Source organism: Aquarana catesbeiana, linkage group LG01 (genome assembly GCF_042186555.1).
Source record: "Aquarana catesbeiana isolate 2022-GZ linkage group LG01, ASM4218655v1, whole genome shotgun sequence".
Lineage (NCBI taxonomy): Eukaryota > Metazoa > Chordata > Amphibia > Anura > Ranidae > Aquarana > Aquarana catesbeiana.
In genome coordinates this window covers 5,753,408-5,825,496 of record NC_133324.1, presented here as the reverse complement: position 1 = coordinate 5,825,496, position 72,089 = coordinate 5,753,408, and the positions used below count along the sequence as shown (strand labels likewise).

At 48.4% G+C, this 72,089-nt stretch overlaps 1 protein-coding gene across 2 annotated transcripts; it reads right to left on the bottom strand.

The window, feature by feature from the left end:
• Positions 1–25,962: 25,962 nt before the first annotated feature.
• On the bottom strand, positions 25,963–57,389 carry LOC141129808 (NACHT, LRR and PYD domains-containing protein 3-like). Of its 2 annotated transcripts, none has more exons than XM_073617884.1 (9): positions 57,267–57,389; positions 50,397–50,451; positions 50,039–50,308; positions 46,942–46,977; positions 43,286–44,990; positions 38,335–38,505; positions 34,434–34,631; positions 28,516–28,599; positions 25,963–26,449 (listed from the first exon to the last, which is right to left on the bottom strand). In XM_073617884.1, the coding sequence occupies exons 2-8, from the start codon at positions 50,416–50,418 to the stop codon at positions 28,557–28,559; spliced, it is 2,445 nt and encodes an 814-aa protein (XP_073473985.1). In that variant the 5' UTR covers positions 50,419–50,451; positions 57,267–57,389; the 3' UTR covers positions 25,963–26,449; positions 28,516–28,556. The 2 variants fall into 2 exon arrangements, with proteins under 2 accessions (XP_073473985.1, XP_073473978.1); XM_073617877.1 differs by lacking the exon at positions 25,963–26,449 and adding an exon at positions 27,761–28,392.
• Between the last annotated feature and the right edge of the window lie 14,700 nt (positions 57,390–72,089).

Sequence of the window (72,089 nt, the reverse complement as noted above, 5' to 3'; positions counted from 1 at the left end):
TCATATCTCAGAGTCACCTAGTCTGGGTAAACGATTTAGTAAACTAGCTCATGTTAATTAGGTTTCTGGTTACAGTTGTATTGTTAGAGTAATATGAGCAGGAGGGGGGAACCTCCTCTTCTACTGTATATAAGACTTGTATTCTGGTTCTAATAAAGAGTCCATGTTCAGCAACTAAACAAGTATCGTCTTGTTTTGTGCTTGTGAGCGGTTGGAATATCTGATATCTATATTCAGACTGGGAGGGAGTGGTATATGGCGAAAGCACTTAAGTGGAGTGTGGGACGTTTCGTTACAGTATTTGTGCTAATTAACTCAGCTATTGTCTACTAGCACACTACCCTTGTGGGCTGTGTTTATACTTGTAATAATGTGTCCTTTGTATTCACTGTTGTAGGGCCGAATAGTCTAGGCACCTAGGCTGGTTTAATTGACTAGTTAATTTTGTTTCTGGTTACAGTTGTATTGTTAGGGTAATAGGATCTAGAGGGGGGGTGTCCTCCTGGTGTATACATTTTGTGTGAGATTTCAAATAAAGCAGTTCTTATTCTGGTTTACTCCAAAACTGGTGTCACCTAGTTCTTGGGTAACTATAGCCAGATTCACTGATCTCATGTCCCAGAGCTTGGGAAGCAACGTCTTGGTTGGAGATACCCAGTCCGGGTGTCCGGATTCCGTCACAATGACATTTTGGGAATGGAAATGTGAATGTAATAGGTGTCTTTGGGGTAACAAAGACAGTTCATATTGTGTGATTTGAGAACAAAATAAAATATTTCTGCTGAGAAAAAAGTGATGCAGGCTCTGATGATTAAATGATTACACCATCTTTGTGTAGATAAACATAGAACACACCCTTTGTTCTCTATTTTTACACAAAGGGCAGTAAACCCATCAACCAATCACACTGCAGTAGGTTTGAGATTTAATTGCGTGACTTTTATGGGTTATTGAACTTTGTACATTGCTTTCTATCTAATAAATAGGCCAGAAAGAGTTGAATCTCCTCACTTTACTCTTCTGCTGTCAGCGATGGCATCTTCTCATCTGAAGGAGGATCTGGAATGTCCCGTCTGTTGGGACATTTATAGGGACCCTGTAACCCTGAAATGTGGACACAGCTTCTGCCGGGTCTGTATTGATGGTGTGCTGGATACACAGGAGGCGTCTGGAGATTATTCCTGTCCTGAATGTAGAGAAAAGTTCAAGAAGCGTCCTGTCCTTCAGAAGAACATTACTCTGTGTAAGATTTTGGTGACACTCCAGACAACACAGGGTGATCAGGACAAAACCGGGGTCTTCTGTACTTACTGTATTCACACTCCCGTACCTGCTGTAAAATCCTGTCTGATGTGTGAAGCTTCTCTGTGTGACAATCACCTGAAACTCCACAGCAAGTCACCAGAACACGTCTTATGTGACCCCACCACTTCCCTGGAGAACAGGAAATGCCCCGTCCATAAGGATCTACTGAAGTATCTGGACTGTATCTCTGTGTCCCACAGTTTGATTGAAGGACAGCAGGGACACCAGGTGGAGACTCTGAATGAGGCCTCTGAGAAGAAAAAGAAACTTAGAATTGTTCTAAAGAAACTAATGAAAAAGAAAGAGAAGATTGAGGAAAGAGTCCAGAGTCTCCAGGAACGCAGGAGGAAAGTACAAGTGAATGCAGACGGTGAAACGGAGGGAGTGACTGCCGTGTGCAGATTCTTCAGGAGATGGATGGAAGACATGGAGAAGCTATTCCTGAGTGAGATCTCCAGAGAGGCAGAGCGGGTCTCACAATCACTGTCTGATGTAATTCAACAACTGGCAATAAAGAAGAGCGAGTTGTCCAGGAAGATGCGTCACATCGAGAAGCTGTGTAACATGATGGATCCACTGACTGTCCAACAGAAATTAGACACAAGCGACTTGAGTGATACTGAGGCTGGAGATGATGAGGAATCAGACACAGGTGCCTTGCGTGATGCTGAGGATGGAGATGACGAGGATTCAAACACAGATGACTTGCGTGATACCGAGGAGGAAGATCATGAGGAATCAGACTCATGGGAAACTGAAGATGAAGATGATGATGATGATGGCATAGAGGGACATGATGAACTCCTCCATGATGGAGGGGATCTGGATGTGGCGGGGATCTTAAGCACATTACACGCAAGTTTATCTGGTATCATGTCTGGGGTACATGTACAACCCACCCCCACCGTACAACGCTCACCCCACCAGGCTGAAGGACCATTTAGAGGAACTATACAGCAAACATCGGGGGTGTCGGGGGTTACAAACATATTACTGGATGTGAGTACAGCTTGTAATGATCTTCATATATCAGATGACAGGAAAACTGTATCCTGGTCATTATATCAGAATCGCCCCGAAATACCAGAGAGATTTCAGTGTACACCTCAGGTGATGAGCAGTCAGAGTTTCTCCTCAGGGAGACATTACTGGGAAGTGGATATTGAGGGCTCAGGGTACTGGAGCATTGGGATGTGTTACCCCAGTATAGACAGAAGTGGAGAGCCATCGTGGATTGGGGAAAATAAGAAGTCCTGGTGTTTGGAGAGGAGGTGTGGGTGGTGGCAAAATCAGTACTCGGTGATACATGACAGCAATCAGATCCTATTACCTTTCCATGTCTGCAGTAACAGATTTAAGATTGAACTGGATTATGAGGCGGGCGGATCTCCTTTTATGATCTGTGTGACCCGATCCGACATCTCCACACCTTCACCACCACCTTCACTGAGCCCCTCCATGCTCTGTTATGGGTAGGGGGAGGACATATAAAGATATCAGGGGGGAATCAGATGTAAGAAATCTGCCCAAAGAGTGGTGACATCACAGGGCAGGAGAATCTGATTGGTGTAATCAGGGATCAGGGGTGTCTTTAATATTGATTGGACACTGGGCAAACATTTTCTTGGGCCCCCAAGTGGCAGTGGTGAGGCGGTGGGATCAATGACAGTGCTGGTGGGGAGATGGGATCAGTGGCAGTGCTCGGAGGGATAGGATCAGTGACAGTACTGGTGGGGAGATCGGATCAGTGGCAGTGCTGGGAGGGATCGGATCAGTGGCAATGCTGGAGAGAGATATGATGAGTAGCAGTGCTGGTGGGGGGATGTGATCAGTGTTAGTGCTTGGGGGGGGCATGGAATCAGTGGCAGTGCTTGGGGTTAGGGATGGGATCAGTGGCAGTGCCTGGGGAGATGGGATCAGTGGCAGTGGCTGGGGGAAATGGGATCAGTGGCAGTGCTTGGGGTGGGGGATGGGATCAGTGGCAGTGGCTGGGGAGATGGGATCAGTGGCAGTGCTTGGGGTTGGGGATGGGGTCAGTGGCAGTGCTTGGGGTTGGGGATGGGATCAGTGGCAGTGGCTGGGGGAGATGGGATCAGTGGCAGTGCTTGTAGTTGGGGATGTGATCAGTGGCAGTGCTTGGGGTTGGGGATGGGATCAGTGGCAGTGCTTGGGGTTGGGGATGGGATCAGTGTCAGTGCCGGGGGAGATGGGATCAGCGGCAGTGCTTGGGGTGGATGGGATCAGTGGCAGTGCTTGTAGTTGGGGATGTGATCAGCGGCAGTGCTGGGTAGGGATGGGATCAGTGGCAGTGCTTGTAGTTGGGGATGTGATCAGTGGCAGTGCTGGGTAGGGATGGGATCAGTGGCACTCACTTGCTGTCACCTGTCAGTCAGTGTCCACTCAGTTCCCCTGCCTGCATGCAGGGAGGAGAGGGAAGAGAGAGAGAGAGAGAGGAGGGGTGGGTGAAAGAGAGAGGGAGGATGAGAGAGAAAAGGGTGAGAGAGAAAGGGGGGTAAGAGAGAGAGGGGGGGCATGGGTGAGAGACAGAGGAAGTGGGTGAAAGAGAGAGAGAGGGGATGGGAGAGAGAGAGGGGGGGCATGGGAGAGAGAGGGGATGGGAGAGAGAGAAAGTGGGTGAAAGAGAGAGAGTGGGGATGGGAGGGAGAGAGGGGATGAGAGAGAGAGGGGTGAGAAAGAGGAGATCGAAAGAGAGGAAGGGTGAGAGATGGGGGAGTGAGGGGGTGAGAGAGAGGGAAGCATGAGAGAGAGGGGGTGGGAGCGATGATGAGAGAGAGGGGTTTAAGAGAGAGAGAAGGGTAAGAGAGAGGGGTTGAGAGAGAGAGGGTGTGGGTGAAAGAGAGCGAGGGGGTGAGAAAGAGAGGGAAGATGGGGAGTGAGAGAGAGAGGGGGTGAGAGGGAGGAGGGAGAGGGAGGTGAGAGTGAGAGAGAGAGTAGGGTGAGGGGTCAGAGAGAGAGAAAAAGAGAGGGTGTGGGTGAAAGAGGAAGGGATGAGAGAGGGGGTAAGAGAGAGGGGGGGTTAAAGAGAGAGAGAGAGGGGTACGAGAGAGAGAGAGGAGTGAAGTGGGATAAGAGAGAGAGGGGGGAGTGGGGGGGTGAGAGAGGGGAGTGAGGGGGGGTGAGGGTCTGAGAGAGAGGGAGGAATGAGAGGGGGGGGTGAGAGAAAGAGGGGGAATAAGAGGGGATGAGAGTGAGAGGGGGTGGGAGGGGGGGTAAGAGAGAGAGAGGTGGGGGGGTGAGAGGATAGGATGATGGAGAGGGAGGTGAGAGGAGAGGATGAGGGAGAGGAGAGGATGATGGAGAGGGGGGTGAGAGGAGAGGATGAGGGAGAGGGGAGATGAGAGGAGAGGATGAGGGAGAGGGAGATGAGGGAGAGGGGAGATGAGAGGAGAGGATGAGGGAGAGGGGGGTGAGAGGAGAGGATGAGGGAGAGGGGAGATGAGAGGAGAGGATGAGGGAGAGGGGAGATGAGAGGAGAGGATGAGGGAGAGGGGAGATGAGAGGAGAGGATGAGGGAGAGGGGAGATGAGAGGAGAGGATGAGGAGAGGGGAGATGAGAGGAGAGGATGAGGGAGAGGGGAGATGAGAGGAGAGGATGAGGGAGAGGGGAGATGAGAGGAGAGGATGAGGGAGAGGGGAGATGAGAGGAGAGGATGAGGGAGAGGGGAGATGAGAGGAGAGGATGAGGGAGAGGGGAGATGAGAGAGAGGGGGTGAGAGGAGAGGATGAGGGAGAGGGGAGATGAGAGGAGAGGATGAGGGAGAGGGGAGATGAGAGGAGAGGATGAGGGAGAGGGGAGATGAGAGGAGAGGATGAGGGAGAGGGGAGATGAGAGGAGAGGATGAGGGAGAGGGGAGATGAGGGAGAGGGGAGATGAGGGAGAGGGGAGATGAGAGGAGAGGATGAGGGAGAGGGGAGATGAGGGAGAGGGAGATGAGAGGAGAGGATGAGGGAGAGGGGAGATGAGAGGAGAGGATGAGGGAGAGGGGAGATGAGAGGAGAGGATGAGGGAGAGGGGAGATGAGAGGAGAGGATGAGGGAGAGGGGAGATGAGAGGAGAGGATGAGGGAGAGGGAGATGAGAGGAGAGGAGAGATGAGAGGAGAGGATGAGGGAGAGGGGAGATGAGGGAGAGGGGAGATGAGGGAGAGGGGAGATGAGAGGAGAGGATGAGGGAGAGGGGAGATGAGAGGAGAGGATGAGGGAGAGGGGAGATGAGAGGAGAGGATGAGGAGAGGGGAGATGAGAGGAGAGGATGAGGGAGAGGGGAGATGAGAGAGGGGGGTGAGAGGAGAGGATGAGGGAGAGGGAGATGAGAGGAGAGGATGAGGAGAGGGGAGATGAGAGGAGAGGATGAGGGAGAGGGGAGATGAGAGGAGAGGATGAGGGAGAGGGAGATGAGAGGAGAGGATGAGGGAGGGGGGTGAGAGGAGAGGATGAGGGAGAGGGGAGATGAGAGGAGAGGATGAGGGAGAGGGGAGATGAGAGGAGAGGATGAGGGAGAGGGGAGATGAGGGAGAGGGGAGATGAGGGAGAGGGGAGATGAGAGGAGAGGATGAGGGAGAGGGGAGATGAGGGAGAGGGGAGATGAGAGGAGAGGATGAGGGAGAGGGGAGATGAGAGGAGAGGATGAGGGAGAGGGGAGATGAGGGAGAGGGGAGATGAGGAGAGGGGAGATGAGAGGAGAGGATGAGGGGAGGGGAGATGAGAGGAGGGATGAGGGAGAGGGGAGATGAGGAGAGGGGAGATGAGAGGAGAGGATGAGGGAGAGGGGAGATGAGAGGAGAGGATGAGGGAGAGGGGAGTTGAGAGGAGAGGATGAGGGAGAGGGGAGATGAGAGGAGAGGATGAGGGAGAGGGGAGATGAGAGGAGAGGATGAGGGAGGGGGGAGATGAGAGGAGAGGAGAGATGAGAGGAGAGGATGAGGGAGAGGGGAGATGAGGGAGAGGGGAGATGAGGAGAGGGGAGATGAGAGGAGAGGATGAGGGAGAGGGAGATGAGGTGTTGTGCTCCTTCCAGCAGATCCATGTTGATGTGATAGACGGACTGTTCCGGGTAGCAGTCCCCGGCTGCCTCCTCCTCCCACCCATCAGCCTGTTCTCCGGGACGCCGTCGCTGTTAATGTCGGAGCTGGCAGCAGAGAGGAGGTTGCAGAAGTCCAGGTTCTGGGAGTCACCTCAGGGGGTCAGGGAGGTCTTCTCCCTCCCAGGCTCTCAGTCCTATCCACCCTGCTCGTCTTCTCCCTGCTCCCGCCACCACTGGTTTAGGACTCTCCATGCCAAGGGGCTCAAGGGGCAGCTGCTTTGGGCCCTACAACCAATGACTGGGCCCTGGGCAGCTGCCCCTTTTGCCCTTTGTTAAAGACGGCCCTGGGTGTAATATTCAGCCAATAGGAGGAAGCAGGGGACCTAATGTGTCACTGACCAGGAACAAGCATGCAGGAGGGCAGAGTGTTTAGGCTTCACTGGCTGCATGCTTGTTCTGTGATAGTGTAGCCAGAATTAGGATGATAGCTTTGAAGCCTGCGAAGTAAAGGTGTATCTATAGCCAGTTTTGGATGGAGCTAAAGGAATTTTTACTGCTATTGGGGGCTCCATTAGGAAGATTTCCCCTCACTTCCTTCCCTGGTGACAACATATAACCAAACAGGAAATGAGGGGAACTCTCCAAGAGCAATAAGAATAGTAATACAAATGCTTTTCTTTAGTAGAGTAGGGGACGGCTAGAACCCCTGTCAGTTTTTTTTGGACAGAATGGGAAGTGAGGGGAGATCTCTCTAATGGCGCTCCGGATAGCAGTAAAAAAAACCTGAGGTTCTAACCCTCCCCCACTCCATCCAGAACTAGAACAATAGGATTTGTCTAGACACACACTTTAATATCCACAATGAGAATTCCTACATTTTCTCCTTTACATGACAAATCTGTGGATATGTGATTGCTCCTCCCCCTCCCTGTGATTGGCTGGGATGATTGTCACTATGAATACAGCCAGTGCTAGCCTTGTTCTTATTGGTTATGATGTAGAGGGGGCGGGGATTGTGGACAGGTGTTGGGGGGAGGGGATACAGTCTCAGGAAGTGGAAATCCTCAGCTCTGTATATGGGAATATTGATCAATGATTGGATATAGATAGAATGATGGGAGGGATTAGACGATGAGTACAATCACCATTAAACCCTTCAGTCCCGGCACCTCTATGATCCTTATGGAGCCGATCAATTGTTCCATTTCCTCTATGGCCCTATTCATCTGATAAAGAGAAATAATTCTCCTATGATTTACTAATGATGAAATGACATGATTAAGTGCTTATATGCTAATGTGAGGTTCTTTATATAATAACAGGTTCTCTGTCTAGAATGACTTTACAGAAAGATGTTATTAGAACAAAATTGTTGTTCTCGGGATCCTTGGAAGGTCTTTTTGGGGAACATAGAGACAGTTGGTCTCCTTCTTCTACAATGAGGGATTTGGGAGTCTGGAGGTGGGACAAGCTGATAAGGTGTTCAGAGATAACAGAAATGAATGTCTCTTGTAATGAATGATGTGCTGCTTGTACAAATTCTTCAGTGAATGATTCCATCTGTAAAATGATGATGTTTGGGACGGTCCTCCATGACAACTGTCCAGGATTGGAGGGTAAAAGCCTCCCGTATGATGAAGAGGTCAGATCCTTGGTCCTCCTACCATGTCTAAGGATCTCCGCACACCTTCATCTCTCTACGTTCTAACATTTGACTTTTACTTTGTAACTCTTCTCTTCTAAATAAACTTCCAGAACCTTCCCCGGGATCAGAGGTCGTTATTTCTTCATCACATTCCACAAGAACTTTGTAATCCCGATGGAACACATCCATCATTTTATTGGGAGAAACAAGGCTTTCAATGGCTACAAAAATAAGACAAAAAACACATCACAAAATAGAAAATACATGTAGTGTGACCCGTGTTCATTCCTAAACACTGTATATAAAAGAGTCACACTTTATTCCATGATCTGTGTGTAGTTCTACCCCCCCCCCCCACCCCACCCCCGTAAGGACCGCTGAGCAATGCTTGTCCTCTGGAACTGCCCTGACCTTCTGAACACCTCATCCCTTCTGACACTCCAGGTTCAGAGATCCTGTACCCAACACAAAATAAGGCATGGATTCCAATAAACACTGTTGTATTGAGCACTTCAAAGTAATTTAGGTCAATTAACACCTTCCCGCCTGGCTTATAGCGGATTGACGGCCGGGCAGTAGCTTTACCGTTCTGACTGGACGTCATATGAAATCCTTCAGAACGGGCCGCTCGTGGGGGTGCACAGTGCAGCAATCCTGTGGTGCAGTTTGTCCCTGGGACGCAGCGCACCACTGAATACGGTAAGGAGCCTATGAGGCAGGCTCTATACCATGTGATCAGCGGTGTCCAATCACAGCTAATCACAGTGTAAATAGGAAATGTCGGTTATCGGCAATCCTCTCCTCACCCTGACAACCCAATAAGCGGCTGTCTTCAGTGGGGACATCTACATCGATATTCAGTGCACCGATTATCAGTGCAGCCCCATCAGTGATGCCAATCAGTGCCCATTAGTGATGCCTGTCAGTGCCCATCAGTGCCCTCTATCAGTGCCTATCAGTGCACATTAGTTCCATCTATCAGTCCACATCAGTGCTGCCTATCAGTGCCCATTAGTGCTGCAGGTTAGTGCCTTCTCGTTAGTGCCACCTATCAGTACCCATCAGTGCTGCATATCAGTGCCACCTATCAGTGCTGCATGTTAGTGCCTCAATATCAGTGCCACCTCATCAATGCCCATCAGTGCAGCCTCATCAATGACCATCAGTACAGCCACATCAATGCCCATCAGTGCCACCTCATCAAAGCCCTTCAGCATCGCCTCATCAATTCCCATCAGTGCCACCTCATCAATGCCCATCAGTGCAGCCTCATCAATACCCATCAGTGCCGCCTCCCCAATGCCCATCAGTGCCACCTCATCAGTGCCCATCAGTGTAGCCTCATCAATGCCCATCAGTGCCACCTCATCAATGCTCATCAGCACAGCCTCATCAGTGCCCATCAGTGCCACCTCATCAATGCCACCTCATCAATGCCCATCAGTGCTGCCTCATCGATGCCCATCAGTGCAGCCTACACAATGCCCATCAGTGCCACCTCATTAATGCCCATCAGTGCAGCCTCATCAATACCCATCAGTGCCGCCTCCCCAATGCCCATCAGTGCCACCTCATCAGTGCCCATCAGTGTAGCCTCATCAATGCCCATCAGTGCTGCCTCATTGATGCCCATCAGTGCAGCCTAAACAATGCCCATCAGTGCCACCTCATCAATGCCCATCAGTGCCGTCTCCAATGCCCATCAGTGCCACCTCATCAATGACCATCAGGGCAGCCTTATCAATGCCCATCAGTGCCCCCTCATCAATGCCCATCAGTGCCACCTCATCAATGACCATCAGTGCAGCCTCATCAATGCCCATCAGTGCCACCTCATCAATGCTCATCAGTGCCACCTCATCAATGCTCATCAGTGCTGCCTCATCAATGCCCATCAGTGCTGCCTCATCAGTGCCCATCAGTGCAGCAATATCAATGCCCATCAGTGCAGCCTCATCAATGCCCATCAGTGCAGCCTCATCAATGCCCATCAATGCCCATCTGTGCAGCATTATTAATGCCCATCAGTGCCGCCTCATCAATGCCCATCAGTACAGCCTCATCAATGCCCATCAGTGCAGCCTCATCAATGCCCATCAGTGCAGCCTCATCAGCGCACACCAGCGCAGCTTCATCAATGCCCATCAGTGCCTCCTCATCAATGCCAATCAGTGCCGCCTCATCAGTGCAGGAGAAAAATTACTTATTTACAAAATTTTATAACAGAAACCAAGGAAAATGTTTTTTTCCCAAATGTTCAGTCTTTAATCGTTTTAGCAAACAATAAAAAAAACACCAAAAAAAAAGAGGTGATTAAAAACCACCAAAAGAAAGTTCTGTCTCAAAAAAAAGATAAAAATGTTGTTTGGGTATACTTGAGCACAGAGCTTGGAACAAGGTCTGCAATCACGGGATTGGACACGCCTGTGTCAGTATGTGATTTTACGTATATATATTGGTGTGTGGTGACTGCATTCCATGTGGTTTTGATAAAGCGCGTTCATCGAGTGAAACGCGTAAACCCATTTGTCCCCCTTCCCCCGGCCTGTCAGTAATGTTGCTTTTATGGAACATGTGAGATATGAATAAAGCCGGTATTGTGATAGTGCTGCCATCCCATTTTCTTTGTACATGGCCCTCCGGGCTCCTCCCCCACCTGGGACATGTCAGGACGAGGAGAAGCCGGGGAGGAAGGACATCCCACAACCTTCTACAGCCACGTCTGAGGTCTGTGTGTTGGACTGAGGGGAGAACCGCACTGGGGACACAATGGGGAAAAAGGGGGGGGGATAAATAGTGCTGAGGATGAGAGGATTTGTGCAAGGAGGGGGAGGGAGGAGGGGATTAGTGCTAGGAGGGGGATTGGGGGGGATTTTTGCTGGAGGGGAAAGGGGGGTTTGTGCAGTGAGGGAGGATTTGGGAGGTGATGAGGTAAGATTTGTTCTAGGAGAGGAAATTTATGGGGGAAGCTGGTTTGGGGGGATTAGTGGTTAAAGAGGGGAAGGGGGGAAATTTCTGCTGGGGGGGATTGGGGGGGAGGAGATTTGTGCTGGGAGGGGAAATTTGGGGGGCGGTGGGGGTCTAGAAGGGGACATTTGGGGGGAGAGGTGTGCTAGGAGGGGTGCTTTGAAGGGATTTGTGCTGGAGGGGGCTAAGGGGGGAGGATTTATATTTGAAGAGCGGATCTGGAGGGTTGTGCTAGATGGGGTGATTGGGGGGGGGGATTTGTGTGAGGAAGGGGGATTCCGGAGGGAGGATGTGTGCTAGTGGGGATGATTGGGGGAGGGACATTTGTGTAAGGAGGGGTGATTTTGGGTGTGGGGATTTGTGCTGGGAGGGAGCTAAAAATTGTGATAGCGCTGCTGCAATCTGACAAATACATAAATCCAATAATATGCAATAAAACCAATGTGCTGAATAAAAGTACAGTACAATAGTAAATATATAAAAAAAAGTTGATTGAAACAAAAAATCTTCTTATATAGAATGTTTTTTAAATTACACTGTGAGAAAAAAAAGTGCTTCTCAAGTAAAAAAATTAAACAAATCTAATAATAATGTGTAATAAACGCACGTGCTGAAAAAATGAAAGTCTAATATTAAATACCGTATTTATCAGTGTATAACACGCACCTTAATTTTAAGAGGGAAGTTTCAGGAAAAAAAATATATATTTTTTTTTAATAAAGAACTTTGAAGCAAAATAATGCCGCGTACACACGGTCGGACTTTCCGGCATACTTGGTCCGGCGGACCAGAGTGTGCCGGACAATCCGCCCGTGTGTGGGCGGCGGCGGACTTTTCCGGCGGACTTCTTCCCAAAAGCCCGCCGGACCTAGATTTCAAACATGTTTGAAATCTTTCCGTCGGACTCAGTTTCGGGCGGAAAGTCCGCTCGTGTGTGTGCTGGTCCGACGGAAAGCCCGCTCGTGTGTAGGCTGGTCCGACAGACCAAATACGACACGAGGGGATGGTATTGCATCTCGCGCTCGCTGCAATAGGAAAAACAAATCTTCCTATTGCGGCGAGCGCGGGGCATACCAGGCCCTTAGGTCTGGTATGGATTATAAAGGGGAACCCCGCTACGCCGAAAAAACGGCGTGGGGTCCCCCTAAAATCCATACCAGACCCCGATCCGAGCACGCAGCCTGGCCGGTCAGGAAAGGGGGTGGGGACGAGCGAGCGCCCCCCCTCCTGAACCGTACCAGGCCGCATGCCCTCAACATGGGGGGTGGGTGCTTTGGGGGAGGGGGGCGCCCTGCGCCCCCCCCCCAAAGCACCTTGTCCCCATGTTGATGAGGACAAGGGCCTCTTCCCGACAACCCTGGCCGTTGGTTGTCGGGGTCTGCGGGCGGGGGCTTATCGGAATCTGGGAGCCCCCTTTAATAAGGGGGCCCCCAGATCCCGGCCCCCCACCCTATGTAAATGAGTATGGGGTACATGGTACCCCTACCCATTTACCTAGGAAAAAAGTGTAAGTAATAAAACACACTACACAGGTTTTTAAAATATTTTATTAAACAGCTCCGGGGGGGGATCTTCCTCCGGCTTCGGGGGTCTTCTTCCGGCTTCGGGGGTCCCTCCGCTTCATCTTCTCCCGGCGTCCGGTTGGTTCTTCTCCGCTCTCCGGCCTCTTCTCCCGGTGTCGCAGGTCTTCGGCCGGCCCCTCCGCTCTCTTCATGTAGCTCTATTGCGAGCGGAGGTCCGGACTTCTGGGCTTCTTGGCTTCTTGGCTTCTTGGCTTGGCTTGGCTTCTCTTCTCTTCCCCCAGATGTTGACACGACGCTCTCTCCGGCTGGACTGGTTTCTGAGGGCTGCGTTGTGACTTATATAGGCGGAGACCCCGCCCCCATATGATGTCACAGTCCCTGGGCATGCTGGGACTGTGACGTTTTAGGGGGCGTGGTCGACCACGCCCCCCGACCACGCCCCCTAAAACGTCACAGTCCCAGCATGCCCAGGGACTGTGACATCATATGGGGGCGGGGTCTCCGCCTATATAAGTCACAACGCAGCCCTCAGAAACCAGTCCAGCCGGAGAGAGCGTCGTGTCAACATCTGGGGGAAGAGAAGAGAAGAGAAGAGAAGCCAAGAAGCCAAGAAGCCAAGAAGCCCAGAAGTCCGGACCTCCGCTCGCAATAGAGCTACATGAAGAGAGCGGAGGGGCCGGCCGAAGACCTGCGACACCGGGAGAAGAGGCCGGAGAGCGGAGAAGAACCAACCGGACGCCGGGAGAAGATGAAGCGGAGGGACCCCCGAAGCCGGAGGAAGATCCCCCCCCCCGGAGCTGTTTAATAAAATATTTTAAAAACCTGTGTAGTGTGTTTTATTACTTACACTTTTTTCCTAGGTAAATGGGTAGGGGTACCATGTACCCCATACTCATTTACATAGGGTGGGGGGCCGGGATCTGGGGGCCCCCTTATTAAAGGGGGCTCCCAGATTCCGATAAGCCCCCGCCCGCAGACCCCGACAACCAACGGCCAGGGTTGTCGGGAAGAGGCCCTTGTCCTCATCAACATGGGGACAAGGTGCTTTGGGGGGGGGGCGCAGGGCGCCCCCCTCCCCCAAAGCACCCACCCCCCATGTTGAGGGCATGCGGCCTGGTACGGTTCAGGAGGGGGGGGGGGCGCTCGCTCGTCCCCACCCCCTTTCCTGACCGGCCAGGCTGCGTGCTCGGATCGGGGTCTGGTATGGATTTTAGGGGGACCCCACGCCGTTTTTTTCGGCGTAGCGGGGTTCCCCTTTATAATCCATACCAGACCTAAGGGCCTGGTATGCCCCGCGACGGGGCTCGCAAGGTGTCAATCTCGCCGATAAAAGCGGCAAGATTGACATCCTTTTCTAGTCCCGTCGCACCTGAGTCACGTTCAAAATGAACGGACTTGTCCGTGTGTGGGCAAGTCCGTTCATTCTGAAAGTCCGCCGGAACTCCGGCGAAAGTCCATCGGAAAGACGGGCGGACTTAGCCCGCCGGAAAATCCCGGCGTGTGTGGGCAAGTCCGTTCGTTTTAAAGTCCGGCGCACCTGGCGGACAAAGTCCGTCGGAAAGTGTGCCGGACCAAGTAGGATAGAAAGTCCGCTCGTGTGTACGCGGCATAAGGGTCAGTGCCCATCTGCAGCTTCACCATTGTCCATCATTGCAGCCTCACCAGTGCCCATCAATGCAGCCTCAACAGTGCCCATCAATGTAGCTTCACCATTGTCCATCAATGCAGCCTCACCAGTGCCCATCAATGCAGCCTCAACAGTGCCCATCAATGTAGCTTCACCATTGTCCATCAATGCAGACTCACCAGTGCCCATCAGTGCAGCCTCACCAGTGCCCATCAATGCAGCCTCACCAGTGCCCATCAATGCAGCCTCAACAGTGCCCATCAATGTAGCTTCACCATTGTCCATCATTGCAGCCTCACCAGTGCCCATCAGTGCAGCCTCACCAGTGCCCATCAATGCAGCCTCACCAGTGCCCATCAATGCAGCCTCAACAGTGCCCATCAATGTAGCTTCACCATTGTCCATCATTGCAGCCTCACCAGTGTCCATCATTGCAGCCTCACCAGTGCCCATCAGTGCAGCCTCACCAGTGCCCATCAGTGCAGCCTCACCAGTGCCCATCAATGTAGCTTCACCAGTGTCCATCATTGCAGACTCACCAGTGCCCATCAGTGCAGCCTCACCAGTGCCCATCAATGCAGCCTCACCAGTGCCCACCAATGTAGCTTCACCAGTGTCCATCATTGCAGACTCACCAGTGCCCATCAGTGCAGCCTCACCAGTGCCCATAATTGCAGCCTCACCAGTGCCCACCAATGTAGCTTCACCAGTGTCCATCATTGCAGACTCACCAGTGCCCACCAATGTAGCTTCACCAGTGCCCATCAGTGCAGCCTCACCAGTGCCCATAATTGCAGCCTCACCAGTGCCCATCAATGTAGCTTCACCATTGCCAATAATTACAGCCTCACCAGTGCCCATCAGTGAAGAAAGATTACTTATTTGTAAAATTTTATAACAGAAACCAAGAAAAACAATTTTCTTTTTCAAAGTTTTGTCTTTTTTGTTTATTTATCAAAAAAACCCCAGCAGTGATTAAATCCCACCAAAAGAAAGCTCCATTTGTATGAAAATAAAATGATAAAAATGTCATCTGTGTACAGTGTTACATGACCGTGTAATTGTCATACAAAGTGTGACGGCGCTAAAAGCTGAAACTTGATGTGGGCAGGAAGGAGGTAAAAGTGCCCGGTATTGAAGGGGTTAATCACAAACTAAAATTAAAGACAAAAACCCCAACGAATAGGAAAAAAAAGGAAAAAAAAAAAAAACAGGGTGATTATGCCGATAAATATAGAATTAAAAGCTCTTAAGTCCAATTCACAAATAAACCTGAGATGTGATAATTACCCCCCCCCCCAGGGTTCAGCTGGCGGTATCACATGTGGTATTTGTCAAACAGCCTGGGGGTCAGGGGACTCATCCCCACAACCCTGGCCGGTGGTTGTGGGGGTCTGTGGACAGGGGGGCTAATTGGAATCTGGAAGCCTCCTTTAAGAAGGGGGCCCCCAGATCCCAACCCCCCCCCCTCCCATGCGAATAAGTAAAACACACAGACCGTTTTTGACAATTCTTTTATTAAAAAAAAATGAAAAGATAGTGTCCCCCGATGTAAATCCATCGTCAATCACGCCGCCCACTGCACCCGAAAAAGAAAAAAATAACAAAAGACGCTCCCGCCGTCGGTGAAGGCTGGCTGCCTACGCCATCTGACATCACCTGGTGGCCACCGCCCCTTGTGACGTCACCGACCCTGCATGCACCGGTCCGTGACATCACAAGGGGGCAGGGCCACAAGGCGACGTAGCCAGATGGCCCCGCCCCTTACCTATATAAGAGATGTCAGACGGCAGAGCCTGTAGTAGGCAGCGAGCCTTCCCCGATGGCGGGAGCTTCTTTGTTATTTTTTCTTTTTCGGGCGACGTGACTGACGGTGGATTTACATCGGGGGGGGACACTATTTTGTGATTTTTTAATAAAAAAGAATTGTCAAAAATTGTCTGTCTGTTTTTATTCCCTTGTGACACTTTTTTGGCGAATGGGTAGGGGTATGATACCCCATACTTAGTCACATTGGGGGGGGAGGCTGGGATCTGGGGGCCCCCTTTGTTAAAGGGGGCTTACAGATTCTGATTAGCCCCCCCGCCCGCAGACCCCCACAACTACCGGCCATGGTTGTGGGGATGAGGCCCTTTGTCCCCATCAACATGAGGATAAGGTGCTTTGGGCACTTCCCCCCCCCCCCCAAAAGCACCCACCCCCTATGTTGAGGGCATGTGGCTTGGTATAGTTTCAGGGGGGTGCTCCCTCATTCCCCCCCCCCTTCTTGACCTGCTGGGCTGCATGCATATACCAGGAACTGTTATAGATGGGGGGGGGGCCCAAAATCCATACCAGACCCAATGGGTTTTTTCCATACTTTAATTGTGTCTGCTTTTCTTTTACAATCAGCTGTCAGCGGGGGAAGCCCGCTGACAGCTGATGAGTCCTTGGTTGTTAAGGACACGGCGGACGGCTTTTCCGGCCTGCTCCTTAGCAACCAGCTCAATGCGGTAAATTACTGTTAAATCGAGCAAATGCTGCATTCGGTATTTAACTACAAATTCTTAGTGAATTGAAAACTTGCACAACTGTTTGTATTTTACTGCATAAGATTAGCCGGTATTTAATCGACCGCTAAGTGTCCTTATTGAATCTCATGCAGTTCGTCACCAGGCCCTACAGCAGCTTCCAATTCACTGACACTATGGGCGCTCTGTGACCCCCTTTTTATAGTGTGGGGGGCCGGCTTAAACAAAAATCCCCCTTATTTGATGTAGGGGGGGGGGGTTGGGAACCCTGATTTAAGGGGGAATGCTGGGAACGTCGTTGATGGAATTGGGAGTTTTGGTGAGCGGAAACCCCATTTCATCAGAGTTCCCCTTTATACCCAATTCACAGCGCTCCCCCCCTAAAATTAAAAAAAAAAAAAAAAAATTGCCGCAAGGCACTAAAGTGTCCGGGTTTGGCTTGAGGAAAAGGTGGAAACCCTAATTGTGAACCCCAGGAATCTCTGTGAACCCCTAGAATCTATATAAACCCCAGAAATCTATATAAACCCCAGAAATCTATATGAACCCCAGAAATCTATATAAACCCCAGAAATCTATATGAACCCCAGAAATCTATATAAACCCCAGAAATCTATATGAACCCCAGAAATCTATATAAACCCCAGAAATCTATATGAACCCCAGAAATATGTGAACCCCGGGAATCTATATGAACCCCAGGAAACTATGAACATCTGGGAATCTCTGTGAACCCCAGGAATCTTGGTGAACTATGGGAATATTTGTGAACCCCATGAATCTGTGAACCCTAGAAAACTCTATGAGCCCCAGGAATCTCTGTGAACTCCAGAAATCTATATAAACCCCAGGAAACTAGGTGAACATCCAAGAATCTCTATGAACCCCAGGAATATCTGTGAACATCCAGGAATCTCTATGAACCCCAGGAATATCTGTGAACATCCAGGAACCTCTATGAACCCCAGGAAACTCAGTGAACATCCAGGAATCTCTATGAACCCCAGGAAACTCAGTGAACATCCAGGAATCTCTATGAACTCCAGGAATCTCTATGAACCCCAGGAATCTCGGTGAATATCCAGGAATCTCTATGAACCCCAGAAATCTCTATGAACCCCAGGAATCTCGGTGAACATCCAGGAATCTCTATGAACCCCAGGAAACTCTGTGAACATCTAGGAATCTCTATGAACCCCAGGAATCTCTATGAACCCCAGGAATCTCTATGAACCCCAGGAATATCTGTGAACATCCAGGAATCTCTATGAACCCCAGGAAACTCAGTGAACAGCGAGGAATCTCTATGAACCCCAGGAAACTCGGTGAACATCCAGGAATCTCTATGAACCCCAGGAATCTCTATGAACCCCAGGAATCTCTATGAACCCCAGGAAACTCAGTGAACATCCAGGAATATCTATGAACCCCAGGAAACTCTGTGAACATCCAGGAATCTCTATGAACCCCAGGAATCTCTATGAACCCCAGGAATCTCTGTGAATATCCAGGAATCTCTATGAACCCCAGGAATCTCTATGAACCCCAGGAATCTCGGTGAACATCCAGGAATCTCTATGAACCCCAGGAAACTCTGTGAACATCTAGGAATCTCTATGAACCCCAGGAATCTCTATGAACCCCAGGAATCTCGGTGAACATCCAGGAATCTCTATGAACCCCAGGAAACTAGGTGAACATCTAGGAATCTCTATGAACCCCAGGAAACTCGAACATCCAGGAATCTCTATGAACCCCAGGAAACTCGAACATCCAGGAATCTATATAAACCCCAGGAATCTCTGTGAACCCCAGAAATCTATATAAACCCCAGAAATATGTGAACCCCGGGAATCTATATGAACCCCAGGAAACTAGGTGAACATCCAAGAATCTCTATGAACCCCAGGAATCTCTATGAACCCCAGGAATCTCTATGAACCCCAGGAAACTCAGTGAACATCCAGGAATCTCTATGAACCCCAGGAAACTCTGTGAACATCCAGGAATCTCTATGAACCCCAGGAATCTCTATGAACCCCAGGAATCTCGGTGAATATCCAGGAATCTCTATGAACCCCAGAAATCTCTATGAACCCCAGGAATCTCGGTGAACATCCAGGAATCTCTATGAACCCCAGGAAACTCTGTGAACATCTAGGAATCTCTATGAACCCCAGGAATCTCTATGAACCCCAGGAATCTCTATGAACCCCAGGAAACTCTGTGAACATCTAGGAATCTCTATGAACCCCAGAAATCTCTATGAACCCCAGGAATATCTGTGAACATCCAGGAATCTCTATGAACCCCAGGAAACTCAGTGAACAGCGAGGAATCTCTATGAACCCCAGGAAACTCGGTGAACATCCAGAAATCCCTATTAACCCCAGGAAACTCGGTGAACATCCAGGAATCTCTATGAACCCCAGGAAACTCGGTGAACATCCAGGAATCTCTATGAACCCCAGGAAACTCGGTGAACACCCAGGAATCTCTATGAACCCCAGGAAACTCTGTGAACATCCAGGAATCTCTATGAACCCCAGGAATCTCTATGAACCCCAGGAATCTCGGTGAATATCCAGGAATCTCTATGAACCCCAGAAATCTCTATGAACCCCAGGAATCTCGGTGAACATCCAGGAATCTCTATGAACCCCAGGAAACTCTGTGAACATCTAGGAATCTCTATGAACCCCAGGAATCTCTATGAACCCCAGGAATCTCTATGAACCCCAGGAAACTCTGTGAACATCTAGGAATCTCTATGAACCCCAGAAATCTCTATGAACCCCAGGAATATCTGTGAACATCCAGGAATCTCTATGAACCCCAGGAAACTCAGTGAACAGCGAGGAATCTCTATGAACCCCAGGAAACTCGGTGAACATCCAGAAATCCCTATTAACCCCAGGAAACTCGGTGAACATCCAGGAATCTCTATGAACCCCAGGAAACTCGGTGAACATCCAGGAATCTCTATGAACCCCAGGAAACTCGGTGAACACCCAGGAATCTCTATGAACCCCAGGAAACTCAGTGAACATCCAGGAATCTCTATGAACCCCAGGAAACTCGGTGAACACCCAGGAATCTCTATGAACCCCAGGAAACTCTGTGAACATCCAGGAATCTCTATGAACCCCAGGAAACTCGGTGAACATCCAGGAATCTCTATGAACCCCAGGAAACTCGGTGAACACCCAGGAATCTCTATGAACCCCAGGAAACTCAGTGAACAGCGAGGAATCTCTATGAACCCCAGGAAACTCGGTGAACATCCAGAAATCTCTATGAACCCCAGGAAACTCGGTGAACATCCAGGAATCTCTATGAACCCCAGGAAACTCGGTGAACACCCAGGAATCTCTATGAACCCCAGGAAACTCAGTGAACATCCAGGAATATCTATGAACCCCAGGAAACTCTGTGAACATCCAGGAATCTCTATGAACCCCAGGAATCTCTGTGAATATCCAGGAATCTCTATGAACCCCAGGAATCTCTATGAACCCCAGGAATCTCGGTGAACATCCAGGAATCTCTATGAACCCCAGGAATCTCTATGAACCCCAGGAAACTCTGTGAACATCTAGGAATCTCTATGAACCCCAGGAATCTCTATGAACCCCAGGAATCTCGGTGAACATCCAGGAATCTCTATGAACCCCAGGAATCTCGGTGAACATCCAGGAATTTCTATGAACCCCAGGAATCTCGGTGAACATCCAGGAATCTCTATGAACCCCAGGAAACTAGGTGAATATCTAGGAATCTCTATGAACCCCAGGAAACTCGAACATCCAGGAATCTCTATGAACCCCAGGAAACTCGGTGAACAACCAGGAATCTCTATGAACCCCAGGAAACTCGGTGAACAACCAGGAATCTCTATGAATCCCAGGAAACTTGGTGAACATCCAGGAATCTCTATGAACCCCAGGAAACTCGGTGAACATCCAGGAATCTCTATGAACCCCAGTAAACTCGGTGAACATCCAGGAATCTCTATGAACCCCAGGAAACTCTGTGAACATCTAGGAATCTCTATGAACCCCAGGAATCTCTATGAACCCCAGGAATCTCTATGAACCCCAGGAATATCTGTGAACATCCAGGAATCTCTATGAACCCCAGGAAACTCTGTGAACATCCAGGAATCTCTATGAACCCCAGGAATCTCGGTGAACATCCAGGAATCTCTATGAACCCCAGGAATCTCTATGAACCCCAGGAATCTCGGTGAACATCCAGGAATCTCTATGAACCCCAGGAAACTCGGTGAACATCCAGGAATCTCCTTGAACCCCAGGAAACTCTGTGAACATCCAGGAATCTCTATGAACCCCAGGAATCTCTATGAACCCCAGGAATCTCGGTGAACATCCAGGAATCTCTATGAACCCCAGGAATCTCGGTGAACATCCAGGAATCTCTATGAACCCCAGGAAACTAGGTGAACATCTAGGAATCTCTATGAACCCCAGGAAACTCGAACATCCAGGAATCTCTATGAACCCCAGGAATCTCTATGAACCCCAGGAATCTTGGTGAACATCCAGGAATCTCTATGAACCCTAGGAATCTCTATGAACCCCAGGAATCTCGGTGAACATCCAGGAATCTCTATGAACCCCAGGAAACTCGGTGAACACCCAGGAATCTCTATGAACCCCAGGAAACTTGGTGAACACCCAGGAATCTCTATGAACCCCAGGAAACTCGAACATCCAGGAATCTCTATGAACCTCAGGAAACTCTGTGAACATCCAGGAATCTCTATGAACCCCAGGAATCTCTATGAACCCCAGGAATCTCGGTGAACATCCAGGAATCTCTATGAACCCCAGGAATCGCTAAGAACCCCAGGAAACTAGGTGAACATCTAGGAATCTCTATGAACCCCAGGAAACTCGGTGATCACCCAGGAATCTCTATGAACCCCAGGAAACTTGGTGAACACCCAGGAATCTCTATGAACCCCAGGAAACTCGAACATCCAGGAATCTCTATGAACCCCAGGAAACTCGGTGAACATCCAGGATTCCCTATGAACCCCAGGAAACTTGGTGAACACCCAGGAATCTCTATGAACCCCAGGAAACTCGAACATCCAGGAATCTCTATGAACCCCAGGAAACTCGGTGAACACCCAGGAATCTCTATGAACCCCAGGAAACTCGGTGAACATCCAGGAATCTCTATGAACCCCAGGAAACTCGGTGAACATCCAGGAATCTCTATGAACCCCAGGAATCTCTATGAACCCCAGGAATCTCGGTGAACATCCAGGAATCTCTATGAACCCCAGGAATCTCTAAGAACCCCAGGAAACTAGGTGAACATCTAGGAATCTCTATGAACCCCAGGAAACTCGGTGAACATCCAGGATTCCCTATGAACCCCAGGAAACTTGGTGAACACCCAGGAATCTCTATGAACCCCAGGAAACTCGAACATCCAGGAATCTCTATGAACCTCAGGAAACTCGGTGAACATCCAGGAATCTCTATGAACCCCAGGAATCTCTATGAACCCCAGGAATCTCGGTGAACATCCAGGAATCTCTATGAACCCCAGGAATCGCTAAGAACCCCAGGAAACTAGGTGAACATCTAGGAATCTCTATGAACCCCAGGAAACTCGGTGATCACCCAGGAATCTCTATGAACCCCAGAAAACTTGGTGAACACCCAGGAATCTCTATGAACCCCAGGAAACTCGAACATCCAGGAATCTCTATGAACCCCAGGAAACTCGGTGAACATCCAGGATTCCCTATGAACCCCAGGAAACTTGGTGAACACCCAGGAATCTCTATGAACCCCAGGAAACTCGAACATCCAGGAATCTCTATGAACCCCAGGAAACTTGGTGAACAACCAGGAATCTCTATGAACCCTAGGAAACTCGAACATCCAGGAATCTCTATGAACCCCAGGAAACTCGGTGAACATCCAGGAATCTCTATGAACCCCAGGAATCTCTATGAACCCCAGGAATCTTGGTGAACATCCAGGAATCTCTATGAACCCCAGGAATCTCTATGAACCCCAGGAATCTCGGTGAACATCCAGGAATCTCTATGAACCCCAGGAAACTCGGTGAACATCCAGGATTCCCTATAAACCCCAGGAAACTCGGTGAACACCCAGGAATCTCTATGAACCCCAGGAAACTTGGTGAACACCCAGGAATCTCTATGAACCCCAGGAAACTCGAACATCCAGGAATCTCTATGAACCTCAGGAAACTCGGTGAACATCCAGGAATCTCTATGAACCCCAGGAATCTCTATGAACCCCAGGAATCTCGGTGAACATCCAGGAATCTCTATGAACCCCAGGAATCGCTAAGAACCCCAGGAAACTAGGTGAACATCTAGGAATCTCTATGAACCCCAGGAATCGCTAAGAACCCCAGGAAACTAGGTGAACATCTAGGAATCGCTAAGAACCCCAGGAAACTCGGTGAACATCCAGGATTCCCTATGAACCCCAGGAAACTCGGTGATCACCCAGGAATCTCTATGAACCCCAGGAAACTTGGTGAACACCCAGGAATCTCTATGAACCCCAGGAAACTCGAACATCCAGGAATCTCTATGAACCCCAGGAAACTCGGTGAACACCCAGGAATCTCTATGAACCCCAGGAAACTCGGTGAACATCCAGGAATCTCTATGAACCCCAGGAAACTCGGTGAACATCCAGGAATCTCTATGAACCCCAGGAATCTCTATGAACCCCAGGAATCTCGGTGAACATCCAGTAATCTCTATGAACCCCAGGAATCTCTAAGAACCCCAGGAAACTAGGTGAACATCTAGGAATCTCTATGAACCCCAGGAAACTCGGTGAACACCCAGGAATCTCTATGAACCCCAGGAAATTCGAACATCCAGGAATCTCTATGAACCCCAGGAAACTCGATGAACATCCAGGATTCCCTATGAACCCCAGGAAACTTGGTGAACACCCAGGAATCTCTATGAACCCCAGGAAACTCGAACATCCAGGAATCTCTATGAACCCCAGGAAACTCGGTGAACACCCAGGAATCTCTATGAACCCCAGGAATCTCTATGAACCCCAGGAAACTCGAACATCCAGGAATCTCTATGAACCCCAGGAAACTCGGTGAACATCCAGGAATCTCTATGAACCCCAGGAATCTCTATGAACCCCAGGAATCTCGGTGAACATCCAGGAATCTCTAAGAACCCCAGGAAACTAGATGAACATCTAGGAATCTCTATGAACCCCAGGAAACTAAAACATCCAGGATTCTCTAAGAACCCCAGGAAACTCTATGAACCCCAGGAAACTCGAACATCCAGGAATCTCTATGAACCCCAGGAAACTTGGTGAACACCCAGGAATCTCTATGAACCCTAGGAAACTCGAACATCCAGGAATCTCTATGAACCCCAGGAAACTCGGTGAACATCCAGGAATCTCTATGAACCCCAGGAATCTCTATGAACCCCAGGAATCTTGGTGAACATCCAGGAATCTCTATGAACCCCAGGAATCTCTATGAACCCCAGGAATCTCGGTGAACATCCAGGAATCTCTATGAACCCCATGAAACTCGGTGAACATCCAGGATTCCCTATAAACCCCAGGAAACTCGGTGAACACCCAGGAATCTCTATGAACCCCAGGAAACTTGGTGAACACCCAGGAATCTCTATGAACCCCAGGAAACTCGAACATCCAGGAATCTCTATGAACCTCAGGAAACTCGGTGAACATCCAGGAATCTCTATGAACCCCAGGAATCTCTATGAACCCCAGGAATCTCGGTGAACATCCAGGAATCTCTATGAACCCCAGGAATCGCTAAGAACCCCAGGAAACTAGGTGAACATCTAGGAATCTCTATGAACCCCAGGAAACTCGGTGAACATCCAGGATTCCCTATGAACCCCAGGAAACTCGGTGATCACCCAGGAATCTCTATGAACCCCAGGAAACTTGGTGAACACCCAGGAATCTCTATGAACCCCAGGAAACTCGAACATCCAGGAATCTCTATGAACCCCAGGAAACTCGGTGAACATCCAGGATTCCCTATGAACCCCAGGAAACTTGGTGAACACCCAGGAATCTCTATGAACCCCAGGAAACTCGAACATCCAGGAATCTCTATGAACCCCAGGAAACTCGGTGAACACCCAGGAATCTCTATGAACCCCAGGAAACTCGGTGAACATCCAGGAATCTCTATGAACCCCAGGAAACTCGGTGAACATCCAGGAATCTCTATGAACCCCAGGAATCTCTATGAACCCCAGGAATCTCGGTGAACATCCAGGAATCTCTATGAACCCCAGGAATCTCTAAGAACCCCAGGAAACTAGGTGAACATCTAGGAATCTCTATGAACCCCAGGAAACTCGGTGAACATCCAGGATTCCCTATGAACCCCAGGAAACTCGGTGAACACCCAGGAATCTCTATGAACCCCAGGAAACTCGAACATCCAGGAATCTCTATGAACCCCAGGAAACTCGATGAACATCCAGGATTCCCTATGAACCCCAGGAAACTTGGTGAACACCCAGGAATCTCTATGAACCCCAGGAAACTCGAACATCCAGGAATCTCTATGAACCCCAGGAAACTCGGTGAACACCCAGGAATCTCTATGAACCCCAGGAATCTCTATGAACCCCAGGAAACTCGAACATCCAGGAATCTCTATGAACCCCAGGAAACTCGGTGAACATCCAGGAATCTCTATGAACCTCAGGAATCTCTATGAACCCCAGGAATCTCGGTGAACATCCAGGAATATCTATGAACCCCAGGAATCTCTATGAACCCCAGGAATCTCTATGAACCCCAGGAATCTCGGTGAACATCCAGGAATCTCTAAGAACCCCAGGAAACTAGATGAACATCTAGGAATCTCTATGAACCCCAGGAAACTAAAACATCCAGGATTCTCTATGAACCCCAGGAAACTAAAACATCCAGGAATCTCTATGAACCTCAGGAATCTCGGTGAACATCCAGGAATCTCTATGAACCCCAGGAATCTCTATGAACCCCAGGAAACTCTATGAACCCCAGGAAACTCTATGAACCCCAGGATTCTCTATGAACCCATGGTCGCGGTTAACCTGAAGCTCATGTCTACTACAGCGACATGCAGAATTCGATTTTTTCAAACACACAATGTCGTGTTGTGAATTTAGTTCTACAAATACGGCACCGGTTGGTGGAATTAAACTGCTGTACTTCACTTTTCCACAAGATGGCGGCCATGCATCATCGGCAGGTGTGATGTTAAAGGAGCACTCCAACCACACAGGCTGCTTTCCCGGGGAGCCCACGTTTCTCTTAACCACTTTCTGTCGGCTGAATGTTTCATTTTTCCCCCCACACACGTGATATTCACACAGCCAATTCATCAAATGCAAATTTTCACTACAAGTTAAATTAAAATGAATTTTAATTTGGTAAAATATAAACAACGGGGCTGTGTGGAGCAGACAAACAAATATTTACATGTGTGTATCTATATACACACACATATATACCATATATACATATATTGTTTGTACACACACATATTTTTTAAACATTTTTCTTATTTTTTATCCACCATCTATTATTAGAATGTGTTCTATTTACATACCAGTATATGTACTGTTTAATTTTATTTTTATTTACAGTATATTATTATAATACATAATAATTACATATATATATGTGTGTGTATATGCCTATCAGTGTCTTCCTCCGATGTCCCCGAATTGACCTTGTGCTGGATACGGGAGGAGCGGGACGCACACAACATTAAGAAGTGTTTCCATCTGGAAGAGAAGGGGGATGAAGATCTGAGAAATCTCTTATTTTATTGGGTTCATTTCTCTCTCTTTCCTCCAGAAAAAAACCCATGAAAACAAGACATAGGGCCGCAAATAGCACTATGTGATCAAAACACATCGTTTTCTTTAAAATCAACCCGTGTCGACAATAGTTTGTTCCTCAGGGGGAGGAGAAGAGAATCCGTAGAACTAAAAAACACACGAAAATGATATAACAAACAGTGTTAGAATACAATGTCAATGGATATTGTGACACCTAGGAAGTCCTAATCTCCAGAGAAACCAGGTGGTCATACAGGTAAAAGCAGCCTAAGCCTAGCTCTACCCCGACGTGTTTCGCCCCACCTCACCCCACCTCACCCCAGGGCTTAGTCATGGAGGTGGATGTATTGCGACACCTACTTATATACACTATATTACCAAAAGTATTGGGACACCTGCCTTTACACGCACATGAACTTTAATGACATCCCAGTCTTAGTCCGTAGGGTTCAGTATTGTGTTGGCCCACCCTTTGCAGCTATAACAGCTTCAACTCTTCTGGGAAGGCCGTCCTCAAGGTTTAGGAGTGTGTCTATGGGAATGTTTGACCATTCTTCCAGAAGAGCATTTGTGAGGTCAGGCACTGATGTTGGACGAGAAGGCCTGGCTCACAGTCTCAACATTAATTCATCCCAAAGGTGTTCTATCGGGTTGAGGTCGGTCAAGTTCCTCCACCCCAAACTCGCTCATTCATGTCTTTATGGACCTTGCTTTGTGCACTGGTGCAAATCATTTGGTGGAGGAGGGATTATGGTGTGGGGGTTGTTTTTCAGGGGTTGGGCTTGGCCCCTTAGTTCCAGTGAAGGGAACTCTTAAGGCGTCAGCATACCAAGACATTTCTGACAATTTCATGCTCCCAACTTTGTGGGAACAGTTTGGGGACGGCCCCTTCCTGTTCCAACATGACAGCGCACCAGTGCACAAAGCAAGGTCCATAAAGACATGGACGAGCGAGTTTGGGGCGGAGGAACTTGACTGGACTGCACAGAGTCCTGACCTCAACCCCAAACAAAAACACCTTTGGGATGGATTAGTGTGGAGACTGCTGTATATAAAACATCCTAAAGAGTATCCAACAACTACGAGCCAGGCGTCCAACATCAGTGCCTGACCTCACAAATGAACTTCTGGAAGAATGGTCAAACATTCCCATAGACACACTCCTAAACCTTGAGGACGGCCTTCCCAGAAGAGTTGAAGCTGTTATAGCTGCAAAAGGGTGGGGCCAACTCAATATTGAACCCTACGGACTAAGACTGGGATGCCATTAAAATTCATGTGCCTGTAAAGGCAGGTGGTGTCCCACCTGCCTTATATAGTGTATATAATTAGGTGTCGTAATACATCCACCTCCAGGACTAAGCCCTGGGGTGAGGAGGGTTGAGGTGGGGTGAGGTGGGGTGAGGAGGGGTGAGTTGGGGTGAGGTGGGGCGAAACACGTCGGGTGGAGCTAGGCTTATGCAAGAGATACATTTTCTTTTCCCTGTAAAAGGCTATCATTAATTTTTTTTTTATTTCTAGATGTGTGGAAGGAGTGTCTAACCCAGGGTTCCTCAAGAAGTTGCTAGGGGTTCCTTGATCAATGAGTAATGTCTGCCTCTCAGGTAAGTTCTTACTGACACCGATCATATTTTTAGCTATCTGTAAGGAAGTAATTGCTCCCAATGAGCACAAGTGTAAGGAGCACTCTTCTCACTGGCCATCACACGAATGAAACATGAGTTGTAGATGTAGTCATTTTAGCAGAGACCAGAAAGTTATTTCAAGGGTTATTTCTGCGTCAAGGTTGAGTTGAGGTTGAGAAAGGCAGATTTACCCAATTATTCTTCCTGGTGGCCTTTTCTATCCATTATGCATTCTGTTCTGGAGGTTCTTTTATTTTAAATCTAATGGAGGGGGAAGAAAAGTAGACCATTTCTAATAAGCACATGATACTTTATACTAACCGATCTCTTCTCTAAAACCAAAGCGGAAAGAAACCCAATACACAAGTGATGGAAGACACTTACATCAAACATATCGGTAGATGGACCACTTTGTTGGGATCTTCTCATGTAGTCCTTGTTGGGCTGTACTCCAATTCAATGTATTCACTAGATGTATATGGAAGAAGGAGAAGACAGGGTTTGTATTATGCTCAAGATACACACACATACCTATACATACAGTGCCTTGAAAAAGTATTCATACCCCTTGAATTTTCCCACACTTTGTCATGTTACAGCCAAAAAACGTTAATGTATTTTATGTGATAGACCAACACAAAGTTGCACATAATTGTGAAGTGGAAGGAAAATGATAAATGATACAAATAAATATGTGAAAAGTGCGGGGGGCATTTGTATGGCGCCCCCCTGAGCCAATACTTTGTAGAACCCCCTTTCACTGCAATTACAGCTGCAAGTCTTTCTGTGGATGTCTCTACCAGCTTTGCACATCTAGAGAGGGACATTTCTGCCCATTCTTCTTTGCAGAATATCTCAAGCTCTGTCAGATTGGATGGAGAGCGTCTGTGAACAGCAATTTTCAAGTCTTGCGACAGATTCTCAATGTGATTTAGGTCTGGACTGTGACTGGGCCATTCTAACATATGAAAATACTTTGATGTAAACCATTCCATTGTAGCTCTGGCTTTATGTTTAGGGTCGTTGTCCTGCTGGAAGGTGAACCTCCGCCCCGGTCTCAAGTCTTTTGTAGACTCTAAAAGGTTTTCTTCTAAGATTGTTCTGTATTTGTCTCCATCCATCTTCCCATCAACTCTGACCAGCTTCCCTGTCCCTGCTGAAGAAAACCATCCCCACCACATGATGCTGCCACCACCATGTTTCACGGTGGGGATGGTGTGTTCAGGGTGATGTGCAGTGTTAGTTTTCCCCACACATAGCGTTTTGCTTTTAGGCCATAAAGTTGAATTTTGGTCTCCTCTGACCAGATCACCTTCTTCCACATGTTTGCTGTGTCCTCCACATGGCTTCTCACAAACTACAAACAGGACTTCTTATGACTTTCTTTCACCAATATCTTTCTTCTTGTCACTCTTCTATAAAGGGCAGATTTGTGAAGAACACGACTAATAGTTGTCCTGTGGACAGATTCTCCCACCTGAGCTGTGGATCTCTGCAGCTCCTCCAGAGTTACCATGGACCTCTTGGTTCTTCTCTGATGAATGTTCTCCTTGCCCGGCCGGTCAGTTTAGGTGGACGGCCATGTCTTGGTAGGTTTGCAGTTGTGCCATACTCTTTCCATTTTCCGATGATGGATTGAACAGAGCTCTGTGAGATGTTCAAAGCTTGGGAGATTTATTTTATAACCTAACTCTGCTTTATACTTCTCCACAACTTTAACCCTGACCTGTCTGGTGTGTTCCTTGGCCTTCATGATGCTGTTTGTTCACTGAGGTTCTCTAACAAACCTCTGAGGGCTTCACAGAACAGCTGTATTTATACTGAGATTAAATTACACACAGGTGGACTCTATTTACTAATCAGGTGACTTCTGAAGACAATTGGTTCCACTAGATTTTAGTTAAGGGTATCAGAGTAAAGGGGGCTGAATACAAATGCCCCCCCCCCCCCCCACACACACACACACTTTTCACATATTTATTTGTATCATTTATCATTTTCCTTCCACTTCACAATTATGTGACACTTTGTGTTGGTCCATCACATAAAATCCCAATAAAATACATTTACGTTTTTTGGTTGTAACATGACAAAATGTGGAACATTTCAAGGGGTATGAATACTTTTTCAAGGCACTGTACACACATAGAGGTTGATTTACTAAAGGCAGATAATAGTCTTTTGACTAAAATGCCATTTTAGTTTTAGTCATCTGAATTGTTTTGGGGTTGTTGTCATATTTTAGTCAACTAAAATCTAATGGGTTTAGTTTAATTGTAATGCATTATTTAAGCATTTCTCTAGAATTGCCAAACTCTTCAGGATCTTCTCGCCTCTGGAGGCACCTATTGGACTGGGAACTTGATTACTAAACAAACAATCCCCCAAGAGACTGAACCTATGGACATATCCGGCTTCGGGATTTGTGAGTAGAGGCCTTACCTACGGTGCAAACTATTTCCTGGTCCTCAGCTGTGAAGCTACAGACTGCTTCAGTCCACTTAACTACTCCGCTTATTCTTCAAACTATCTCGTGGTCCTCAGCCGTAAGATTTTAGACCGTTTCAGTCTGCTAAATGGCTTCATAGTCCCCAGCTGAGAGTGACTGGATTAGGTCTCGTTTACACTTACTTCAAAATGTGACATTGAAAGCTTTGTTAAAGCACTCTGAATGCCAATCAAAAGCTAATTTCAATAAATAAAACGGTCACCTTACAGTCCTGGTCAGAAGTTGCATTCGCTTCGCTTCAAAAATTATCCCCCATGTCGCTTTCTTGGTGATTCAGAGTGTCTCCAAATCCTCCATAGAAGTCTATGACAACCAGTGGCGTCGCTAGGGGGTGGCTTTTGGGGCTATAGCCCCGAATCTGGGGTCCATAGCCCAGAGTCTCTGCAGGAGTCCCCAAGGGGAGGGGAGGTTCTCTGGGGACCCTGATGTAAGTGGGGGGCTCTCTGGGGACCCTGATGCAAGGGGGAGGCTCTCCAGGGACCCTGATGCAAGGGGGGTTCTCTGGGAACCCTAATGTAAATGGGGGGCTCTCTGGGGAACTTGATGCAAGGGGGAGGCTCTCTGGGGACTCTGATGTAAGGAGGAGGCTCTCTGGGGACCCTGATGTAAGGGGGCCTCTCTGGGGACCCTGTTGCAAGGGGGAGGCTCTCTGGGGACCCTGATGTAAGGGGGGCTCTCTGGGGACCCTGTTGCAAGGGGGAGGCTCTCTGGGGACCCTGATGTAAGGGGGAGGCTCTCTGGGGACCCTGATGTAAGGGGGGCTCTCTGGGGACCCTGTTGCAAGGGGGGGCTCTCTGGGGACCCTGTTGCAAGGGGGGGCTCTCTGGGGATCCTGATGTAAGGGGGGGCTCTCTGGGGACCCTGATGTAAGGGGGGGCTCTCTGGGGACCCTGATGTAAGGGGGGCTCTCTGGGGACCCTGTTGCAAGGGGGGGCTCTCTGGGGACCCTGTTGCAAGGGGGGGGGCTCTCTGGGGATCCTGATGTAAGGGGGAGGCTCTCTGGGGACCCTGATGTAAGGGGGGCTCTCTGGGGACCCTGTTGCAAGGGGGGGGCTCTCTGGGGATCCTGATGTAAGGGGGAGGCTCTCTGGGGACCCTGATGTAAGGGGGGCTCTCTGGGGACCCTGATGTAAGGGGGGGCTCTCTGGGGACCCTGATGTAAGGGGGGGCTCTCTGGGGACCCTGATGTAAGGGGGGGCTTTCTGGGGATATATACATACACACGTATATTACTGTATATACATGTGTATGCCCACCCAAGTGTATGACTTGCTTTATTACACTGCTATGAGCTCTAGCCCCAGATCTTTTGTAGACCTAGCAACGCCCCCCGATGACAACTCTAACAGCACCTGCAGGTTCTGAGAGGCTTTTATTCAGCTTTAGCTTTGCTTCATTTTGGATGTATTACAGATATGAGATATCCCAGGATGCACTGGGAAACCAACAAGCAAACCAGAAAGATATCAATAGCAGTCACATCCAGTTCTTGTGTATATATTCTGGGAGTGCCTGGTTCAGATGTCACATCTGGTGTGCAGCGTGGAGGACCAGAGCAGGAGAAACTAGAAGATGTCACATGTGGGGCGCAGCATTGGAGCAACAAAACAGGAGATGAGCGGGGACCAGAGAGAGAGGAGGATCAAAAAAACAGGTGATCAGCAGAGCTGGGGGTTACTACTGAGTTGGGCATCAGCAGAGCTGGTAGTTACTACTGGGGGATCAGCAGAGCTGGGGGTTACTACTGAGTGGGGGGGGGGATCAGCAGAGCTGGGAGTTACTACTGAGTTGGGCATCAGCAGAGCTGGGGGTTACTACTGAGTGGGGGGGGGATCAGCAGAGCTGGGAGTTACTACTGAGTTGGGCATCAGCAGAGCTGGGGGTTACTACTGAGTGGGGGGGGGATCAGCAGAGCTGGGAGTTACTACTGAGTGGGGCATCAGCAGAGCTGGTAGTTACTACTGGGAGATCAGCAGAGCTGGGGGTTACCACTGAGTGGGGAGATCAGCAGAGCTGGGGGTTACTACTGAGTTGGGCATCAGCAGAGCTGGGGGTTACTACTGAGTTGGGCATCAGCAGAGCTGGGGGTTACTACTAAGTTGGGCATCAGCAGAGCTGGGGGTTACTACTGAGTTGGGCATCAGCAGAGCTGGGGGTTACTACTGAGTTGGGCATCAGCAGAGCTGGGGGTTACTACTGAGTTGGGCATCAGCAGAGCTGGTAGTTACTACTGGTGGATCAGCAGAGCTGGGGGCTACTACTGAGTGGGGGATCAGCAGAGTTGTGGGTTACTACTGAGTGGGAGATCAGCAGAGCTGAGGGTTACTACTGAGATGGGCATTAGCAGAACTGAGGATTACTACTGAGTTGGGGATAAGCAGAGTTGGGGGTTACTACTGAGTTGGACATCAGCAGAACTGGGGGTTACTGCTGAATGGGGGGGGGGGGTCAGCAGAGCTGGGGGCTCTACTACTGAGTAATAAGCTCCAGATCTGTTGAATGGGGATGCTAATGAGCTGGGGTTCTACTGGGCCCCTTTTAAACAAATAGATATTCAACATGCACAGGGCATTTGCCAAGCTTCATTAAAACTCAAGAAAGCACCACCAAAGCACCACAGAAGCATCACCGATGCATTACTGAAGCATCAAAACACATCAGAAAAGCACATTGAAGCAGTAGGAGCTTTAATGTGAGTTAAAGTCAAAGCAAGCATAAATGAGACCTTACTGTGCTGCTACTAAGAGAAGAGTGTCCTTGGATCTTTGTGCTTTGATGTTTTGGAGGATCCACAGGCCCCATTGTCCCCTAAAGTTTTACAAACAATAAATCATGAAAAGACATCCCCTAGACTGTTTAATATGTCGGAGTGAATGGACTGCTGCCTGGGTGACCGGTGGCCTTCCCACTGTTTTGGGAATGAACCCGTTAATTATGGGGGGTAGTGCTACAAAGAGATTTGGACTTCCTCTATTCATGGGAGATTCTGTCAGTGCTTCCTGGAAGTGCTCGGTGCCTTCATAAGACTCCAGATCTGAGGGATTAGCCTTGGCCATGATGGCCCTCAGCAATGTCTGCATGTGTGTGTTATAATGAAGGCCTCTTGATCCCTTTAGGGAAAGAGAGCCTTGACTGATGGGGGCATGGCCAGGAGCTGAAGTGGTCACAGGGGATTGGTTGAATGTCACAAGGTGATGGGACGGGTCTGAGGTTGTGCCCCATGGAATTATGGCTTTTTTTTTTGGAGACCTTGTGGTTGGAAGAGCTGCCCACCCTCCTTCCCTCTTTTGGATGGTACGTCACAGCTTTAGCAGCATTTTTTTTTTAGCTTCCCACTATTTAAAGTAGATGTAATGGGCTATTCCCTTGATTGAAGTCGGAATTAGTCTGTCTGTCTGGCACTTATGGTAAGGACAGGCCACCTTTGGAATTTTGTCTAGTTTAGGGGTCTTCAAACTATGGCCCTCCAGTTGTTCAGGAACTACAATTCATCATGCCTAGTCATGTCTGTGAATGTCAGAGTTTTACAATGCCTCATGGGACATGTAGAGGGCCATAGTTTGGAGATCCCTAGTTTGGAGAGCCTTGCCCTTTTCCAACCTAATGGTTGTAAGTGTGGTTTCTTTATGGGGGGGGGGGGGGGGCGCAAGGGGTTTGTTACTATGTTAACAGTTGTTTTTTTCCTAGGCCTATGCATATGAGCAGTCAAGCCAGACAACATCTGTCTCTATCACATAATCCTCCTTCATTACCGGTGGCTGACAAAAATGGAAAGAACATGGTTGGTTCTCACTTGATCGTGCCCCAGATATTGAGTAAAGAGTCATTCCAGTTACAACCCGGTAGACGAAGGGATTCTAACAACTGATGAATGTCTGGGATAGTCATCTCCTCTTCCACATAAAACATCACATCCAGTTTGGTCTCAGGCTGACTCCTGATAAGCCCATGAAGTTCATTACAGGTTGCTTGGGTTAAGCCGCAGGTGAACCTTTTCAGAAAGAGAGAACATGTGTTACTTTCCCTCCATGATATCCGGACCCATCTCTAGCCACCGATATCTTCATTTCAACAAAGAAAATTTTACACCTTGGCTCCTGCCGGGGGCAGCTCAAATGTCGGAGTCCCTCACACAGGTCTTACTCCAGAGCCCTGATCATTAACCACTTCCCACCAAACCTATTGTCAAAATGACAGCTGGGACATTCAACATTTTGGGTGGATGTCATATGATGTTCTCCCGGGAACGGGCCTCGCGTGCACCCCATGGGCAGCACAATCTGTCACCCAGATTGTGTCAACTGTGCCCACTGGCCATCTCCCAGCACAATCCCCACCCCAGCGAAAAAAAATCCCCCTCCTTAACACAAATGCTCTACCCTTCAAATTTCCCCTCCGAGCACAAATCTTCTCCTCCAACTCCAAATTCCCCCGTCCTAGCACAAATTTCCCTCCCCCAATTAAGCACAACCGCCCCCCCCCCCCCCAAATTTCCCCTTCTAACACAAATGCCCCCCAATCATCTCTACTAGCACAAACTAATCCCCCCCCACCATTTTAACTTTCCTAGCACAAACCCCCAAATCCTCTTCCCCCATCCCCCCCCTAAAATCCCAACTCCTAGCACACCTCCCCAAATTTCCCCTCCTAGAACAATTTGTGCCTCCTGCCGATCCCCCCCAAATCACCCCTCCCAACTCCCCTCCCCTCGATCTCTTTGTGGTGCTCCCCCAACCTCACATGATATCACAGTGCCCATTGCAGCCGCCCCTCCTGCCCACCTCTGCTGCCGGTACCATGTGATCGCTGTGACCAATCACAGCAGATCACATGGCAATTCTACGCAATGCATGGCTTCCTTTCATGCCATTCATTGGATACAATTGTGTTGCTAGCTGCGATTGGTCACAGCGATCACATGGTACCGGCAGCAGGGGTGGGCACCAGGACAATGCAGACGCCCACAAAATGACCCAGTTTTGGAAAGCAAACACCCCCAACGTACAATCTATGAGGCACAATGAGTCTTTTGGACATGACATTTTTTTTCACAAGTTTTTGGAAAATATGGAAAGAAAATGGAAACAATTTTTTTTTTTTTTTTTACACAAAATTGTCACTTTATAAGATATTTCCAACACGTCATGTACATTGCAAAAATGATACCCCAAAATACGTTCTGCTACTCCTGAGTATGGAGGTACCACATTTTTCACAGCCTGGCCACATAGAGAGGCCCAACATGCAGGGAGTACCTTCAGTTGTTCAGGGGGCATAAATTACACACCTCATTTCCTGACTACCTAACCCACTTTTGTAAGGCACTGTAGGGAACTGATGGGCACTGATTTGGCACAGATAAGCACTGATGTGGCATGGATGAGCACTGATGTGGCATGGATGAGCACTGATGTTGCACGGATGAGCACTGATGTGGCATGGATGAGCACTGATGTGGCACGGATGTGGCATGGATGAGCACTGATGTGGCACGGATGAGCATTGATGTGGCACCGATGTGGCATGAATGAGCACTGATGTGGCACGGATGTAGCATGGATGGGCACGGATGAGGCATGAATGTGGCATGGATGGACACAGGTGAGTTATGGATGTGGCATGGATGGGCACAGATGGGGCATGGATGAGCACTGATGTGACACTGATGTGGCATGGATGTGGCATGGATGGGGCATGGATGGGGCATGCATGGGGCACAGATGAGGCATGGATGAGCACGGATGGGGCATGGATCGGCACGGATGGGGCATGGATGAGCACAGGTGAGTTATGGATGTGGCACAGATGAGCATTAATGTGGCATGGATGGGGCATGGATGAGCCTGGATGGGCACAGGTGAGTTATGGATGAGCACTGATGTGGCATGGATGTGACATGGATAGGCACAGGTGAGTTATGGATGTGGCATTGATGGGCACAGATGAAGCATGGATGAGCACGGATGTGGCATGGATGTGACATGGATGGGCACAGGCGAGTTATGGATGTGGCATTGATGGGCACAGATGAAGCATGGATGAGCACGGATGTGGCATGGATGTGACATGGATGGGCACAGGTGAGTTATGGATGTGGCATTGATGGGCACAGATGAAGCATGGATGAGCATGGATGGGGCATGGATGAGCCATGCATGGGCGCAGGTGAGTTATGGATGTGGCACAGATGAGCACTGATGTGGCATGGATGAGCACTGATGTGGCACGGATGGGCATTGATGGGCACAGATGAAGCATGGATGAGCATGGATGGGGCATGGATGAGCCATGGATGGGTGCAGGTGAGTTATGGATGTGGCACAGATGAGCACAGATGAGGCATGGATGAGCACTGATGTGACACTGATGTGATACGGATGAGCATGGATGTGACATGGATGAGCACTGATGTGGCATGGATGTGGCATGGATGGGGCACAGATGAGGCATGGATGAGCACGGATGGGGCATGGATCGGCACGGATGGGGCATGGATGAGCACAGGTGAGTTATGGATGTGGCACAGATGAGCATTAATGTGGCATGGATGGGGCATAGATGAGCCTGGATGGGCACAGGTGAGTTATGGATGAGCACTGATGTGGCATGGATGGGCACAGGTGAGTTATGGATGTGGCATTGATGGGCACAGATGAAGCATGGATGAGCCCGGATGGGGCATGGATGAGCCATGGATGGGCGCAGGTGAGGTATGGATGTGGCATTGATGGGCACAGATGAAGCACAGATGAGCACTGATGTGGCATGGATGAGCACTGATGTGGCACGGATGAGCATTGATGGGCACAGATGAAGCATGGATGAGCACGGATGGGGCATGGATGTGACATGGATGGGCGCAGGTGAGTTATGGATGTGGCACAGATGAGCACTGATGTGTTATGGATGTGGCACAGATGAGCACTGATGTGGCATGGATGAGCACTGATGGGCACAGATGAAGCATGGATGAGCATGGATGTGACATGGATGGGCACAGGTGTGTTATGGATGTGGCACAGATGAGCATTAATGTGGCATGAATGGGCACAGATGAGGCATGGATGGGGCATGGATGAGCACAGATGGGGCATGGATCAGCACTTTGAAGTTGTCCAAAATGTCTTGGTATGCTGACGCCTTAAGAGTTCCCTTCACTGGAACTAAGGGGCCAAGCCCAACCCCTGAAAAACATCCCCCACACCATAATCCCCAATCCACCAAATGATTTGGACCAGTGCACAAAACAAGGTCCATAAAAGAGTTTGGGGTGGAGGAACTTGACTGCGCAGAGTCCTGACCTCAACCCGATAGAACACCTTTGCGCTGAATTAGAGCGCAGACTGCGAGCCAGGCCTTCTTATCCAACATCAGTGCTTGACCTCACAAATGCTCTTCTGGAAGAATGGTCAAACATTCCCATAGACACCCTCCTAAACCTTGTGGACGGCCTTCCCAGAAGAGTTGAAGCTGTTATAGCTGCAAAGGGCGGAGCCAACTCAATATTGAACCCTCCGGACTAAGACTGGGAGGTCATTAAAGGTCATGTGTGTGTAAAGGCAGGCGTCCCAATACTTTTGGTAATATAGAGTATATAATGTTTGGGGGGGTTCCAAGTTATTTTCTAGCAAAAAACATTCTGATTTAAAAAACAGGGGTAAACAGAAAAGTCGGGATCGGCAATAAATTCTCACCGGAGTTTCTGCAGGGAAGAGCGGGGATGTCGGAGTCCCTCACACAGAAGGGTCACATCGGAGTCCTGCAGACGGGGTGAAAGTAGGAGGAGTTTCTTCAGAGACCCGGGTGTAAGAATCAGAGAGCGGAGCCCCTCACACGACAACGAGGATTTCTCATAACAGGTGAACCTGGAGAGAGACAGCAAAACCAAATAAGAGCCCATCCCTTTATATTCCAACTCCATCACCCCGGACTTCATCCATAACAATACAATTACTACAAGAAAGTAGAAGAAGAATCAAATCATTAGTAAGAAATGATGACTCCTATTTCCATATAAAGCGGAACTTCGCCCGAAAGAGGAATATCCTCTTGTTTGCATCCTCTAAAACATGGCCGCACTTGGCACTTTCTTTTTGGGGGGGGGGGGACTCGGTTTTGACAGGTACCCACTCCCACTTCTAGTGCTGGAACTTCTCCCCCCCTCCCCCTCCCTCCTTTCTAGGGTTGCAACCTGTCCGGACAGTCCAGGTTTTGAATCACGTGTCCGGGTTTCAGTCCGCCTAAAAAACTACGGACACATTATTCAGACAGGAAATGTGGCTGAACAGCGCCTGACGGGAGGGTGAGGGCGGGGCCTGACGGGAGGGTGAGGATTGCGCCTGACGGGAGGGTGAGGACAGTGCCTGACGGGAGGGTGAGGACGGGGCATGACGGGAGGGTGAGGACAGTGCCTGACGGGAGGGTGAGGACAGCGCCTGACGGGAGGGTGAGGACGGGGCATGACGGGAGGGTGAGGACAGTGCCTGACGGGAGGGTGAGGGCGGGGCCTGACGGGAGGGTGAGGACAGTGCCTGACGGGAGGGTGAGGGCGGGGCCTGACGGGAGGGTGAGGACAGTGCCTGACGGGAGGGTGAGGACAGCGCCTGACGGGAGGGTGAGGACGGGGCATGACGGGAGGGTGAGGACGGGGCATGACGGGAGGGTGAGGACAGTGCCTGACGGGAGGGTGAGGACAGCACCTGACGGGAGGGTGAGGACGGGGCATGACGGGAGGGTGAGGACGGGGCATGACGGGAGGGTGAGGACAGGGCATGACGGGAGGGTGAGGACGGGGCATGATGGGAGGGTGAGGACGGGGCATGATGGGAGGGTGAGGACGGGGCCTGACGGGAGGGTGAAGACAGCACCTGACGGGAGGGTGAGGACAGCGCCTGATGGGAGGGTGAGGACGGGGCCTGACGGGGGGGTGAGGACAGCGCCTGACGGGATGGTGAGGACGGGGCCTGACGGGAGGGTGAGGACGGGGCCTGACGGGAGGGTGAGGACAGCGCCTGATGGGAGGGTGAGGACAGCGCCTGATGGGAGGGTGAGGACGGGGCCTGACGGGAGGGTGAGGACGGGGCCTGACGGGAGGGTGAGGACGGGACCTGACGGAAGGGTGAGGACGGGGCCTGACGGGAGCGTGAAGACGGGGCCTGACGGGAGCGTGAAGACGGGGCCTGTAAGGAGGGTGAGGACGGGGCCTGACAGGAGGGTGAGGACACCTGACGGGAGGGTGAGGACACCTGACGGGAGGGTGAGGACGGGGCCTGACTGGAGGGTGAGGACGGGGCCTGACGGGAGGGTGAGGACGGGGCCTGAAGGGAGGGTGAGGACGGGGTCTGATGGGAGGGTGAGGATGGGGCCTGACGGGAGGGTGAGGACGGGGCCTGACAGGAGGGTGAGGACACCTGACGGGAGGGTGAAGACGGGGCCTGACGGGAGGGTGAGGACGGGGCCTGACGAGAGGGTGAGGACGGGGCCTGAAGGGAGGGTGAGGACGGGGTCTGACGGGAGGGTGAGGACACCTGATGGGAGGGTGAGGACGGGGCCTGACGGGAGGGTGAGGACGGGGCCTGACGAGAGGGTGAGGACGGGGCCTGAAGGGAGGGTGAGGACGGGGTCTGACGGGAGGGTGAGGACGGGGCCTGACGGGAGGGTGAAGACGGGGCCTGACAGGAGGGTGAAGACGGGGCCTGATGGGAGGGTGAGGACGGGGCCTGACGGGAGGGTGAGGACACCTGACGGGAGGGTGAGGACACCTGACGGGAGGGTGAGGACACCTGATGGGAGGGTGAGGACGGGGCCTGACGGGAGGGTGAGGACGGGGCCTGACGGGAGGGTGAGGACGGGGCCTGAAGGGAGGGTGAGGACAGGGTCTGACGGGAGGGTGAGGACGGGGCCTGACGGGAGGGTGAAGACGGGGCCTGACAGGAGGGTGAAGACGGGGCCTGACCGGAGGGTGAGGACGGGGCCTGACGGGAGGGTGAGGACGGGGCCTGAAGGGAGGGTGAGGACGGGGTCTGACGGGAGGGTGAGGACGGGGCCTGACGGGAGGGTGAGGACGGGACCTGACGGAAGGGTGAGGACGGGGCCTGACGGGAGGGTGAGGACGGGGCCTGACGGGAGCGTGAAGACGGGGCCTGACGGGAGCGTGAAGACGGGGCCTGTAAGGAGGGTGAGGACGGGGCCTGACAGGAGGGTGAGGACACCTGACGGGAGGGTGAGGACACCTGACGGGAGGATGAGGACGGGGCCTGACTGGAGGGTGAGGACGGGGCCTGACGGGAGGGTGAGGACGGGGCCTGAAGGGAGGGTGAGGACGGGGTCTGATGGGAGGGTGAGGATGGGGCCTGACGGGAGGGTGAGGACGGGGCCTGACAGGAGGGTGAGGACACCTGACGGGAGGGTGAAGACGGGGCCTGACGGGAGGGTGAGGACGGGGCCTGACGAGAGGGTGAGGACGGGGCCTGAAGGGAGGGTGAGGACGGGGTCTGACGGGAGGGTGAGGACGGGGCCTGACGAGAGGGTGAGGACGGGGCCTGAAGGGAGGGTGAGGACGGGGTCTGACGGGAGGGTGAGGACGGGGCCTGACGGGAGGGTGAAGACGGGGCCTGACAGGAGGGTGAAGACGGGGCCTGACGGGAGGGTGAGGACGGGGCCTGACGGGAGGGTGAGGACACCTGACGGGAGGATGAGGACACCTGACGGGAGGATGAGGACACCTGACGGGAGGGTGAGGACACCTGATGGGAGGGTGAGGACGGGGCCTGACGGGAGGGTGAGGACGGGGCCTGAAGGGAGGGTGAGGACGGGGCCTGACGGGAGGGTGAGGACGGGGCCTGACGGGAGGGTGAAGACAGGGCCTGACAGGAGGGTGAAGACGGGGCCTGACGGGAGGGTGAGGACGGGGCCTGACGGGAGGGTGAAGACAGGGCCTGACAGGAGGGTGAAGACGGGGCCTGACGGGAGGGTGAGGACGGGGCCTGACGGGAGGGTGAGGACACCTGACGGGAGGGTGAGGACACCTGATGGGAGGGTGAGGACGGGGCCTGACGGGAGGGTGAGGACGGGGTGGGATCCCAGGACATGTAAGTGTGTTTATATTAAAAGTCAGCAGCTACAGTCATTTGTAAAGTATTTGTGGCTGCTGACTTTGAATTTTTTTTTTGGGGGGGGGGGCCCTGGGGCGCCTTTTTAACCACCTCCAGTCCGGGCTTTTTCTGGCACTTTTTGTTAACATCAATCAGTATTTTTCTTTTTTTGTTATGAAAAATGACTTACATCAAAGTAGTGCAGGAACCTTTATGTGTCAAAAGTCGCATGTTAGGGTTAAAGGTTAGGGATACAAGCACCTTCATACATTTTATATACACACACTCACACTATTGTCAAAAGTATTGGGACGCCTGCCTTTACACACACATGAACTTTAATGGCACCCCAGTCTTAGTCCGTAGGGTTCAATATGGAGTTGGCTCCGCCCTTTGCAGCTATAACAGCTTCAACTCTTCTGAGAAGGCCGTCCACAAGGTTTAGGAGTGTGTCTATGGGAATGTCTGACCATTCTTCTAGAAGCGCATTCGTGAGGTCAGGCGCGGATGTTGGAGAAAAAGGCCTGGATCGCTGTCTCTGCTCTAATTCATCCCAAAAGGTGTTCTATCAGGTTGAGGTCAGGACTCTGTGCAGACCAGTCAAGTTCCTCCACCCCAAACTCGCTCATCCATGTCTTTATGGACCTTGCTTTGTGCACTGGTCCAAATCATTTGGTGGAGGGGCGGATTATGGTGTGGGGTTGTTTTTCAGGGGTTGGGCTTGGCCCTTTAGTTCCAGTGAAAGGAAGTCTTAAGGCGTCAGCATACCAAGACATTTTGAACAATTTCATGCTTCCAACTTTGTGGGAACAGTTTGGGGACGGCCCCTTCCTGTTCCAACATGACTGCCCACCAGTGCACAAAGCAAGGTCCATAAAGACATGGATGAGCGAGTTTGGGACGGAGGAACTTGACTGGCCTGCACAGAGTCCTGACGTCAACCCAATAGAACACCTTTGGGATGAATTAGAGCCTGCGAGCCAGGCCTTCTCATCCAACATCAGTGCCTGACCTCACAACTGTTCTTCTGGAAGAACGGTCAAACATTCCCACAGACACACTCCTAAAGCTTTTGAATGGCCTTCCCAGTTGAAGGTTTTATAGCTGCAAAGGGTGGGCCAACTCAATATTGAACCCTACGGACTAAGACTGGGATGCCATTAAAGTTCATGTGTGTGTAAAGGCAAAAAGCAATCAGGGTCTACTCTGGAGGTGAGCACATACAGTTCACGGAAGGTGTGTGCATGAGTATCACTGGTGATCAGTTATAGAAGATATTGGTGCACAGAGATATTGGGACACGTGGAAAATTTGGTGGAAGACCTTGCCATTTTTGATGTTATGTTTTGGACTTTAATATTAATTTTATAGCCAAGGTTTGTGGGTTGCGCGACATCTTTTGCTGCATTACAATTTTCATTTACCTTTTGAATGGAATTAGCGGAAATCCAGGCCATCCGAGTACGAAAGCCTAAAGCAGGTCTCCCAGTATTGCTATGAAGGCCTTGGGCTTAAGTTAGTTCATTGATTTTAATTAACAGGAAATACTTACTCAAGCACTGAGCACTTTCGCAGGAATGGAGATAACATCTGGAGGTCCTCCAGTCCCATCTTCCAGCACTTAAATGACATTCTGTAAATCTCTTCCCTGGTTTTCAAGCAGTAGGCCAGCTGCCGAATGCAGTTCACTCTTCCCAACAGCCGAAATGTCAAACTTCTGGTGCGAGACATCAGCGTCCTAACAAAGTCTTCATCCTGCATCTCGTACAAGCAGCAGATGAGCTCATTATAGAAGCATAGGTCATCAGGGGCAAGCCAGCTCATCATGGCGGACGTAGCTCTGAACGAAATGTCACATCCTGTGATTTTGGACAGTTCCTTCCCCTGGTTCTTGTCTGTGAGTCCATACAGAAACTGGACCATTAATGGTAGATGGGGTTTATTAATGCACATTTCAGTCATAGATTTCCCAAAATGCTCATCAGGATGGGAAAGAACCGTGTTGGCTATAGGGTTCCCATTGGACGGTTCCTCTTCCAGCACATAATGCAAAGCGGCAAAGAACTCCTGGATGGTCAGATGGATGAAGCTGTAGCAGGTGCTCATTTCAATGTCCTGGTGAATAATGCTCTCGTTCAGAAATACTGACTCCATCTCTGTCATGGAGAGCCCATGTCTTCTCAGATCTGACTCCTCAAAGAGAATTTTCTTATTGAAAACCCCTTCATTGGCTAAAGCGCACACCTTACTTAGACACGTCGCCACCGGCTGCTTTCTGCTGTGATATTTTGTTAAACCCTTCAGGTAGAGGATGTAGATGGAGGTGGTTGTTCTACATTGGATTAGGTCAAAGTCCTTCTTTATTTCTTGTTCCATCACAGTACACACAATCCAGCATGTGATTGGGATGGCACACATGGTAAATACAATATCATTCTCTTTAATTATTCCAAGAACCTTCTCTGCAACATCTTTATCTTTAAAGAATTTGTAGACATATTTTTCCCGCTCCTTCCCCGTGAATCCTAAAGCTTCTACATAGCGTGGATCTTCAATAAGGTCATCCAATTTCTCCAACGCAAATAATCTGGTGGTGATGATCATAGATGCTTCACACAGGACTTGTTTTTTCAGTAAACTCCTCAGAATGACGTTTAGGTGAGTTTCCTGAAAAGGGTCTTCACAAACCTCAGACTGATCCTCCAATGACCACCTGAGCTCATCCAGACCATCAATGATGAAGAGCAAGTTTTCAGAATCACTCAAGATTACCTTCACGACTTCCTCTTCATACGGCAGTCTACAGATTCTGGATAAAAGCCTAGCTAGGCTTATGCAGCCAGTAAGGTTGTTGAGTTCTCTACAGCTCAGATAAAACAGCAAAGAGAACCTGTCTTGGTAGAGATTCCCAGAGGCCCAGTCCAGCATGATCTTCTGGCAGGTCATCGTTTTTCCGATCCCGGCAGGCCCTTCTAGAACCACAATCTTGGGAGTAAAGCCATCTTCATTGGGATTAAACAGATCCCGAGCTGTCGTTGGGGAGTGCTCTCCAGAAGATCTGTCATTCAGTAGCTGAAGATGTCTTCTACTCAAATAATGTAATTCACGTTCTCTCCTTTGTTCATGTTGATTGTCTTTTATCAGTAGGATTTGTGTGTATATTTTGTCTAGACTAACGTACTCCCCTCTACAAGAGTTATACGCTTTGAAACGTTGGTATCTCTGTCTTGTAGACATCATGTATTTCATTCTTGAGTCTAAGGTTAGAAATATAAAACAGTTTGGAAAAAAAGTATATAAAAACATACAGATTCTAAAAGTTGATAGGTGTGGAGGGCAACATTGCTGCCTGACCTCCTTGTCAGGCCCAATACTGAGAGATCATCAACCCCAAAAAATGTAATCCAAAGAGTAGACAAAAGCCAATGGGCGTTCTAGGATGACTAGACAGTGTCCCATGAAATATCACAATTTGATTATTTTAAAAAAATAAATAAATAATGTTTTATTAATACAAAATTGCTTTAAAAATTGGACATAATGTCCCAATATTTATGCATAAAATCACAATGGCATTGGTCAGAAGTAAGAATGTCAATGCGTTTCACAGTCACTGGCGCTTCTTCAAGACTTCCAATTTAAGTTGCACAAACTTAACCCCATAGCTGCTGGGGAGAGAGCCAAGCAGGTGGCTAACAATTAACCCCTTAATTTCCAGATACCTCTGCCATGTACAACTTAAAGCACCCACTGATAACCTTACGAGGTACAAGAAAGAGGATGGGGTGATTGTCAGTGGGGATGGGGCAGTAGTTAGGGTGTCGGGGGGTCTGTCAGCGGGGGGGAGGGAGCTTGTCAGATAGTAATGCAGAGCACATGCAGAGGTAAAGCTGAAATGCCCAGAAGGGTAGCAGCCCTTCAGGCTGAAAACCTCTCCTCTTGGATAAGAACCAAGCTGCCCCAGGCCTCAGAAGATTTATGCACTCCCCGGCCACCTACTGGGCACCCTTCCAGATAGTAATGCAGACTGTGATATTATGAATACCATCTATATTACAGACCCCTCGTCACTCCCCCAGACTAACACCCCTCATCTTCAATTACTGACCCCTACCTGCCACATACAGAACCCCAACTACCAACCCCTTTCCCCCCTCCCCCAACACTGACCTTTCGGCTCTCCACACTGATTGTTAGAAATGATAGGTGCAAAATAACCATGAGCTTTAAGTAGTGGCTTTTGGTTACTTAGTAAAGGTGCCCAGCCATTGAGGAGCTAATTGTAATCCTCCCACTCGGGTCCCTCTCCAGCAGCCGTAGGGTTAAATCTGCGTCCATCTGTGACACGTCCACTGCCCTACCGACACCGTCCACTGCCCTACCGACACTGTCCACTGCCCTGCCGACATGCCCCAACCTAAACAAGCACTGGCACTGATGCACAAGGGATAGTAGCAGCATGCAGTCACTAGGATCCTACAAACAGGTCTGTACTCCATGGATACTTGGATGCTTCCATCCAATATCAGCCAGACATTTCTCCTATGAACTCTCCAGACCAGTTCCTCAGTGAAATCCCTTAATCAGTTCCAGCAAGATTCAGTAGAACACGCCTCCCAGCAATAGCATAGCTGAAACCTTGATGAGCACAAGAACAGGCCCCCCTTCCCCAGCTCTAGCATAGACAGAACCTTGACAAGCACATGCAGAGGTACACCTGAAATTCCCAGAAGGGTAGCAGCCATTCAGGCTGAAAACTTCTCCTCTTGGACAGGAACCAAGCTGCCCCAGGCCTCAGATTATTTATGCACTCCCCAGCCACCTACTGGGCACCCTCGCCCGTGGTTGGGCTGGGACCACATAAATATGCAGGCTGCGAATTGGACTCTTCCAGCCCACTACATTCCAGAATCTTCCAGAAGGCAAGGGGGGGCAGTAGTCAAGACCTACAACCAGTGAAACCCAGACAGCCCAAGGTAATCACAAGCTGCTCCACCGATTACAGGGGAGCCAAAAAAACGAAATTTGTCAAACCTAACTAACAGCCTATCTGCATAGTAGCATGATATGAAGTTTGAAAGAAGCAAATAAAAATGACTGTATTATACACTGGCTCCATGACTAGAGGAGTCTTCTCCTGACGCTTAGTGCTTCACAGACAGGTTCATTGCAGTTCCAACTTATCAGAATTCTGTATATTGTACACACCTTTGATTTGGCCATCAGATTCAGTCTTCAGTTTCTCTAAATAAAGACAATTTTCACAGACAGGAGAAAAAAAATTTTTGATTATACACTTTAAAAATGTTAAGGTGGTGAAATGATATTAGCAAAGTCATATCTGAAGATGAGGGAATTCTTTTATGTGAAGAGTCCTTCTGCATTTAGTAACATGACAAATTAGACCAAGAACTGACAGAAGTGCTACAACGTATGAGGAACCCCCTGGTTGACCATCACTCATTGGCTACTTTGGGTCTGGAGACATGAATGAATCACTTCAATACGCGCCTATAGTAAAATGACGTCCTCTACTTTGTGGGGTGATATCTGAATGATGCTTGCAGCTAGATGCATCATTCAGATATCATTCTTTTCAGCCGCCGATTCTAAGAATGATCATAGCGGCAGTGCCACCGCTTGATCGTTGTTATAGGCGATGGGAGGGGACACCCCCCCCCCCCCCGCCGCCGCCATCCGGTGCTTCTCCGGGCTCTCCCGTACCATCGGGGGCCCGGAGAATGAATCGGCCGGCGCCGGATGTTGATGATAGAGATGACTGGTGAACAGATGGTCACCAGTTTTCTCTATGACCGTGGGAGGCCCGGGCGCGTCGTTATGACGTCACGCCCGGGTACCCGGAAATAACCGAAGCCGCGATCGCGGCTGTCAGCATGAGATCGGTGAATTTTTTTTTTTCCGATCTCATGCTTTCCAGCCTAGAGGAGAGATGTGGGGTCTTATTGACCCCACATCTCTCCATATAGAGGACCTGCCACATAGATTCCTATTACAAGGGATGTTTACATTCCTTGTAATAGGAATAAAAGTAATCAAAAAAAAAAAAAAATGTTAAAAAAAGTGTAAAAATAAAAAAAAATTAAGTAAAAAAAAATTAAAATAATAAAAAAAAAAAAATTAAAATGCCCCTGTCCCTGGTAGCTCGCGCTCAGAAGCGAACGCACACATAAGTCCCACCCACATATGTAAACGCCGCTCAAACCACACATGTGAGGTATCACCGCGTGCGTTAGGGCATGTGTAATAATTCTAGCACTAGACCTCCTCTGTAACTCTAAACTGGTAACCTGTAAAAAATTTTAAAGCATCGCCTATGGAGATTTTTAAGTAATGAAGTTTGGCACCATTCCATGATTGTGCGCAATTTTAAAGCCTGACATGTTAGGTATCTATTTACTCGGTGTAACATTGTCTTTCACATTATACCAAAAAATTGGGCTGACTTTACTGTTTTGTTATTTTTTAATTCATGAAACCGTTTTTTTTCCAAAAAAAAGGCGTTTGAAAAATTATTGCACAAATACCGTGTGAGATAAAAAGTTGCAATGACCGCCATTTTATTCCCTAGGTTGTCTGCTAAAAAAAACATATATAATGTTTGGGGGTTCTGAGTAATTTTCTACCAAAAAAATAATGATTTTTACATGAAGTAGAGAAGTGCCAGAATAGGCCCGGTATTGAAGCGGTTATGGAGGTCACATGGCCAGAATCACCAATTAAGTGGATGCCTGGAAATGTTGCTCAATAAATGAGAGTTTCTTGACAACTCATGGTACATTTGGTGCCCCTAAAAGTAATCTGGAAAAACTGCATTTAGATCAAGGCATGGATTGTCACAGCAAACCAAATTTTGACATTCTCCTATTAAGAAGAACAGCATCCATCATTTTTGAGTTTACTGCCAAGATGGACTATGCAAACCCAAAGATCAGAGATGGGGGTGCAATGGACAGAAGGTATGGATGGCTCAGTTCATGATTCAACATCAGTTATTTTGATTACAACACTTTTTTCCATACCTTCAGATGAACATAGAAGAGCACCAGATTATTGGTGAAATCTGAAGACCTTCTAAATTCAAAGCCCTTGTACATCATGAACTCTGATTAGGGATGAGCTAAAGGTTGTGTTTAGACTGAACCTTGGCTGATCGCAAGTTCAGAAAAGCGCATAGACATTTACCCATTCAGTGGGAACCTAACATAATGTATCTCCACGGTATTACTAACGCTCTTATACATGTCAGGATCCCGATGTCAGTGGTTGTTGAGGACGCCCACAGGATAAGACCTCGCCAAATCCTATAAAGTGGCATCCCTGGACTCATTTACTTGCACAGCTGGGTATTACTGGATATCTGGGGGGCCCCTTATCTTAAGGAAGGCTTCTAAATTCCTACAAGTCCTTCTGCACTCCCGCATCTACCGGGCCATGGTTGTGGTGAAGAGTCCCTTGTGCTCATCAACATGGTCTCCCTCCCTATTGTAAGGGCATGTGGCCTGGTCAGGTTAGGGAGGGGGAGGCAGCCTGCCAGGCTACATGCTTGGATTAAAAATCTGGTATGGATTTGAGATGGACCCCACTCCATTTTTTTTCTCACTGGGTTATACCTACAATCCCTACCAGATCGAAAAGGGTTTTGTATAGATTTTTGGGGAACCCCATTAATTTTTTATTTATTTTTTGCAAGGGGGAGCTCTTTACAATCCAAACCAGGTTCAGAGGGTCTCATTTTGATTTTGGGGAGGGATCTTAAATAATTTTTATTTTATATATATTCCAAAAGTTGGGGGGGGAGCCATTAGCTCCTTTTTTCTGCAAGCCTCTGCAAGCCCCCCCCCCCCCCCGAAAATAGTTTTGTAAATGTCACTTGCTATACCATTTTTTTCTTCTGCAATGGTTCAATACCCCCCCCCCCCATGCACTTTTTGCCCATCCCTTGCCAATTACCCTTTAAAATTGAGAAAATTGATTTGACAGATTGGGCTCCCATTGACTTCAGTGGGGTTCAGATTCAACAGCCAAACATTTGTTGTGTTGAATCAATCAAACCTCAGCAAACTGAAACCCAGGTGTGTTGGACTCATCCCTAATGCCCAGGTACAAATGGGTGAATCCTTCATCTCTATCTAAGGTAAGTATAAGCAATCCGTTGGGATAAACCAAATGATCAGTCATGAACCACCAATACCTAATCTGGTTTAAAGCTCATAGACTAGAATGTGGTGTAAAAAAGAGCTTTTCAGGTCCAATAAATGTCTTGAAGGTTATTGAAAGATGGTACCTGATAGTGATATTCCTCCAAGGTTTTTAGTGCCTCCGGGATTGCTGGTCTTCAGGGCTCTGAGAAGAGTGTCCTTGTCCGAGATATTCCAGCCTCTGGTATAGGTCAGCAGTCTCCTCATCTTTTCCTGGCTTGTGTTTTCAGCCTTCACAGTGTCATACTGTTCCTGAGTCAGGAGATCTTCTTGTAGTAGATGGTCCAAAACTGGATGTACCATAGTGATCTGCTGGATGAGCTTCTCCCAGTACTGATCCACAACGTGCTTCTCACCTTTATATCAATGCAGGAAGATGAACCATACCGATATATCAGCACTGAGGAACTGTAGTCCTAAAAAACATTTACAAGTATCACTTACCTGAGGAGACAGAGGCGGCCATCACTCATACAAACTGCAAATCCAATGTAGAAACCTGCAAAATATTAGCAAATTTTGGAAGCCAAATTTTTTTTTCTGATGGATAAGAAAATAATGCAGCACAAGAGAAGTCTAGGAAGGGTAAATAGCTAAATGAAGAAGGCAAAACAATTCAGGTTCCTAATGAAGTAGACCCAGAGACGAGGATCCCCTTCATTGTTTGAAGAATCGCCCTAGATATTTTTGCTCATGGAAATGGGAGGCATTAAATGTTGGGGGGGGGGGAGGGGGTAAGTGGAACTCAGATGCCTCCATTGTAATATATTTTCCATTAAATAAACAAAAAATAATTAACCAATGTCAATGGTATGGTGATTCTATGAACCATAGGAGCCCCCTATTGGGTAGCCCTGTGAACCGTAGGAGTGTCATATCTGGTGGTCCATTGTAGGGTTATCAGTCCACATATTTACATTACACTCCCTTAATCCCAATAATCTAAAATCAGAGGCCTAATGCTTTCTAATCAAAGGGCCAGTTTACCGTCCTACAGACTTCAGGGGGAGTGGACCATGGTCAGTGGCAGTAGAAAATGTCCTGGTGTCAGTGGGAGGAATAGTGTCCCATCATTGGTATCAGTGGGAGGAATAGTGTCCCATCATTGGTATCAGTGGGAGGAATAGTGTCCCATCATTGGTATCAGTGGGAGGAATAGTACCCCATCATTGGTATCAGTGGGAGGAATAGTACCCCATCATTGGTATCAGTGGGAGGAATAGTGTCCCATCATTGGTATCAGTGGGAGGAATAGTGTCCCATCATTGGTATCAGTGGGAGGAATAGTGCCCCATCATTGATATCAGTGGGAGGAATAGTGTCCCATCATTGGTATCAGTGGGAGGAATAGTGTCCCATAATTGGTATCAGTGGGAGGAATAGTGCCCCATCTTTGGTGTCAGTGGGAGAAATAGTGCCCCATCATTGGTATCAGTGGGAGAAATAGTGTCCCATCTTTGGTGTCAGTGGGAGAAATAGTGCCCCATCATTGGTGTCAGTGGGAGAAATAGTGTCCCATCTTTGGTGTCAGTGGGAGAAATAGTGCCCCGTCATTGGAAGGTATAGTACCCCATCATTAGTGTCAGTGGGAGGAAAAGTGACCCATCATTGGTGTCAGTGGAAGGAATAGTGCCCCAAGGGGGGGGATGCCCCAAGGGCTGGATAAAAGCATCCAGCTGCATGGTTTGCAGTTCGGAAACCACTGGTCTATATACTGAGTGGGTGACATGCCTTTAGTCCCTGTTCCGTACCATCATTAGGGTCTGCATCAATGGAAAAATGCGGCATGTTTTTGACATGCTTCTGAGCTCTATCAGAATTTGTTATGGGTGCAATTCATTTGTAGTTAACCTGCTTCAAATGCTTTTGAATTCCAAAAGATTTGTAGAGGGGAGAGAAGCGGTTTTAAGTGCACAAAAGCCTTGGCCCTTTTTTGTTAGGTGAAAGCCTATTGGCCCATTCAGTTGGCATTCTCTATCAAAGCACAAGGTTTCTACTATGTAGGTTAACCGTTAAAGGGTCCAAATAACCCATTTACTAGTGTAGCGCTACCCCGCTAAGGGCCGCTGGGGAATGTGGTCATCTCCTGCCCTGCACAGCCAGGCGCACTGATTTCCAGTCACTCAGAGACAAGAAACAGTCCCCGCAACTTTGTTTGTTATTATATTAGGGGAATTGAACAGGGAAGGGGAAAGGGTGCATGTGGGATGCCCATGTGATCAATGAAATGTATTGACTTGAACTGTATGCACTCCAGTATATACTATACATGCTCTCTTCTTCTACCTCCAGCACACACTTGCCTGCAGACTATCACTCCCAGGCCCATCACAATCTCAGCTGGGTCTGGTTGAATGCCCTTTGCAGGCAGGGCCTGTCGGCCACTATGGTGTTAGTAAAATTTAATTCTTTGATGCTAGCTGTCCTATCTGTGGCTACTTCTCCCAGTACCACTACTTCAGGCACTGCCATCCCTCCTGGCTGCAGCTGTCCCTTTCCATCTGACTGGCTCTGCACCCATCCCAGACTGCTCCATCCCAGTCCTCTCAGGCATGCCTCCCAATCCTCCTGACTGTGTGCCACTCACCAGCCCTCTTGGCTGTTCCTGTTCTCCTGGAGACTTGCCAGACAGTGTTCTCCCACTGCCTTCCTTGCTCAAAGCCCCTTCTGGCCAGGACACCTCCATGGGTTTTGAGAAGGTCCCGTCCGCACCCAAGTCCAGGACCAAGGTCACCCGCCCCAGACTGGGGAGCCATCTCAAAAGGCCACAACAGCCTAACACCCCCATCTCCAGCTTCCACCCAAACTCTCCTCCCCAGCTGGGCTGACCCAGAGTATTTGAAGGGGCCTGCCCCCTGCCAACCCAAGTTGGGGATTGGTCAGGGCCCTCACAATACTCCAAGCAGCTCCACTTTACTTCCCCTCCCATTTTTCTAGAAGGTTCCAGTAAATTCTAGAAATAGGGAAAATGTCTTAGTGATGCTGCCTGTGAGTCATCCAGCTCTCCCTGGATCTCTACCCAACCCAGGAAAAAATACAGACGCGCTTGGCTGCCAGCCAAGCCTACACAAATTTACCTACTCTAAAACACTCTATCTACACTTCTTGCACTAGAGGGTGCTACACTAGTAAACAACATGAGAGGCAAGGCCAGAGGTAGGGATTCCATACTTGGCTCAGATGTCTCAATAGTACACAGTCACCAGGATCATGTAGAACAGTCCGTACTCAAACGGCTAGGGAGTAGCTGTTCCTATTCAGCTTCCTCCAGACGTCTTCTAGCGAGGCTTCACAGACTAAATCCATAAGGTGAAGTCTCGGGGGGGGGGGGTTAAATATAACTTTAGGAGCAGCTGTCCGGCTCTGGGACTTTGACAAGCAGCAACTTGTCTCAGTAGAGTTCTTTTGCCAGGGTAGACACTGACAGGTAGTCACCTGCCCCCAGACTGGTGGAATCCCTTCAACAGGAAGACCCTGTTGCTCTGGAGTTATCAGCCTCTCCAGCCACCTACTGGATCACCCCCGCCCCCTCCCCCAGAGATTGGCTGGAGCAGAATAAATATTCAGGCTACCCATTTGACTCTCCCCCAACCCTATGTTCTGGAAACATCCAGAAAGCAGGAGACAGTAATCAAACCTACAGCCTGTGCACTCTAGAACAGCACAAGGCAGTTACATAGTTGGTGAGGTTGAAAAAAAAGACACAAGTCCATCAAGTCCAACCTATGTGTGTGATTATATGTCAGTGTTACATTGTATATCCCTGTATATTGCGGTCATTCAGGTGATTATCTAATAGTTTCTTGAAACTATCGCTGCCCCCCGCTGAGACCACCGCCTGTGGAAGGGAATTCCACATCCTTGCCGCTCTTACAGTAAAGAACCCTCTACGTAGTTTAAGGTTAAACCTCTTTTCTTCTCATTTTAGTGAGTGGCCACTTGAAGTCCAATTCACTGGTTAGAGTGAGACCAAAAGAAAACGACTACATTTACAGACATGACCATAAAGCTGCAGTCCCTCTGTGGGATGGGCCAACAATGAGGCGGATTTCCCTAGGGCAATGTCACCCACCGCCATTCATTGCTCTAGACATTGTGGGAGGGGGAAGATCCTTAACTCCTTCCTCACAGTGCTTTTTAATGTCCCTTTTAGCCACATAGAGCCAATAGGTAATCATCCAGCAGTGCTCAGGGAGCAAATTTACCTCACGTTAGAGCAGGTAAGTAGCACATCAGAAACTCGATGCCCTCCTCACCTTTTTGAAGTGATGGTCAGCACCCGTTGGGTATTTTGAAGGAGAAGTGAAACATTTTGGAAGCACTGCCTGGTGCCGAAGAGTAGGGATGGGCAAACTGGTTTGTGGGAATAGTTTTGCAGAAAATCAGTCAATTTGTTTTTAGAAAGAGAACGGGAGCATCCACAGAAGTTCTAAGCCAGTAAATCCAGTTTACCCAAGTGAGCTGGTGAAGGGATACTTTGCTGTATAGACTATCTCTGGTCACAACTGTAGGATCCAAAAAGGAAACCCCTTTTAAGATGGTAAAGGATGTCCCCTTTGTCATATCACTTCATAACACTTATTATTTCACATTTATATAGCTCTGGCATACTGCAGTGCTGTACAGAGATCACTGAGCCAGTCATATCAGTCTCTGCACCAGAGGAGCTTCTCCATTAGGTGGTGCTGTTCTGCAGGGTGCTGTCGGCTGACTCTGCTGGGATCTCAGCTGAGAGAAGCAGCAAAGCCTGGGGCCTCTCATGCAGGCTTTTCCCAGGCAAGCATGGACCATATTGGGGAAGATGAAGGTGGAGGTTCTCCAGAGGCACTGAGGCCTACTCCATTGGCTCAAGCTGCTATGGATCCTGGGTCTTTCCCTATGCAAGGGGAGTCCTTACCAGTCTTCCAGGATAAAAGTGGTGAACAGACTTTGCCGCATTGCTAAGGAGGAACAGAAACTTTCTGTCATGAAAGAAGATCTCAGGAAAAAGAAATCCCTGCATAGTAAGTCTGGAAACAGTAAGAGGGAAGTATCCAAACTGAAGTCTCTGGGGGAGTCATTGAAAAAAGCAGGAGAAGTTGGTCGCTTCTCTAAAGGAAAGCAGCGGTGTGTTCACAGAAAAGTGCGAAAATGAGGAGAGATTCCAACAGATGAAGGAGTGTGCCTGTGCCAGTACCAGCCAGAGCTTGGATGCCACAGCAATGGCGACAGTATAGATGGGGGGTGAGGAAGTGGCTTCACATGGTGGCCCCAGTACTACTCCTGTCTCAGAATCTGTTGCACCTGAGTCAGTATCTGCCCCCCTCCCTCCCCAGCGGCCTGGGTCATCTCAGGAGGAGGTTGAGGAAAATGGCAGATTGCTGCAGGCCATAGAAATGGAATCTCCCTTGAGTGGCACCGACTCAGATGAAGATGAAATTTGAGAAAAGTTCTGGACAGCCTGCACTCCAAAAAATAGCCCTTATTTGTTAAAAGGAATCAAAAAATACGTGCCACAGCAGAACGGACAGAAGAACTGACGCGTTTCACACTATTAAACAGTGCTTAATTAAGCACTGCTTGATAGTGTGAAACGCGTCAGCTCTTCTGTCCGTTTTGCTGTGGCATGTATTTTCTTTATTCCTTTTGATGAATAAAGGCTATTTTTTGGAGTGCAGGCTGTCCAGAACATTTCTCAAATTTCATCTTCATCTGAGTCGGTGCCACTCAAGGGAGATTTAAGCGGTATGTGTGGAGAAAACCAGGCACTGCTCATCACCTGTCCAATACAGTCCCAACAGTGAAGCATGGCGGTGGCAGCATCATGCTGTGGGGGTGTTTTTCAGCTGCAAGGACAGGACGACTGGTTGCAATCGAGTGAGAAAGATGAATGCGGCCAAGTACAGGGATATCCTGGACGAAAACCTTCTCCAGAGTGGTCAGGACCTCAGACTGGGCCGAAGGTTTACCTTCCAACAAGACAATGACCCTAAGCACACAGCTAAAATAACGAAGGAGTGGCTTCACAACAACTCCGTGACTGTTCTTGAATGGCCCAGCCAGAGCCCTGATTTAAACCCAATTGAGCATCTCTGGAGAGACCTAAAAATGGCTGTCCACCAACGTTTACCATCCCCCCTGACAGAACTGGAGAGGATCTGCAAGGAGGAATGGCAGAGGATCCCCAAATCCAGGTGTGAAAAACTTGTTGCATCTTTCCCAAAAAGACTCATCAAAAGGGGCTTCTACTAAATACTGAGCAAAGGGTCTGAATACTTAGGACCATGTGATATTTCAGGTTTTCTTTTTTAATAAAGCTGCAAAAATGTCAACAATTCTGTGTTTTTCTGTCAATATGGGGTGCTGTGTGTACAATATGGGGTGCTGTGTGTACAATATGAGGTGCTGTGTGTACAATATGGGGGGGCTGTGTGTACAATATGGGGTGCTGTGTGTACAATATGAGGTGCTGTGTGTACAATATGGGGCGCTGTGTGTACAATATGGGGTGCTGTGTGTACAATATGGGGTGCTGTGTGTACAATATGGGGGGCTGTGTATACAATATGGGGTGCTGTGTGTACAATATGGGGTGCTGTGTGTACAATATGGGGTGCTGTGTGTACAATATGGGGTGCTGTGTGTACAATATGAGGTGCTGTGTGTACAATATGGGGTGCTGTGTGTACAATATGGGGTGCTGTGTGTACAATATGGGGTGCTGTGTGTACAATATGGGGTGCTGTGTGTATAATATGGGGTGCTGTGTGTACAATATGGGGGGCTGTGTGTACAATATGAGGTGCTGTGTGTACAATATGGGGTGCTGTGTGTACAATATGGGGTGCTGTGTGTACATTAATGAGGAAAAAAAATGAACTTAAATGATTTTAGCAAATGGCTGCAATATAACAAAGAGTGAAAAATTTAAGAGGATCTGAATACTTTCCGTCCCCACTGTATCTCTGACATATAACGCAGTGCTGTACAGAGATCACTGAGCCAGTCACATCAGTCTCTGTACCAGAGGAGCTTACACTCTAATATCTTACCAAGGTGGCACACTCTAGAAGAAATTTTACCCACTTGTATATTTTTGGATTGCGGATGAAGCTGGGTCCCTCAGCACAGAATGTTGAAATGTCTTATTGTTGTTTATTCTGTGTTCTCCATATAACCACACAATGTATGTCCTAATCCTGTGGTCAATGCGTGTGGTCACACTCGAGGATTAGATTTATCAGATGGTTACCATAGGTAAATATTACCCTCACATAATGCATGAGAGCCTCCTGGTGTCATTGTAAAGATTGTACGAGAGGTTCATCCACTTACCGTTAACCAAGAGCCCTCAAACACCGACCACGGCAAACCAACCAGCTGATATGGGAACTACCAAAATAAGAATCAACACACTGAAAAGGAGGAACCTAAAGTTGTGAAGTCTTCCTGTATACTGAGGTTACACAGCTTTTCCTCCAGACTCATGGAGTGTCCTCCTTTTCATTTACGTTTACGTTAAACTCAACAACTTTTAAGGACCGCCTACAGATTTACACAAACTGATTTTAAGGAGTGCACGTGGCAGGCTAACAATGCTTCTGATTGCGAGTCGGGATGAGCCAAACAGCCCCGGGTTCAGTTTGAATGGAGTTCCCCGAACTTCAAAGAAGTTTGGATGCTGTAATCACTGGGATCCGAATCTGTCCAATCAAAAATGTCCACTTTCTGGGCTTTAGGGTAAAGGTCTTCTCTGGGATTCGAATCTGCCCAATCAAAAATGTCCACTTTCTAGGCTTTAGGGCAAAGGTCTTCTCTGGACATTTTTGATTGGACAGATTCGGATCCCAGAGAAGACCTTTGCCCTAAAGCCCAGAAAGTGGACATTTTTGATTGGACAAATTCGGATCCCACTTTCTGGGCTTTAGAGCCAAGGTCTTCTCTGGGATCCGAATCTGTCCAATCAAAAATGTGCACTTTCTGGGCTTTAGGGCAAAGGTCTTCTCTGGGATCCGAATCTGTCCAATCAAAAATGTCCACTTTCTGGGCTTTAGGGCAAAGGTCTTCTCTGGGATCCGAATCTGTCCAATCAAAAATGTCCACTGTCTGTGCTTTAGGGTAAAGGTCTTCTCTGGGATCCGAATCTGTCCAATCAAAAATGTCCACTTTCTGGGCTTTAGATCAAAGGTCTTCTCTGGGATCCGAATCTGTCCAATCAAAAATGTCCACTTTCTGGGCTTTAGATCAAAGGTCTTCTCTGGGATCCGAATCTGTCCAATCAAAAATGTCCACTTTCTGGACTTTAGGGCAAAGGTCTTCTCTGGGATCCGAATCTGTCCAATCAAAAATGTCCACTTTCTGGTCTTTAGGGCAAAGGTCTTCTCTGAGATCCGAATCTGTCCAATCAAAAATGTCCACTGTCTGTGCTTTAGGGTAAAGGTCTTCTCTGGGATCCGAATCTGTCCAATCAAAAATGTCCACTTTCTGGGCTTTAGGGCAAAGGTCTTCTCTGGGATCCGAATCTGTCCAATCAAAAATGTCCACTTTCTGGGCTTTAGGGCAAAGGTCTTCTCTGGGATTCGAATCTGTCCAATCAAAAATGTCCACTTTCTGGGCTTTAGGGCAAAGGTTTTCTCTGGGATCCGAATCTGTCCAATCAAAAATGTCCACTATCTGGGCTTTAGGGCAAAGGTCTTCTCTGGGATCTGAATCTGTCCAATCAAAAATGTCCACTTTCTGGGCTTTAGGGCAAAGGTCTTCTCTGGGATCGGAATCTGTCCAATCAAAAATGTCCACTTTCTGGGCTTTAGATCAAAGGTCTTCTCTGGGATCCGAATCTGTCCAATCAAAAATGTCCACTTTCTGGACTTTAGGGCAAAGGTCTTCTCTGGGATCCGAATCTGTCCAATCAAAAATGTCCACTTTCTGGTCTTTAGGGCAAAGGTCTTCTCTGAGATCCGAATCTGTCCAATCAAAAATGTCCACTTTCTGGTCTTTAGGGCAAAGGTCTTCTCTGAGATCCGAATCTGTCCAATCAAAAATGTCCACTTTCTGGGCTTTAGGGCAAAGGTCTTCTCTGGGATTCGAATCTGTCCAATCAAAAATGTCCACTTTCTGGGCTTAAGGGCAAAGGTCTTCAAACACTTGAAGAACAGAATGCTACACTCCCCTTTCCAGTCCCGCCACTTTTCAGTGTTTTGTGCTGTCACACTTTGAATGACAATTACTCAGTTATACAATACTGTACCCATATGACATTTTTTATCATGTTTTGAGACAAATAGAGCTTTTTTGTGGTATTTAATCACTGCAGGGTTTTTTTTTGCCATATAAAGGAAAAAAAGATAGAACATTTTGAAAAAAAATAATCTTTCTTCATGAATTTAGTTCAAAATGTATTCTGCTCCTTTTCTGTTGTAAAAAATAACCCAAATCAGTGTATATTATTTAGTCTGCAGGATAGTTAAAGAGTCCACAAATTATGGGATAGGATATACACTATATTGCCAAAAGTATTGGGGCGCCTGCCTTTACATACAGGAACTTTAATGGCATCCCATCCCAGTCTTAGTCCGTAGGGTTCAATAATGAGTTGGCCAACCCTTTGCAGCTATAACACCTTCAACTCTTCTGGGAAGGCTGTCCGCAAGGTTTAGGAGTGTGTCTGGCTCGGCCTGGCTCACAGTCTCTGCTCTAATTCATCCCAAAGGTGTTCTATCGGGTTGAGGTCAGGACTCTGTGCAGGCTAATCAAGTTCCTCCACCCCAAATTCGCTCATCCATGTCTTTATGGACCTTGCTTTGTACACTGGTCCAAATCATTTGGTGGAGGGGGGATTACGGTGTGGGGGTTGTTTTTCAGGGGTTGGGCTTGGCCCCTTAGTTCCAGTGAAGGGAGCTCTTAAGGCGTTAGCATACCAAGACATTTTGGATAATTTTATGCTCCCAACTTTGTGGGAACTGTTTGGGGACGGCCCCTTCCTGTTCTAAAATGACTGTGCATCAGTGCACAAAGCAAGGTCCATAAAGACATGGATGAGCGAGTCTGGGGTGGAGGAACTTGACTGGCCTGCACAGAGTCCTGACCTCAACCCAATAGAACACCTTTGGGATGAATTAGAGCCGGCGAGCCAGGCCTTCTCATGCTCTTCTGGAAGAATGGTCAAACATTCCCATAGACACACTCCTAAACCTTGTGGACAGCCTTCCCAGAAGAGTTGAAGCTGTTATAGCTGCAAAGGGTGGGCCAGCTCAACATTGAACCCTACGGACTAAGACTGGGATGCCATTAAAGTTCATGTGCGTGTAAGGGCAGGCGTCACAATACTTTTGGTTATATGGTGTATATCTGAAAACTGATCAATCCTAATGTACTGACAGCCAATCTCATTTATATAGGCCTGAAAATGCAAGGACTGTACAAATTCCCCCCAAGTCACCCTTTTTTTTGGAAAGTAGCCAGTCCAGGGTATTTTATAAGGGGAAAGAGTTTTTTGAAGTTGTAATTTTTTTTCCAATTTTTTGGGAAAATGAAGACGTTAAAATAAAGTTGTAAATTTAACAAATTATTTCTCACACAGATCGTAGGCATACTTACAATTACACCTCAAAACCCATTCTTCTACTCCTCCCGAGTATGGGGATACCATGCATGTGAGACTTTTTCACAGCCTGGCTGCATAGAGGGGCCCAAAATCCAAGGAGCACCTTTGAGCAAATGGCAAGACCGGTGCATGAAAGCTGGTAAATACAAGGGGGCAGAGTCTCCCAGGTGGCTTCATTGACCATACGTGGAAATGGCCATATGTGGAGAATAATGTCACCAGGGCAGTGAGTTCAATGACCATAAATGGTCATATCCATATACAATATAATTTACTACATCACTCGGGAGACCCAGTGTTGAGTTATTCACTTTAAGGTCATCACAGAGGACAAGGGGGAACTCTTTACGTCTGGAGGAAAAGAGATTTCATCTCCAAATACGGAAAAGCTTCTAACTTTAAGTGGATACTAACATTTATAGGTAAAGTTGATCCAGGGAATATCCGATTGCCTCTCGGGGGATCAGGAAGGACTTTTTTCTCCAGCAAATTGGATCATGCCTTACTGTTTGTTTGTTTTTTGCCTTCCCCTGGATTAACTGTGGGTATATGATTGTATATATAGGCTTGTATAGATATTTTTTCCTTTTATTGATTAAACTAGTTAGATTTGTGTTTTTTTTTCAACCAGAGTTACTATGCAAGCAGGGGGGGGGGTTGTGGCCGTGGCCACACCTGGCATGTGAGCAGTCAAGTCTCACGGAGCTCTAAAGGTTTATCCTACACCGTTTTTTCTCTTCTCTCTACCACCCATGAGCCAATCCACCACGACCTGTAAGAATAAGAAAGAAGCAGCGACCTCTGATAGCCAGCATGGCACTGCTGCAACAAAAGAACACCACGGGAGCTGTCGAGCCCAAGGACCCTGGCAAAGACCACCATATTGTCAGTTCTGCCAGGAGATTCCAACCGTCATTTCAGTTTTCTGACCGGTAGTCTTGTTATCCCAGTATCAGGTGGAGGAACAGTTGAGATCCTGCAGCCAGTATTAGGGGACCACAATAGATGGTGCAGCCAACAGCCTAACAAGGAACCACCAGCAAATAACTCACGGTTAGTAGAGGCCGAAGACAGGAACCAGTTGGGAGAAAGGACAAACCTAAACGATCCAAGTCAGCCGACCAAGGCAGAAGTACACGGGGTTCAACCAGAAGGTGGCATCGGGAACTGACAGGGTCGGCAACAAAATAAGCATAAATCCAAGGGGTAATCCAAGAAACGGAGTCAGGAACAAGCAACAAAGGAACCTACACTAGGGCAAAGACAGGAAGGGGAATTGATCATTTATAGGGTCACTAGATCAGGTGACTGCCTACAGCTGGTCACAGGGTGGAGCCAGCATCCAAACTCAAGGACCAGAACATAACAAGGATACTACCCTAAAGGAAGTTCCCTGGTGGCTCAGGCAATATGAAACCGTCCAAAGAACCCCAGGGTCAGCAACAAGATAAGCGTAAATCCAAGGGGTAATCCAAGAAGCGGAGCCAGGAACAAGCGAACAGGAACAGGAACCTGAACCTAGGGCAAAGACAAGAAGGGGAAGTGATAATTTATAGGGTCACTAGATCAGGTGACTGCCTACAGCTGGTCACAGGGTGGAGCCAGCATCCAAACTCAAGGACCAGAACATAACAAGGATACTACCCTAAAGGAAGTTCCCTGGTGGCTCAGGCAATATGAAACCGTGCAAAGAAGCCCAGGGTCGACAACAAGATAAGCGTAAATCCATGGGGTAATCCAAGAAGCGGCGACAGGAACAAGCGAACAGGAACAGGAACCTAAACCTAGGGCACAGACAGGAAGGGGAAGTGATAATTTATAGGGTCACTAGATCAGGTGACTGCCTACAGCTGGTCACAGGGTGGAGCCAGCATCCAAACTCAAGGACCAGAACATAACAAGGATACTACCTTAAAGGAAGTTCCCTGGTGGCTCAGGCAATATGAAACCGTCCAAAGAACCCCAGGGTCGGCAACGATAGGCGTAAATCGAAGGGGTACTACAAGAAGCGGGGACAGGAACAAGCAAACAGGAACCTGAACCTACACTAGGGCAAAGACAGGAAGGGGAAGTGATAATATATAGGGTCATTAGGTCAAGTGACTGCCTACAGCTGGTCACAGGGTGGAACCAGCATCCAAACTCAAGAAGCAGAACATAACAAGGATTCTATCTTAAAAGAAGTTCCTTGGTGGCTCAGGCAATAGGAAACCATCCATAGAACCCCAGATCCCAGATCATATATGTGACACATCTATGGTTTACCCGTGGCAGCCCAGTGAGTGATGTACCTGCTGCATCCAGTTCCAATGTGACCCAAAGTTTATGGTCCTGGTGCCTATACTAGCCTACCACTCTGGTCATTACACAGCGTAGTATAACCCTAGGTCAAAAAAAAAAAAAAAACGCCTCATAGTTTGGGCCCAAGTAACAGATTTCTACTGAGGTTGTTTTATATTTTTAATAAATTTGCAAAGATATCAAACAATCTTCTTTCACGTTGTCATTATGGGGGATTGTTTGTAGAATTTCGAGGAAAATAATGAATTTATTCCCTTTTGGAATAAGGCTGCAACATAACAAAATGTGGAAAAAAGTGAAGCGATGTGAATACTTTCCGGATGTGCTGTATATTAAATGAAATATAAGGAAATCCGTACACATGTGCAGAACGGACAAATTTGTTTTGTTTCTTTCGGGATAGATTCGTTTCATTATGGAATTCATTTCGTTTGATTTCGGAATTTGTTTAGTTTCGTTTTGTTTTCGTTAAATTTTGTTTCATTTTTGTTAAAACTCCTTTTGTTTTCTTTAATTTTCTATGATCGAATGATCTGACCTCTGTGTGAAGAAATAGCTGGTTGTTAAGCAGCGGGCCGGAAAGCCGCCCACCCGCGTCCTCTGTCATCATCTGTCAGCGGGCTTCCCTACTGATAGATGAATGTAAAGTAAAGAATGCCGGCATTGCCCGGCAATAAAAAAATGTTATTAAAAAATGGCGTGGAGTCCCCCCCCCAGTCCATACCTTTGGGTCTGATATGGATTTTAAGGGGAACACCACACCAAAATGTAAAAAAAATGGCGTGGGCCCCCCCCAGTCCATACCTTCGGGTCTGAATTGGGTTTTTAAGGGGAACTCCACACCAAAATGTAAAAAAAAATGGCGTGGGGTCCCCCCCAGTCCATACCTTCGGGTCTGATATGGATTTTAAGGTGAACCCCACACCAAAATGTAAAAAAAATGGCATGGGGTCCCCCCCAGTCTATACCTTTGGGTCTGATTTGGGATTTTAAGGGGAACCCCACACCAAAATGTAAAAAAAATGGCATGGGGTCCCCCCAGTCCATACCTTCGGGTCTGATTTGGGATTTTAAGGGGAACCCCACACCAAAATGTAAAAAAAAACGGCGTGGGGTCCCCCCCAGAATCCAATACTGACCCTTACCTGAGCATGCAGTCTGACACGTCAGGAAAGGGGAGGGGACATGCGAACCCCCCCCTTCCTGAACCATACCAGGCCATATGCCCTCAACATGGGGGGGGGGGTGGGTGCTTTGGGGCAGGGGGGCTCTGCAGTTCAGTGTTAGAAAAGCGGTTCAGTGTTAGAGGCGGCTCAGTGTTAGAAAAGCGAATATTCATTTGCTTTTCTAACACACCTGGGTGGACTACGAGCGCAATGCTTTTTGCTCGCAGTTCACCTTTTCTGAAGACTAATAGAGCCTATGGCTCTAATCAGGTGCTTCAAAAATACACCCCCCACCGCTGTAATTCAGGCATCCAGCGTCCGAAAAGGGGCCCGGACGCCTGAATAGGGGGAGGCAGTGGTGGCCATGGATAGATTCATGCAATGCATGAATCTATCCATTAGAGAGGGGGGTGGCTGGAGAGAGGGACGCACCAGCACTGGGAGTAAGACTTGGTACCACCACACACCACCACTGGGAGAAAGACTTGGTACCACCACACACAACCACTGGGAGAAAGACTTGGTATCACCATGCACCACCACTGGGAGAAAGACTTGGTACCACCATGCACCACCACTGGGAGAAAGACTTGGTACCACCATGCACCACCACTGGGAGAAAGACTTGGTACCACCATGCACCACCACTGGGAGAAAGACTTAGTACCACCACGCACCACCCCTGGGGGAAAGACTTGGTACCACCATGCACCACCACTGGGAGAAAGACTTGGTACCACCATGCACCACCACTGGGAGAAAGACTTGGTAATTTCCCGCTTTAAGAATCTGCCTGAAGAGACTGGGTGGAAGACATTTCCTAGAACACTGTGAGTAAAGATCTTACTGGGCGTTCGACAGTTCCAAGAAGCAACAGGGAATCAGCTGCTAACAATTGCCCCTATGGTCTACAGCTGTCGGGGCCGTAGATATACCAATATCCCCAGCTACCTCCAGAGAAGCTGCTATTGAGAGCCTAGAGAGAAGCTTGTTCTTTGACTATTGTTGTTGATAATTTTGGAGTATCCCCTGAACCCCTCTCCTGTTAAATCCTAAAAACACATCCCCTAGAATGGACTTTAGTTGGACTGTGTTGGTGTGGCTGGTGGCCTATGTATTATTTTGAAAAACCTGTCTGCTTCCTTCAGGGGTGAGCAAAATGGCGGCTGCAAAGTGGTTTCGATATCCTGACCGGACGTCATATGACGACTTCAGGATATTAGGCCGCTGCGCACCCCCGGGGGGCGTGCATCGCGTCGCTCGTTGTTGCGGGGTGTCAGACAGACACCCCACAACACCTATCTAGGTACAGAGTCTATGACGGAGACTCTTTACCACATGATCAACCGTGTCCAATCATGGCTGATCACGATGTAAATAGGAAGAGCCGGTGATCGGCTTTTCCTCACTCGCGTCTGACAGACACGAGTAGAGGAGAGCCGATCGGCTGCTCTCCTGACAGGGGGGGTCTGTGCTGATTGTTTATCAGCAGAGCCCCCCTCGGATCCCACCCAGGACCACCAGGGAAGCCGCCCAGGACCACCAGGGAAGCCATCCACACTGGACCACCGGGTATGCCCCCTAGACCCCCAGGGAAAAACTAATCTGTGCCCAGGCAGCTGCCAATCAGCACCCACTCACAATGCCTACCACTGCCAGTGCCAACAGGGATGCCTATCAGTGCCGCGTATTAGTGCCCATCAGTGCCACCTATCAGTGCCCATCAGTGCACAGCAGTGCCGCCTATCAGTGCCCATCAGTGCACAGCAGTGCCGCCTATCAGTGCCACCTATCAGTGCCACCCATAAGAACCCATCTTTGCAGCCTTTCAGTGCCCATCAGTGTTGCCTATCAGTGCCCATCAGTGCCACCCAGTGCCACCCATGAGTGCCCATCAGTGCCGCCTATCAATGCCCATCAGTGCTGCATATCAGTGCCACCCATCAGTGCCGCCTACCAGTGCCCATCAGTGCTGCATATCAGTGCCCATCGTCAGTGCCCGTCAGTGCCCGCTCATTGGTGCCAACCCATCTGTGTCGCCTTATCAGTGCCTGTCAGTGCAAACGATATTCATTGCCAGCTTGTTTTAAAAAAAAGCACACAAACCCCTCCAAATGTACCCCAAAATACATACCAGACCCTCAGAGGGGTCTGTATGCTGTTTTTTTAAACATAAATTATCATTTGGCATGAATATTAATATTAATGTTTTCCTTTGTAAATGTCGGTGCTGCTGCAGCACTTTCTGTACATTACAGAGATGTGTTCCTTCATGGGCAGGATGTGTTATTTAACTACTTCCCTACAATGCTATAGCCGAAAGATGGCTACAGATCGGCTCTGTTGTTCCTGGAGGGCGTCCATAGAGGTCCTTCCGGAACCACGCCCCTCTGGACACAGCCAATCACAGATCAGGGTAAAGGGCCAATCACAGCAGCCCTTTACCATGTGATCAGTTGTGTCCAATCACAGCTGATCACAATGTAAACAGACTTGCCGGTTCGAGTGCAACAGGAAACCTTGCTTACCCAGCAATATGTACCCGGCTGTGATACAATGGGCACATGGAGCTGCCCATCTGTCAAAGACTCTTATGAATTCCCTGGACTTCACTGACTAGCGACTTCTGTAAGTCGTGCACCATTTGTGCAAAGTGTAACCCGGAGAAGGCGCCACATAAACACCTGGCAAAGCCCTTGTACCCTTTCCAGCGGATACAAATTGACCACATCCAAATACCAAAGAGTGGACGATTTGAGGACGCCTTAGTAGTTTCACACACCCCACCACCCCCAGAGTAAGGTAGAAAGAATGAATGGCACCTTGAAAACCCAAATGCTAAAAATGGCCCACAATACTGGTATGAGCAGTCTGCCCATTGCCCTGTTCAGCATCAGATACACACCAAGGGGAGAACACTCCCTATCCCCTTACGAGATTTTGTTTGGTTCAGCCCTTAGACTTGGTTGTTATTATTTTCCACAACAGTTATAACTGCAGTATGATGTGTTGACTAACTATATAACCGCATTATCACGAGAATTAACCCAAATACGTGCCTAGGTGTTTTCTTCCATTCCAGATCCTGAATTAGATACAGGAACACACCAACTACTGCCTGGAGATTGGGTGCTGGTAAAGAAATTTGTGAGAAAACATTCTCTTGAACCCAGATATGATGGTCCCTTCCAGGTCCTGCTGACCACAAGTACATCTGTAAAGTTGGCTGGGAAGAACACTTGGATCCACCCCTTCCACTGTATGAAAGTCCCAAGTCCGGAGGACAAGACATTGACTGCACCACAATGTCTATATTGTATATCCCTTTCCTGTTAAATCTGGTGAGGGCCCAACAGGTGGCTATCACTAAGAGGAGTGCTCCTGAGAGATGTTTTGACCAACATGTGTATACAAATGCCATAGGGGTCCCAAGGGGGGTCCTAGATGAGTTTAAAACCCGAGACCAAGTAAAGGCAGGTTTCGAGTCTCTGATCCCCATAATCACTGTCAACAAAAATGTAGACTGGATAAATGACATTTATTACAATCAGCAGCGGTTTGTGAATTAAACCAGAGATGCCCTACAGGGGATTGTTGACCAATTAGCCCCCACATCTTACATGACGTTTCAGAATAGAATGGCCTTGGACATGGTTTTAGCGGAGAAGGGGGGGTGTTTGTAAAATGATAGAAGGTACAGGGACACGCTGTACATATATTCCTGACAACACCGGTCCAAATGGTAAGGTCACCCTGGCCATAAAAAAGTTGGAAAGCCTACCAGTAGAGCTGAAGAAGAATTCAGGTATCTCAGACCCATGGGACCAATATTTTAGCTGGATGAGCGGGTGGAAAAATATTTTAGCCCAAATAGGTGTAGCTGTGTTCATCATTTTGATCATCCTCGCTCTGATGGTTTGCTGGATTTTACCTTGTCTGAAGAAGTTAGTGCAGAAAATTGTGGAAAAATAGCACCCCAACCTTCTTGAACCAAGAAGGAGGAGATTTTGATGGGGCAGATGAGAAACCTTACTTGAGAAGAGCGGAGAGGTCGATTTGGGTGATATTTGGAGACAAGATTGGTGATGTAGCTCGGGGCAGAGTTGTGAATGGCTTTGTATGTTGTGGTTAGTATTTTGAATTTAATTCGCTGGGTGATTGGGAGCCAGTGTAGGGATTGGTGGAGAGGGTTGGCAGACGCTGAGCGGTTGGTAAGGTGGATAAGTCTGGCAGTAGCATTCATGATAGACTGAAGAGGGGAGGGGCCTATGGAGAGGCAGGCCAATGAGAAGGGAGTTGCAATAGTCAAGGCGAGAGATAACAAGGGAGTGAATGAGGAGTTTGGTGGTTTCATTTGATAAAAAGGGGCGAATTTTAGAGATGTTACGGAGGTGAATTCTACAAACTTTTGACAACGATTGGATTTGAGGCTGAAATGACAAGTCAGAGTCTAGGATTACACCTAGTACCCTGGTGTGAGGGGAGGGCCTGATGGTTGCATTGTTGATTTTGATGGAAAAGTCATGGAGGGGGGCGGGGGCGGGGGGAATATTAATAGCTCAGTTTTAGAGAGATTTAGTTGAAGGAAGTGGTGTGAAATCCAGGCTGATATGTCAGTTAGTAAGTTAGTAATGGAGAGGAGACTGAAGGAGTGAGGTGAGGAGTAGACAGATAGATTTGGGTGTCATCGGCGTATAAGTGGTATTGGAAGCCGTGGACGGTTATCAAGTGACCAAGGGAGGAGGCGTAGATAGAGAAGAGAAGGGGTCTAAGAACCGAGCCTTGGGGGACCCCCACAGAAAGGGGCAATGGAGAGGAGGAGACAGAGTTGTAGGTGACACTGAAGGAGCGCTGTGATAAATAGGCAGAGAACCAGGATAGAGCAGAATCTCGGAGGCCAAGGGAATGTAGTTTATTGAGAACGAGCGGGTGGTCAACAGTATCAAAGGCCGCAGAGAGGACACGTAGTAGGAGTATGGAGTACTGGCTGTTTGTTTTAGCAGTTAGTAAATCGTTAGTGAGTTTTAGTAAGGCAGTTTCCGTGGAGTGCTGCGAGCGAAAGCCAGACTGTAAGGGGTCAAGAAGGTTATTTTCATTGAGGTAGGAGCCAAGACGGTTGTAGACTAAGCATTCTAGAAGTTTAGAGGTGAATGGGAGTAATGAGATGGGTCTTAAGTTGTTCAGGTCGGTGGGGTCCAGAGAGGGCTTTTTAAGAATGGGAGTGATCTGTGCATGTTTTAGGGAAGATGCCACTATAGAGAGGGAGAGATTGAAGATGTGGGTGAGGGAGCATAGGATAGAAGAAGAGGGTGACCGTAGTAGTTGTGAGGGAACAGAATCCAAGGGACAATTGGTTAGGTGGGCATCCGAGAAAATTTTTGTAACCTCTTCAGTAGTAGCCAATTCAAAAGAGGAGAGTGTTGAATGTACTGATAGGCAAGGTATGTTGGGTGGGGAAGACGTACGCACAGTGGAGGTGTCCTCAGGAATTGCACCAATCTTGTCTTTGAAGTGATTGGCAATCTCTTGGGCAGTGAGTGAGTTAGTGGGTAGAGGGGGTGGTGGACGAAGCAGAGAGTTAAAGGTTGAGAAGAGCCGACGGGGACTGGATGCAGAGGCGGCTCTCTAATTAGGCGAAATAGGCGGTGGCCTCAGGCCTCGCAGTCATAGGGGCCTCGCACAGCTGGCTAGTTTACCTAATTAGAGAGCCGCCCCTTCCAGCAGCAGAGATCTCCGCCATCTCGCAGTCCTGTAGCCCCTCACTCTGCTATAGGGAGAGATACAGGCTGCGAGTGAGACGTGTGATCGGAGCTCCAGATCACAGACAGGGAGAGCCGCTCAGTAGAGCTCTGACAGATCTCCCCACTCCCCCTTCTGCCCGCACAGCCAGACAGAAGAGGAGAGAGAGCTTCTGCTCCTCCTCCTCCCGCCCTCTCCTCCTGTGTCTGCCCCGCCCACTCTCCTCGGCAGTGTTCTCTGCTCTGCCTCACAGAAGGGGATGTGTGGGCGGGAAGATTCAAGCTGGAGCCCAGCAAAGAGAAAAGGACAAGGGGAGTGTGATCCATCCATCCATCCATCCATGCAGTCCCTCCTGCCTCCCAGTGAGTACACTGATGTAGGGGATGCTCTTCCTTCCCTTCCCTCTCCACCCCCTTCTCTTTCTTTCTTCCCTCCCTTCCTTCCATCTATTTTTCTTTCTTTCTTTCTATCTATCTATCTTTCCTTCTTTCCTTCCTTCCATCTTTCTTTCTTTCTTTCTTTCTTTCTTTCTTTCTTTCTTTCTTTCTTTCTTTCTTTCTTTCTTTCTTTCTTTCTTTCTTTCTATCTATCTTTCCTTCTATCTATCTATCTATCTATCTATCTATCTATCTATCTATCTATCTATCTATCTATCTATCTATCTATCTATCTATCTATCTATCTATCTATCTATCTATCTATCTATCTCTCTATCTATCTATCTATCTATCTCTCTATCTATCTATCTATCTATCTATCTATCTATCTATCTATCTATCTATCTATCTATCTATCTATCTATCTATCTATCTATCTCTCTATCTATCTATCTATCCATCTTTCTTTCTTTCCTTCTATCTTTCTTTCTTTCTTTCTTTCTTTCTTTCTTTCTTTCTTTCTTTCTTTCTTTCTTTCTTTCTTTCTTTCTTTCTTTCTTTCTTTCTTTCTTCCTTCCTTCCTTCCTTCCTTCCTTCCTTCTCCACCCATCCCCCTTTTATTTCTCTCTTTGTGACAGCCTACCAGAATAGGTAGGATCTGTGAGAGCAGCTTCCCTGTGCAGCTCTGCTTGAGGAAAATATATCTTTATTATGCCCACTCACCTACCCCCTGTACTGTACACTCCTAATACAGTTCATTTTCATCCCTTGAATTTTTTTTCCCATTATGGGAGTGAGTGGGGCCTCATGTCTAAGTTTTGCCTAAGGCCTCACAAAGTCCGGAGCCGCCTCTGACTGGATGACAAGGAATTAGGCTCGATTCACACCTATGCATGTTGCTTTTGAGCGTTTTTGGAGGTTTTTTTTTTCATGCTTGGCACGTTTTTGAGCCGCGTTTTTGTCGCGTTTTTGCGACGTTTTTGCCGCGTTTTTGCCGCGATTTGCGTTTTGCGTTTTTTTTTTTTTTTTTTTTTTTCATTTTTTTTTACAGTCTTAAAAAAAAATTACAAAAAAAAAAAAATAAAAAAAAACGGCAAAAACGCACCAAAAACGCACCAAAAACGCTGCAAAAACGCTGCAAAAACGGTGCACTTGCGTTTTTGATGCTTGTCCATTGAAATCCATTACATGCAAAACGCTGCTTTTTGCATGAAAAAAAGTCCCCGACCCTTTCCAAAAACGCAGAGATACAAAAAAGCATTGATGTGAACATGTTCCATAGGAACCCATGTTAAAAAATTCCCATGCATTTCTGCAAAATGCAAAATGCATCAAAAAACGCGCTAGTGTGAATGGAGCCTTAATAAGAGAGACAAAGTAGGCTTGTTTGGCAGCATGGAGGCATGAATTGTATTTTAGGAGGGCAGATTTATATAGGGTGAAGTCTTGCAGGCATTTGGTTTTACGCCACAGTCGTTCAAGAGCACGGCAATGTCTTTTGAGATTTCTAATGTTGTTAGTTTGCCAGGGTTGTAACGGTCAGGGGCCTGATTCTGCGTGTGGTTAGAGGAGCAAGTGCATCTAGTGATGATGAGAGTGAACTGTTGTAGACAGAAGTGGCCAGGTCAGGACAGGACAGGGGAGAGATTATGTCATATAGGTGGTTGGTAGCAGAATAGAGAAGAGAAGGGTTAAAGTGACGAAGGTTTCTACAAGTAATTGTTTGCTGCTTGGAGGGATGGGTGGTTGGAGGCAAGGATACAGTGAAAGTAATGAGGTTGTGATCAGAGAGAGGAAAGGGGGTGTTGGTGAGGTTGCCAGGGTTGCAGAGATGGGAGAATACAAGGTCAAGGGTATTACCATTGGAGTGAGTGGAAGTACGTGTCCATTGGGTTAGGTCAAAAGATGAGGTTAAATTGAGAAGTTTAGCTGTAGTTGGGCTGTTAACATTGACAGGAATGTTGAAGTCACC

Excerpts from the sequence above, each read along its gene's own strand:
- LOC141129808 (XM_073617884.1), bottom strand. The coding sequence starts at position 50,418 with ATGGCCGCCTCTGTCTCCTCAG. Across the intron at positions 50,309-50,396 it reads GGCCGCCTCTGTCTCCTCAG|GTGAGAAGCACGTTGTGGAT; the intron begins GTAAGTGATACT and ends ATTGATATAAAG. Across the intron at positions 34,632-38,334 it reads TCTTCCCTGCAGAAACTCCG|GTTCACCTGCGGCTTAACCC; the intron begins GTGAGAATTTAT and ends CTTTCTGAAAAG.